General features: G+C 41.6%; 1 protein-coding gene across 1 annotated transcript; it reads left to right on the top strand.

Moving 5' to 3' along the window:
• The first annotated feature begins 13,248 nt into the window (after window positions 1–13,248).
• On the top strand, window positions 13,249–48,659 carry LOC139576588 (5-hydroxytryptamine receptor 7-like). Its single transcript, XM_071402850.1, has 2 exons — window positions 13,249–14,370; window positions 45,692–48,659. The coding sequence occupies exons 1-2, from the start codon at window positions 13,904–13,906 to the stop codon at window positions 46,428–46,430; spliced, it is 1,206 nt and encodes a 401-aa protein (XP_071258951.1). The 5' UTR covers window positions 13,249–13,903; the 3' UTR covers window positions 46,431–48,659.
• Window positions 48,660–63,752: the final 15,093 nt, after the last annotated feature.

The following is a 63,752-nucleotide window of genomic DNA, read 5'->3' as shown; positions in this document are numbered from 1 at the left end:
TGCAGGCAGTTGCCATTTTTTGAGTAGTAAATATAATTGATAATATGTGGTCACACATGGTAACTGAAATATGGTAGTCACGCGCGATATCTCAATTGGCCCATATTGATGAAAAGCAATATCTTTAGGGCCTGTACATGTTCCATATTATCAGGCAGGTGTTCTATTTTTGCAAAAGCATTAGCACCTGTAGCCTGATGCAGCATCGTGACTACATGGCTGGAGCATGGGGTTGCTCCTCTGCATTGTTTACCACAATTAGCTAGTTCACAGACACTGAATATGATCTTGTTGCTTATTTAATGTCCTAAAAAACTACCACGGGCACTAATAAAATGATGTGATTTTGTGTTCGTAAATACAGTGTAATTGTGTGAATTTTACAGTGAATGTAGGCCTACCGTTTATGCATTCGAATGGCCGACGCGCTTCCCGCGGTTACTTTTTTATTGTCATGCAAGACACTCAAGATTATAAAGCGCTGCCTATTGCGCAAAAGTTGGGAAATAAATCACACAGCACTGAAAAGCTGGGATGCTGTTCTTTTAAATAATTGCCATCAAAACTGTTATATTTTCCAGAGATTGCGTTTAGGAATGTTGCGCAGTGACTAGGCCTATTAGAACACATTTCTTTCCACTCAGCTGTGTGTGGAGTTGCGTGAGCTTGTCCCCCCAACAGTTGATATTCAGTTTATAAATAAAGGACCTAGCTCATGAACACCTTTGGGAATGAATCTGTTTTTTAAACAGTTATATAGGCCTATATAGAATAGCATTGTTATAATATTAATTTTGTATTTAACCAACAAGTAATTTGTGTAATAATGGTCATGTCTTGACAAGCAAACATCTCCATAGTGTAAGCCTACGTAAACGTAGCCGCGGGAAGAAATCTTGATTAACTGGTCCGGTGAGCTCCGCAGATATTGCCGAGCAAGTGGGCAGCCCTTCAATCTCTTTAGCTAATCCACTCCCTGTACTCCATGTCATGTGCCAAAGAAAAAACGCCACCTGCTGGAGAAAATAGATTTTGGGCCCAATTATCCTTCTCGCTTCGCCTATTCCTCTCTGGTGTGACGCACAAGTTATGTTAGCCCAATCTACTGTACAAGAGGGATGCTGTGTCCTGACAAGTGTAATTTTGGGCAACATTTCAAAAAAAGATAAGGGAGCAAGATAGTTCAAACTTGGCAACATGACACCACTCACTGGAAGAACTGTTGCATGCTAAAGTTTGACATGAAACAAATAGTTTCATAGTGCTTCGCAAGTCATATCTTCTGGCTCCAGGAACCTATGAACACTTCATTTTCCTCTATTGAGTGGATGGAGATTATAAAAGGGCAGCCTTTATTGTGAATGTTTAGGTCGTGATAGCAGACCCTTAAGTTGAACTCCGAAAGATGGCGGAGGTAGACGTTTCCCATAAGCACAAGGGGGGACCAGTATGAGAAAAGTATGAAAATATATGGTCTCAGTACTGTAAGTCGGTCTGGATAAGAGCGTTTGCTAAATTACAAAAATCTAGTGTTAAAGGGATAATTCAGGATTTTTGCAATCAGATGAACTTGTGGATACCATTTGTATGTCTCTGCGTGCATTTTGAAGGAATTTGCATTAGCGCAATGACTGGAAGTCTATGGTAACTGGTAGATAACAGACTTCTAGTCATTGCGATAAAGCTAGTTAACACTGGCTTGTGAAACTACCTCTAACTTCCTTCATACTTGATGCAGAGATAAAATTGGTATCCATGAGCTCATCCTACTCTGGTTTCATTGCCAAAATCCCGAAGTATCCCTTTAAGGGTAAGCAGAACATTTTCGACCAACCTTTACTTGACAATACTTCTTCAATTCACAACTTAGAAGCCACTGCTGTCTTCTAAACTTCCATGGCTAGTTGCAGGTGGTTCGTTGGAATTTAGAAAAGGCTCCGTTATTAAATTAAATAAATGTTTCGCTCCATTAAGTCATCTAAAAATGTGTACACCGCCATCTTGTCTATTTCAAATCTTCTCTCATTGATCGAGATAGGTGGGTGCCCACTCCAAAGTGCTGCATGTCATGAGCGTGACTCAAAAATCAAGCGTTGCGATAAGTGACACGTCTCAATCGATGAGAGAAGATTTGAAATAGACAACATGGCGGCATACACATTGTTGGTTTACTTAACACCACCTATGTATCCATGGCTATCCACCAGCTGGAACAGCTAGTAATGTCGCACTAGTCATTGATTTATTAGCTACCCTATACCTTACTCTGACAAAACAGAGTAAGGTATGTTGTTCCATTCTCTTCCATTCCAAGGCACCAACCGAGATTCAACACCATGTTACAACCAGCACTGAGCCCTCTGAAGTTACTGTCAGTAACACTACAGCATAACAGCTCAGCTTCTATGTTTCTAGGGGGACAGTTACTGCATGTCTCAGGAAAGAGGTCATGTCAGTAAGCTATAGCTACAATGAACAACATACACTGAACAAAAATAGTCAACGCAACATGCAACAATTTCAAAGATTTCACGGAGTTACAGTTCATATAAGGAAATCAGCCAATTGATTAAATTCATTTGTTCCTGATCTATGGATTTCACATGACTGGGAATACAGATATGCATCTGTTGGTCACAGATACCTTAAAAAAGGTAGGGGGTGTGGATCAGAAAACCAATCAGTATCTGGTGTGACCTCCATTTGCCTCGTGCAGCGCGACACATCTCCTTCGCATAGAGATTGTGGAATGTTGTCACACTCCTCTACAATAGCTGTGCGAAGTTGCTGGATATGGTTGGGAATGGAGTATGAAGGCGATGGAAGAACTGGGATTTTCAGCTTCTAGGAATTGTGTACAGATCATTGCGACATGGGGCCATGCATTATCATGCTGAAACATGAGGTGATGGCGGCGGATTAATGGCACAACAAAAGGCTTCAGGATCTCGTCACGATATCTCTGTGCATTCAAATTGCCATTGATATAAGAGACGAGAATGCAGATGAGCTTCTCTGAGAAGGTTTCTGACAGTTTGTGCAAAAATTATTCATTTGTGCAAATCCACAGTTTCATCAGCTGTCCAGTCTCAGACAATCCCGCATGTGAAGAAGCCGGATGTAGAGGTCCTGGGCTGGCATGGTTACACGTGGTCTGTGGTAGTGAGGCTGTGTCGCCAAATTCTCCAAAACAACATTGGAGGCGGCTTATGTTTAGTGAAATTAACATTACATTATTTGGCAACAGCTTCAGTGGAAATACCTCCAGTCAACATGTCAATTGCACACTCCCTCAAAACATGAGACATTTGTGGCATTGTATTGTGTGACAAAACTGCAATTTTTAGAGTGGCCTTTTATTGTCCCCAGCACAAGGTGCACCTGTCTATTGATCATGCTGTTTAATCAGAAATGCTCACTAACAGGGATGTAAACAAATTTATGCACAAAATTTTAGAGAAAATTTCTGGGATATTTTATTTCAGCTCATGAAACATGGGACCAACAATTTACATGTTGGATTTATATGATGTTTCTAGAGACAATATCTCTCTCATCACTCAATGCCTAGGTTTACCTCCACTGTATTCACATCCTACCATACCTTTGTCTGTACATTATACCTTGAAGCTATTTTATCGCCCCAGAAACCTGCTCCTTTTACTCTCTGTTCCGGACGTCCTAGACGGCCAATTTTCATAACTTTTAGCCATACCCTTATCCTACTCCTCCTCTGTTCCTCTGGCGATGTAGAGGTGAATCCAGGCCCTGCAGTGCCTAGCTCCACTTCTATTCCCCAGGCGCTCTCTTTTGATGACTTCTGTAACCGTAATAGCCTGTTACGGCTATTAACATTGTTAACATTAGAAGCCTCCTCCCTAAGTTTGTTTTATTCACTGCCTTAGCAAACTCTGCCAACCCGGATGTCCTAGCCGTGTCTGAATCCTGGTTTAGGAAGACCACCAAAAACTCTGAAATCTCCATCCCTAACTACAACATTTTCAGACAAGATAGAACGGCCAAAGGGGGCGGTGTTGCAATCTACTGCAGAGATAGCCTGCAGAGTTCTATCCTACTATCCAGGTCTGTACCCAAACAATTTTAACTTCTACTTTAAAAAATCCACCTCTCTAAAAATAAGTCTCTCACCGTTGCCACCTGCTATAGACCACCCTCTGCCCCCAGCTGTGCTCTGGACACCATATGTGAACTGATTGCCTCCCATCTATCTTCAGAGCTTGTGCTGCTAGGTGACCTAAACTGGGACATGCTTAACACCCCAGCCATCCTACAATCTAAGCTTGATGCCCTCAATCTCACACAAATTATCAATGAACCTACCAGGTACCACCCCAAAGCCGTAAACACGGGCACCCTCATAGATATCATCCTAACCAACTTGCCCTCTAAATACACCCGTGCTGTTTTCAACCAAGATCTCAGCGATCACTGCCTCATTGCCTGCATCCGTAATGGGTCAGCGGTCAAACGACCTCCAGTCATCACTTTCAAACGCTCCCTGAAACACTTCAGCGAGCAGGCCTTTCTAATCGACCTGGCCCGGGTATCCTGGAAGGATATTGACCTCATCCCGTCAGTAGAGGATGCCTGTTTGTTTTTTGGAATGCCTTCCTCACCATCTTAAATAAGCATGCCCCATTCAAGAAATGTAGAACCAGGAACAGATATAGCCCTTGGTTCTCTCCAGACCTGACTGCCCTTAACCAACACAAAAACATCATATGGCGTTCTGCATTAGCATCGAACAGCCCCCGTGATATGCAACTTTTCAGGGAAGTTAGAAACCAATATACACAGGCAGTTAGAAAAGCCAAGGCTAGCTTTTTCAAGCAGAAATTTGCTTCCTGCAACACAAACTCAAAAAAGTTCTGGGACACTGTAAAGTCCATGGAGAATAAGACCACCTCCTCCCAGCTGCCCAATGCACTGAGGATAGGAAACTCTGTCACCACCGATAAATCCACTATAATTGAGAATTTCAATAAGCATTTTTCTACGGCTGGCCATGCTTTCCACCTGGCTACCCCTACCCCGGTCAACAGCACTGCACCCCCCACAGCAACTCGCCCAAGCCTTCCCCATTTCTCCTTCTCCCAAATCCAGTCAGCTGATGTTCTGAAAGAGCTGCAAAATCTGGACCCCTACAAATCAGCCGGGCTAGAAAATCTGGACCCTTTCTTTTTAAAATATCTGCCGAAATTGTTGCAACCCCTATTACTAGCCTGTTCAACCTCTCTTTCGTGTCGTCTGAGATTCCCAAAGATTGGAAAGCAGCTGCGGTCATCCCCCTCTTCAAAGGGGGGGACACTCTTGACCGAAACTGCTACAGACCTATATCTATCCTATCCTGCCTTTCTAAGGTCTTCGAAGGCCAAGTCAACAAACAGATTACCGACCATTTCGAATCCCACCGCACCTTCTCCGCTATGCAATCTGGTTTCAGAGCTGGTCATGGGTGCACCTCAGCCACGCTCAAGGTCCTAAACAATATCTTAACCGCCATCGATAAGAAACAATACCGTGCAGCCATATTCATTGACCTGGCCAAGGCTTTCGACTCTGTCAATCACCACATCCTCATCGGCAGACTCAATAGCCTTGGTTTCTCAAATGATTGCCTCACCTCGTTCACCAACTACTTATCTGATAGAGTTCAGTGTGTCAAATCGGAGGGCCTGTTGTCCGGGCCTCTGGCAGTCTCTATGGGGGTGCCACAGGGTTCAATTCATGGACCGATTCTCTTCTCTGTATACATCAATGATGTCGCTCTTGCTGCTGGTGAGTCTCTGATCCACCTCTACGCAGACAACACCATTCTGTATACTTCTGGCCCTTCTTTGGACACTGTGTTAACTAACCTCCAGACGAGCTTCAATGCCATACAACTCTCCTTCCGTGGCCTCCAACTGCTCTTAAATACAAGTAAAACTAAATGCATGCTCTTCAACCGATCGATGCCTGCACCTGCCCGCCCGTCCAGCATCACTACTCAGGACGGTTCTGATTTAGAATATGTGGACAACTACAAATACCTAGGTGTCTGGTTAGACTGTAAACTCTCCTTCCAGATTCACATCAAACATCTCCAATCCAAAGTTAAATCTAGAATTGGCTTCCTATTTCGCAACAAAGCATCCTTCACTCATGCTGCCAAACATACCCTCGTAAATCTGACCATCCTACCGATCCTCGACTTCGGCGATGTCATTTACAAAATAGCCTCCAATACCCTACTCAATAAATTGGATGCAGTCTATCACAGTGCCATCCATTTTGTCACCAAAGCCCCATATACTATCCACCACTGCGACCTGTACGCTCTCGTTGGCTGGCCCTCGCTTCATACTCGTCGCCAAACCCACTGGCTCCAGGTCATCTACAAGACCCTGCTAGGTAAAGTCCCCCCTTATCTCAGCTCGCTGGTCACCATAGCAGCACCCACCTGTAGCACACGCTCCAGCAGGTATATCTCTCTGGTCACCCCCAAAGCCAATTCCTCCTTTGGCCGCCTCTCCTTCCAGTTCTCTGCTGCCATTGACTAGATCGAACTACAAAAATCTCTGAAACTGGTAACACTTATCTCCCTCACTAGCTTTAAGAACCAGCTGTCAGAGCAGCTCACAGATTACTGCACCTGTACATAGCCCATCTATAATTTAGCCCAAACAACTACCTTTTCCCCTACTGTATTTATTTATTTAGCTCCTTTGCACCGAATTATTTATATTTCTACTTTGCACATTCTTCCACTGCAAATCTCCCTTATCTCACCTCATTTGCTCACATTGTATATAGACTTATTTTTCTACTGTATTATTGACTGTATGTTTGTTTTACTCCATGTATAACTCTGTGTTATTGTATGTGTCGAACTGCTTTGCTTTATCTTGGCCAGGTCGCGGTTGTAAATGAGAACTTGTTCTCAACTTGCCTACCTGGTTAAATAAAGGTGAAATAAAAATAAATAAACAAAAAATATATTTTTGTTCAGTATATAAACAGCTAAAATCGATTTGGTACTGTCTGTTTGCAGTTATCAAGTGGGCCATACTTATTTCCCTCATAAGTGTTAAGAAAGTATTTACTACATGAAAACAATAAATAAATACAAATAAAAATGAAAAGAAATAAGAAAATAGAAAAACAACAATAAAATAACAGTAACAAATCAAATGTTATTTGTCACATGCGCCGAATACAAAGGTCTAGACCTTACCGTGAAATGCTTACTTACAAGCCCTTAACCAACAATCAAAAGTTAACACAATAAATGTACATAACAATAACGAGGCTGTGTACAGGGGTACAGGTTAGTCGAGGTAATTTGTAAAGTGACTATGCAGAGATAATAAACAGCGAGTAGCAGCACTGTAAAAACAAAGGGGGGGGGGGGGGTCAATGTAAATAGTCTGTGTGGCCATTTGATTAGTAGAAGCTGTTAAGGAGCCTTTTGGTCTAAGACTTGGCGCTCCGGGACCGCTTGGTAGCAGAGAGAACAGTCTATGACTTGGGTGACTGGAGTCTTTGATAATTCTTTGGCCTTCCTCTGACACAGCCTAGTATATAGGTCCAGGGTGTCTGGAAGCTTGGCCCCAGTGATGTACTGGGCTGTACGCACTAACCTCTGTAGCGCCTTAAGGTCAGATGCCGAGCAGTTGCCATACCAGGCTGTGATGCAACCGGTCAGAATGCTCTCGATGGTGCAGCTTTAGAACGTTTTCAGGATCTGGGGACCCATGACAAATCTTTTCAGTCTCCTGAGGGGGAAAGGTGTTTTCGTGTCCTCTTTAAAACTGTCTTGGTGTGTTTGGAAGATGATAGTTTGTTGGTGATTAGGCAAGTCAGTTAAGAATAAGTTCTTATTTACAATAACGGCCTACCCCGGCCAAACCCTAACCTGGACGACGCTGGGCCAATTGTGCGCCACCCTATGAGACTCCCAATCACAGCCGTTTGTGATACAGCCTGGAATCGAACCAGGGTCTGTTGTGACACCTCTAACACTGAGATGCAGTGCCTTAGACCACTGCGCCACTCGGGAGCCAGATGGGTTTAATGATCTTGCATACTTTGTAAATATTATCAAGCAACAAATGTAATCATTTGCAATCCTATCAGAAATCAATTCATCACCTATCCTGGACATTAGTCCAGTTAATTATTACCTTCAAGGAGATGAAGCTGTTGGACAGCCACAAACCACTGAATACAACTTTTATAATTACTCTGATTATTGGCATTCGTTATCATCATCATGTGATTGTTTCACATCCCCGAACCGTTTCCCCTGACAGATAATGTCTGGGGATTAAGGTCACAGAAACAAATAATCCTCAATTTACCAGCAACTAAATGAGATGAACAACGTTTATCTTCATCTCGCCTAGAATGAGCCAGCATAATCACACAAACTGTCCCACAGAATGTACAATCTGCTGTTAAACGAGAAGACAGCAGAGAAGGGAGCTCTGTGTTTGATTGGCCAGGACGCTTATAGCTATTTTTACCCTGTCAAAGTCTCAGTAGCTTGGGCAGACTGACTCCTATACGCATTTCTCCCAATTTAGTCACCTCCGATAACAAAATAATTCACTCTAATCTAGTATCACAAAAGGCAGAGTTTTAGGGAATTGCTGAATTACCTGGAGTCACAAAAAGAACAGAGATTGCTGGGCTGACTGATTGGCCACAAAGAGGGGCAAGGGTATGCTACACTTGTAAAACTCATGACAAGAGGCCCGTAATACAAAAATAAATACAAGATTTGTTTTCATGATTTCCTTGAACTTGTTTTGTCGACGGACTGTCTCAATGCCAAAGTGACATCCCAATCAGCAGCTACTATCTACAGTTAGTTTGAGCTGTCACTCACTGCATAAACTGGCGCTCTTGCATAAAATTCCACAGCAGGAGTGTTCCACCAGTCTCCCAGAACAGCTTAAATCCCATTTAATCACATCTACTTCTCCCCTCCTCTCGATTACAAGAGCCTGACTGGCTGCTGACAGGTTGTTTTCATAAGATCTCAATGCTTGTGCCCTCCCTGTTTTCCTGGGTAACAACGTGTACCACCGTTCCTTGGCATCCAAACCATTGATTAATAATAATAATTAATAATGTGCCTCATTGTAAGTGGGGCAATTTCAATGACAGTAGGGCTGGCCAAGCACTGTCACTAGACACTGTTGGTAATCTAATGCAACAATCATCATTACCAGCATGCCCATCAGACCCAGCAGTGGGTAATGACGAGCAAAGTCCTAGGCTGTGCTGGTGATCACATCCGGGGGAGAGACAGACAGCCCAGGCAGTGGTGGTATGTGGGAAGGAGCTGGCCTTCTCAAGGCCCAAAGGGGTTAACGTACCACAGCTGTTCCCTGGATGATGATGTGAACAGCCTGGGAAGCGCTCTATCCCTTATGTCCTGTCCACGCTGTCTGTCTCCCCCAGCATATTTCCAATGTTGAAAATAATATGTTTTAAACTCCAGTGGTTTTGACTGAATATTCCTCATCAGTTTATTTTTATTAACAGGTGCCCTCTGTTATGCCCAGGGGTGGCATAGAAGGAACCAGAAGGACTGTTTCTTGTCTGATCTGCAATGTCACTGTCCACAGATCATCTGCATGGGAAAATCAGGTCCTTTCCCATGTATTTAATAGAAAGCAAGATATCTTGTCTTTATTTGTTTTGTTTATTCTAATTCTAATCACCATGTACTTGACACCTCAAAACCAACACAACTAAAGATGGTCTTTATAAACAATCATGACCTGGCTTTGGCAGGATAATCAATTCCATGGAACAGAGAGAAAAAAATAACACTTTTATAGCTAATTTCCTGCAATTCTACACATTTTGCTATCAGGTGGAGAGAAATTGTTGTAGTTTTAAAACAAGTTTACTGCAATTCTACACAATTTGCCATGGGACAGGGAGAAGATTTAGCAATTTTATAACTCATTTCATGCAATTCTACTCATTTTGCCATGGGGCGGATAGGAAAAATAGCAGTTTTACAGCTATTTTCCTGCAATTCTACCCATATTGCCATAGTGTGGAGAGAAATGTTTTCAGTTTTTGGGCTAATTGAATGACTGTCAGTGTCTCACATAACTAGAGAAAAACTGCTGGTGCACAACCAAATTTTGTGTATTATACTATTCTAACTCTCAACAGTAAGTTGAGACCCTGACTGAGTTCCTAAAAATGTATATATAGATTTCCATGAAATGTGACTTATAATTAACTACAATATGAGTTAAATAGTTTTGCTTCCAAAAAATTAAGTATGTTAAAAGCAGCTTTTCAGCGTTAATATTTTTCTCTCAAAATGTTTGATTAGTATTATAAAACTGCACATCTTTCTCTCTGCCCCATGGCAAAATGTGTTGAAATGCCGGAAATAAATACAGTACCAGTCAAAAGTTTGGACACACCTACACATTCCAGGGTTTTTCTTTATTTGTACTGTTTTCTACATTGTAGAATAATAGTGAAGACATCAAAACTATGAAATAACACAAATGGAATTATGTAGTAACCAAAAAAGTGTTAAACAAATCAAATTATATTTTATATTTGAGATTCTTCAAATTAGCCACCCTTTGCCTTGATGACAGCTTTGCACAATCTTTGCATTCTCTCAACCAGCTTCATGAGGTAGTCACCTGGAATGCATTTCAATTAACAAGTGTGCCTTCTTAAAAGTTAATTTGTGGAATTTATTTTCTTCTTAATGCGTTTGAGACAATCAGTTGTGTTGTAACAAGGTAGGGGTGGTATGCAGAAGATAGCCCTATTTGGTAAAAGACCAAGTCCATATTATGGCAAAAACAGCTCAAATAAGCAATGAGAAACGACAGACCATCATTACTTTAAGACATTAAGGTCAGTCAATCCAGAACATTTCAAGAACTTTGAAAGTTTATTAAAGTGCAGTCGCAAAAACCATCAAACGCTAGGATGAAACTGGCCCTCATGAGGACCGCCACAGGAAAGGAAGACCCAGAGTTACCTCTGCTGCAGAGGATAAGTTCATTAGAGTGACCAGCCTCAGAAATTGCAGCACAAATAAATGCATCACAGAGTTCAAGTAACAGACACATATCAACATCAACTGTTCAGAGACTGCGTGAATCAGGCCTTCATGGTCCAATTTCTACAAAGAAACCACTACTAAAGGACACCAATAATAAGAAGACCGGTGGAAATCTGTCCTTTGGTCTGATGAGTCCAAATGTAAAATTTTTGGTTTCAACCGCCGTGTCTTTGTGAGACGCAGAGTAGGTGATCAGATGATCTCCGCATGTGTGGTTTCCACCGCATGGAGGAGGAGGTGCTTTGCTGTTGACACTGTCTGTGATTTATTTAGAATTCAAGGCACACTTAACCAGCATGGCAACCACAGCATTCTGCAGGGTATGCCATCCCATCTCGTTTGCGCTTAGCGGGACTATTATTTATTTTTCAACAGAACAATGATCCAAAACACATCTCCAGGCTGTGTAAGGGCTATTTGACCAAGAAGGAGAGTGATGGAGTGCTGCATCAGATGACCTGACCTCCACAATCACCCAACCTCAACCCAATTGAGATGGTTTGGGATGAGTGAAAGAAAAGTAGCCAACAAGTGCTCAGCATATGTGGGAACTCCTTCAAGACTGTTGGAAAAGCATTCCAGGTGAAGCTGGTTGAGAGAATGCCAAGAGTGTATAAAGCTGTCATCAAGGCATCAAGGGTGGCTACTTTTAAGAATCTCAAATATAAAATATATTTTGATTTGTTTAACACTTTTTTGGTTACTACATGATTCCATATGTGTTCTTTCATAGTTTTGATATCTTCACTATTATTATACAATGTAGTAAATAGTACAAATAAAGAAAAACCCTTGAATGAGTAGGTGTGTCCAATCTTTTGACTGGTACTGTATATATATATATATTTTTTTTTAATTGGGGCGTTGGGTGGCCTTCCACTTATCCTTCCACTTATACTGTTTTCAAAATACCCCTCAAAATACCACAAAAGAGGCATAATAAATCATGTCAAATTGTTGAATTAGGTGAAACGCATTTTAAAATAAAACAATAAAAAATCTGGGATACCCCACGGACCCGGTATACTGTTCTCCCCCCAAATATCTACACCACAATTTCGCCCTTGGCCCATCCTATATTAGACTAGTAGGGTACAAGGGGGTAACTTGTCCCCCTTAAGAACAATATCTAATTGCTGACACAGAAAAGCAACGTTTGGAGAAAAAGAATTGGTATGTGGATGAAGGTCATGCTTGGGTGAATAAACTATAAAGGGAAATAAATGGCTACAGTTTACACTTTTTCTGTTATTTCATGATATGCTGTTTTTAGAAAATTGGCTTTTTTTTTTAAAGTCCCGGGGTAACTGCCCCCGGGGTGCCAGTTATCCCAGTAGAAGATTATGACACAGGGTTTCACACAAGTGTGTTAAAATCCATTTCATCTGTTTAATTTATACATTCTCTAGTAATTAATGCTTAAAAGCTAAGTCTAGTTGTCTAATTTTAATTAATAAAATAAAATATGGGGGGGAAATGGTCTTGCACATGTCACCATTAATGTATGCACCATGAGGAGATTTGATGAAAAGTCTCTCTTTTTAACTCACCCGCACATTAATTTGCTTTGTTCTTTCTTAGTGGTTCCTTTTCCGTACAATACATTATGTACAAGTGCACTAAATATTATTTTAAAAATGCAAGACTTTAAATCCCAGCAGTCTTTAAAATGACATTCAGAAGCAAAAGGTTTTCGACAGTTGTTTTTAATTAATTAAAAAAACATATTCATTGGAATATCAGAGTGCATGCACCCGCCCTGCCACAGGAGTCGCAAGAGCGCGATGGGACAAGGACATCCCGGCTGGCCAAACCCTCCCCTAAACCGGACAACGCTGGGCCAATTGTGCATCGCCTCGTGCGTCTCCCGGTCACGGCCGGCTACGACACAGCCCAGGATCGAACCCGGATCTGTAGTGACAACAAAAGTTGTGATGACACAGAGGACATTCTTTGTTGAGCAAGAGCAGTGGCAGCCACGGAAAGTTTTGGAATAAATAATTTGGTGACATCTTGTGGTCTTAAAGTGAACTACAGAGTGGGCAGTTACCCCAGGGGGCTAGTTACCCACTAGTACCCTACATTGATGTCCTCAATTTGAACCAGTGTAGACCTACTGTCCTAAATTAAGATTAGAGATTATGTAAATATGATCAGTTTGCTTTTTTGATTAAATCCTTTTTTCCCTGCTGAAAAAAATCGAATAATATATCATAATAGCATGCATGCATCAAGTCCTATAGCCTTAAGTACATGAGTAATACAATGTTTGATACGATTCAATTACCTTGCATGGACTTGTGTGTTTGTGAACACATTTTCGTGTTTGAGCGTTCGCAGATGGATCTAAACCGCTCGTGGGAAAATGTATATCTGTCAGCGAATTAGCCTACCCTAAGCCACACTGGGAAACAAGCGCGTTGTGAAATCAACCTAAAAATAGCTTAACATGCAACGTTTTTTATGACGTTTTAGTGATTTTTCTGGGAAGATTTCTTTGAAGATAACTCGATGCTGGCCATAAAATTCATCATTGTTTTTCGCCTCTTCTTGCGCATTTGGAGAGGCGCGGATCACTCGTTTGGGAAGGTGAAACGCTCTGACTGTGCATGGTGTTAAGGTTTGGGCTTATGTTTCTCAGTACTGGCTGTCTTGTTACAAAGGAAAACAATAAACTACTGGACCCAAGATCACAGACGTAGCCTACTGATCAAGAATGCGCTTAATTGGAGTACACTGGCGAGGTGTCCCTTGCATCACCGCCGGGATCACGTTTTCGTAATGTTCAATACTTCGGGCGTCGATCCCACTTCCAATAAGAGAGAGGATGTTTCCGAAGTTATCAATGGCACTCTGGAGCTTTTCTATAACGTCCTGGTCACAGCTGGTCCAACAGCCATGTGGAATGATACGTGCGGGGAGACACTACTTGATTTCGGCAGTGGAGAGAAGATAATAATCGGAGTGATGTTGGCTATCATCACAGCGGTCACTGTGATGGGAAACACATTGGTTGTCATAGCTGTTTGCGTGGTGAAAAAATTAAGACAACCGTCAAACTATCTTCTTGTGTCCCTGGCTGTGGCAGACCTCTCCGTGGCCATAGTTGTCATGCCCTTTGTTATAGTGACAGACCTAACTGGGGGCAAGTGGCTTTTTGGGGAGGTGTTTTGCAACATCTTCATTGGTATGGATGTAATGTGCTGCACAGCCTCCATCATGACCCTGTGCGTGATCAGTGTTGACAGGTGAGTTAGTTAAACTTACCAGTGAAATCAAATGTACAACAAGGATGTATCTAATGTAGGCTATTCACCTGAGCTATTCGGTGACATTAGTCAAAACATTTATAGCGCCAAATGACACACATCAGCGGGATGATACTTGGTTTGCTTGAGGTTGATGTCCAGCATAAAACACATGAGCTCTTAATAAACCAACATGAGCCAACATTAACACTTTTTGATAAATAGGCTATAGTCTAATTATGGATTCACAGCCCCTTGAGAGTGGATCTAACTATTTGTAAGGGTTGTTGATCGTTAGACCTTGGTTGGTCGCTACCCACTGTGCACAGGCTGTGGGCACATAATTATATTTAATAACGTCTCTTCCACGTTGGTTTAACGTAATTTCATTGAAATTACGTGGAAACAACGTTGATTCAACAAGTGTGTGCCCAGTGGGTAGCTCTTACATGCCCAATGTAAAATGTGAAAGTTTATTTCGGTCATTGCAAAGAACGTGTCACTGTGACTAATTTGATTTTCTTGTGACGTTAGGCTACTGTCTAGGGACATTCGTGCAAGCTAACGTGTTGCAAGATAGGTTACTGTTGTAAATTGCAATGTGTCAATGTTATTGCATCTGTCCCTACTCCAACGTAATTAATAAAATATGAACGCAAAATATGAATATCATGAATCTGCGAGTCGCGCCAATGACACGTTTACGCGCCAGTGGGTCTCAGTAAAATACTGGAAAAACGAATGCATTTCAGGTGTTTGGTTCGTGAGGGATGTCTTCTGTGCGGTCAAGTTCTCTTCCCCCCAGAAAATCAATAAGCAGTCTGCGATGAATGTATAGTAAGCCTAATTTAAATTTGGTTATTCTCTTGCACCAGCACATGGATACAATCATGCATGGCCTAATTACACATGCTGGTTAATGTATTGTGTATTCTATGCAGTGTTTGTGTTAATTCTCCACATACGACATATGGGCTATATTATAGTCCTCCTAAACATAGTGCAATATTGGCCTATATTTCACATGAATACTTTTTTTTAAATTATACAAATTCATGCGATGTTTGATGTCATTCTGTCATATCCCACTTGGCACTCCACGTAATTTCAACATGGAAATGTGGGTAGTATTTGGTTTAGACGTTGAGCAATGAGATTTCAACCTTTATTCACCAACTCGCTCAAAAGAACTTCTCACAATAGCACATTGGTAGTTGTCAGTGTCAAATATCAAAGCTAAGCAGGGCTGGGCTTGGTTGAAAGCCTGGGTGGGAGACGAAATGGATAGCTCCAGTAGGAGGTCTTGCCCAGATCCGACATTGTTTAAAAAGGTACAAATTCGACATATTTTATACAAGGTTTGTCTGTGTTGAAAATTGGTTACCATGATGACATAATCCTGTGGATAAAATGTCACCCTCAAAACAACATTTTTCACGTAGATTCCACGCAACAATATATTGACAGATTACTTTTGAAACAACGTTGATTCGACCAGTTTGTGCCCACTCACTGTCCAATTGAGCAAACTGGACCTACCCATTGCCAAACCCCACTGCTTTCAAAGGGCAAATAAACACATGCTCTCTGCCAGTTACACTGATCACTGATATTAATATGTAGACTAAAAGCACCGAAATGGGCATCTGTTCAGCAAGCATACTCAAGAGTACACACAATGCACACAGGGCTTTACACAGCAGTGATGCTTTTTCATTTGCCAAAATTATGAATGCAAACAAACCACATTATTTCCTCAATGTATCTGTTCTTGCATCCATCCACACACATTTCTCCCGATGAAGACTCATACCCTGATTAGATCTACATTGAAAATATTGAAAATAATCCCCAGCATTATTCCCCATCCCATCTCAACCCCTCCTTTTCCTTCTTCTCCTCCTCCTCCCTTCCCTCCCCTCTTTAAGAACTATCACTGTCTGCCTGGGGAGGGAAAGAAGAGAAGCCTGCTAGTGGGAATCATTGCTCACTGTGATTGACTGGTTCTAGATTGCCCTTATAGCACTGTTGATTGTTCAGAGAGGAGACAGATGGGAAACACTCCACTGTTCCCCAATAATAATCCACTATAAAATAAATTCAAGTGATCATATCGGGTTGCTCCGCCTCACTTAGGAGCCACAATTAAGACGAACAGCGGTTACAATGGTCAGATTATCCTTCTCCCTTCTTGCTCATAATGCCTTATTAGTACAATACATTACACCAAGAAATTATTCATGGTGCCAGCAGTGCTTTCGCAAAACAGAAGGATTCTGTATGGCGGAAGAGCTAATGCTATTACAGGGGGGACAGGAACACTGAGATATGAGCATTTCTTAATCTTTAGTATTGTTATGGCCATCCCTTCCTGATGCCCAAATGGTATGGAGGATACATATGACATATGATGGCATATCCCACCGGGCACACTACATCATTTTAAAGTGGATAATTGGGTAATATTTGGTTGAGATGTTGATCAATGAGATTACAACCATATTCACAGACTGAAAAAACAGCCAAAAGTTAGTTGAATTTCCAATGTGTTATCACTATGCTTTCATCCATCTAAAAGCACAACCACATTCTAATGGAAAAACAATGGCATATTTTTGGTTTAGTTGTCACCAAAATGTATATCACTGCACTTTTAACCATTTAAAAGCACATAAAAGTTCAAATGGGAATACAATGTCAGATATTTTGTTTATTTATACAACAGATGAATTCACTGTTCTTCATCTAATAGCATAACCAAATGACCTGGGTTGCAGTTGAGAGTACAATAAAAGTACATGGTTCAAGTGCTCAATGCCGTTCGAGATTCTGAGCAGATTATTACAGCAATTGTGAAGATCTCCACAGACCTCCGATGACATATGCATGCTATGTTGAACATGCACACTTTATATGATAACATAATAACTTTAATAGCTCTCCCGAGTAGTGCAGCGGTTTAAGGCACTGCATCGCAGTGCTTGAGGCGTCACTACAGACCCTGGTGTGACCGGGAGACCCATGAGGCGGTGCGTTGTCCGGGTTAGGGGAGGGTTTGGCCGGCTGGGATGCTCTAGCGACTTCTTGTGGTGGGCCAGGCGCCTGCAAGCTGACTTCGGTCGCCAGTTGTACAGTGTTTCCTCCAACACATTGGTGCGGCTGGCTTCCAGGTTAAGCAAGCAGTGTGTCAAGAAGCAGTGCGTGTTGGCAGGGTTGTGTTTCGGAGGACACATGGCTCTCGACCTTTGCCTCTCCTGAGTCCGTACGGGAGTTGTAGCGATGGGGCAAGACTGTAACTAGCAATTGGATATCACGAAATCGGGGAGAAAAAGTGGTAAAAAATAAATAAATAATAATAATAATTTTAAAAAGAATACATTTATAGTTACAGTTACAGTAAACACTATGCTTGAAAATATGGAGAGTGGTACTCAGTAATGTGTTGTATTGGATTTACCCCAAACATAACACTTCGTATTCATGACAAAAAGTGAATTGCTTTGCCACATTTCTTGCTGTATTACTTTAGTGCCTTGTTGTAAACAGGATGCATGTTTTGGAATATTTGTATTATGTACAGGCTTCCTTCATTTCACTCTGTCAATTAGGTTAGTATTGTGGAGTAACTACAATGTGGTTGATCCATCTCCCAAGTGGCGCTGTGGTCTCAGGCACTGCATCTCAGTGCTAGAGGCGTCACTACAGACACCCTGATTTGAATCTAGGCTGTATCACAACCGGCCATGATTGGGAGTCCCATAGGGCAGTGCACAATTGACCCAGTGTTGTCTGGGTTTGGCCGGTGTAGGCCATCATTATAAATAAGAATTTGATCGTAACTGACTTGCCTAGTTAAATAAAGGTTACATACCAATAGGTGGCCTTCATTGTGGAAAACCTTCCTGGTCTTTGTGTTTGAAATTCACTGCTCGACTGAGGGACCTTACAGATAATTGTAGGTGTGGGGTACAGAGATGAGGTAGTCATTCAAAAATCATGTTCCACACTATTTTTGCACACAGTGAGTCTATGCAACTTATTATGTTACTTGTTAAGCAAATGTGTTTGTAAAAATGTAGAAAAACATAATTCCACTTTGACATGGGGTATTGTGTGTAGGCCAGTGACCAAAAAAATCTCAATATAATCCATTTAAATTCAGGCTGTAACACAACAAAATATGGAAAAATGGGTGTGAATATTTCATGTCTATGGCAAATGATGGTTGGAGAACATATTTGAAATGTGCAGTGAGTGTCATTGATGGCTCAGAGAGACAGAAACTGCGGTATATGGCCAGTGGTTTTTCACCCTCCACTGAACTCATCTGCCTTTCTATAGCACGTCGCTCATGGATCCTCTCACAACAAAGTCTTCCGCTGTCCCTCATGCAGGGGGTTCTATGGGCTTACATTTTCAAAACAACAGGTTGTTGTTGTAAATAAGAATTTGTTCTTAATTGACTTTCCTGGTAAATAAAAGGTAATTGTAAAAACAAAAAATATCTTAACACCCTCCTGTCTTCCTGTATACAGAACATTTACATTTACATTTAAGTCATTTAGCAGACGCTCTTATCCAGAGCGACTTACAAGTTGGTGCATTCACCTTATGATATCCAGTGGAACAACCACTTTACAATAGTGCATCTAACTCTTTTAAGGGGGGGGGTTAGAAGGATTACTTTATCCTATCCTAGGTATTCCTTAAAGAGGTGGTGTTTCAGGTGTTTCCGGAAGGTGGTGATTGACTCCGCTGACCTGGCGTCGTGGGGGAGTTTGTTCCACCATTGGGGTGCCAGAGCAGCGAACAGTTTTGACTGGGCTGAGCGGGAGCTGTACTTCCTCAGAGGTAGGGAGGCGAGCAGGCCAGAGGTGGATGAACGCAGTGCCCTTGTTTGGGTGTAGGGCCTGATCAGAGCCTGAAGGTACGGAGGTGCCGTTCCCCTCACAGCTCCGTAGGCAAGCACCATGGTCTTGTAGCGGATGCGAGCTTCAACTGGAAGCCAGTGGAGAGAGCGGAGGAGCGGGGTGACGTGAGAGAACTTGGGAAGGTTGAACACCAGACGGGCTGCGGCGTTCTGGATGAGTTGTAGGGGTTTAATGGCACAGGCAGGGAGCCCAGCCAACAGCGAGTTGCAGTAGTCCAGACGGGAGATGACAAGTAAGTCGCTCTGGATAAGAGCGTCTGCTAAATGACTAAAATGTAAATGTAAGTGCCTGGATTAGGACCTGCGCCGCTTCCTGTGTGAGGCAGGGTCGTACTCTGCGAATGTTGTAGAGCATGAACCTACAGGAACGGGTCACCGCCTTGATGTTAGTTGAGAACGACAGCGTGTTGTCCAGGATCACGCCAAGGTTCTTAGCACTCTGGGAGGAGGACACAATGGAGTTGTCAACCGTGATGGCGAGATCATGGAACGGGCAGTCCTTCCCCGGGAGGAAGAGCAGCTCCGTCTTGCCGAGGTTCAGCTTGAGGTGGTGATCCGTCATCCACACTGATATGTCTGCCAGACATGCAGAGATGCGATTCGCCACCTGGTTATCAGAAGGGGGAAAGGAGAAGATTAATTGTGTGTCGTCTGCATAGCAATGATAGGAGAGACCATGTGAGGATATGACAGAGCCAAGTGACTTGGTGTATAGCGAGAATAGGAGAGGGCCTAGAACAGAGCCCTGGGGGACACCAGTGGTGAGAGCACGTGGTGCGGAGACAGATTCTCGCCACGCCACCTGGTAGGAGCGACCTGTCAGGTAGGACGCAATCCAAGCGTGGGCCGCGCCGGAGATGCCCAACTCGGAGAGGGTGGAGAGGAGGATCTGATGGTTCACTGTATCAAAGGCAGCCGATAGGTCTAGAAGGATGAGAGCAGAGGAGAGAGAGTTAGCTTTAGCAGTGTGGAGCGCCTCCGTGACACAGAGAAGAGCAGTCTCAGTTGAATGACTAGTCTTGAAACCTGACTGATTTGGATCAAGAAGGCCATTCTGAGAGAGATAGCAGGAGAGCTGGCCAAGGACGGCACGTTCAAGAGTTTTGGAGAGAAAAGAAAGAAGGGATACTGGTCTGTAGTTGTTGACATCGGAGGGATCGAGTGTAGGTTTTTTCAGCAGGGGTGCAACTCTCGCTCTCTTGAAGGCGGAAGGGACGTAGCCAGCGGTCAAGGATGAGTTGATGAGCGAGGTTAGGTAAGGGAGAAGGTCTCCGGAAATGGCCTGGAGAAGAGAGGAGGGGATAGGGTCAAGCGGGCAGGTTGTTGGGCGGCCGGCCGTCACAAGACGCGAGATTTCATCTGGAGAGAGAGGGGAGAAAGAGGTCAAAGCACAGGGTAGGGCAGTGTGAGCAGAACCAGCGGTGTCGTTTGACTTAGCAAACGGGGATCGGATGTCGTCGACCTTCTTTTCAAAATGGTTGACGAAGTCATCCGCAGAGAGGGAGGAGGAGGGGGGAGGGGGAGGAGGATTCAGGAGGGAGGAGAAGGTGGCAAAGAGCTTCCTAGGGTTAGAGGCAGATGCTTGGAATTTAGAGTGGTAGAAAGTGGCTTTAGCAGCAGAGACAGAAGAGGAGAATGTAGAGAGGAGGGAGTGAAAGGATGCCAGGTCCGCAGGGAGGCGAGTTTTCCTCCATTTCCGCTCGGCTGCCCGGAGCTGCCCGGAGCCCAGAACGACGCCAATGTTTTATTTGCACAGGAAGGGCAAGATCCATTCATCTAACCATTTAGCCATAAATTCCTTCCTTTCTCGCATATATATATATATATATATTCCATCTAGCTAACCTTTTAAAGGATAAATAAACAAAGCTAACAAAGCTAAACATAATCTCGCTTTTGAGGACAGCAGCACTGAGAGCAAAGTCAACATGATCTCACCCCTCGTTGGGCATTGCTGCCAAATTTGGCCTTCCTTATTTGATGACAGACAGACAATTGGCCCCAGTCAGAGAGGAAGAGGCGAAGCGAGAGAGACAACTGTGCCCAAAATCTTATCCAGCAAGTGGCGTTTCTTTTCATTTACCAAGCGATTGAATAGAAATGTCGTAATGCTTAAGTTGTTACGAGTGTACTGATAAATAGGGCACGTGACATTTCGGGATCTTGAAGAAAAAACACTTTGGCTGCGTTTCAAACTGATAAAAGAAACACCTTCCTCCACTTACCCTCGCCTTTTGCTGTTGGGGGAATCCCCGCGGCCATCTTTGTCGTTGGTCCAAATGATTAACAAAGAAAGGGAAGTGGGCAATGTATGCCCCTCAGTCCTCGTTTTTGATCGAGTTTGTGAGTGTACAATTATGTTCACTCCGGGCCTGAAATGCCCCATAATTAAATTCCCCATAATTGTACATCCACTAAGAAAAGTCCACCAAAACTTAAAAACCAACATTAATATGGAAAGGTCAACATGCAAGTGTAAGTAAAAACGAATGTAAATAAGTTAGAAATTGTGATGACGGCTCAAACACATAACGTTATCATAAAAGTAATTATGTTTTTGTTTGGTTAGCTTTTGGAAACGTTAACTTGCGCACATAACATTCCCTGACATCACACTAATCCATTGTAATTTTAGATTTACCTGATATAGTAGGATGGCTAACATTAGATGCCTGCGGATGCGTTGTCTACTAGCCAAGATATGAAATGCAATCATAATTGACTGTAGCGCATATAAGGCACACACAACAGTTCCATGATGACTGAAAACACAACCGTGGGATGAACGAGTGCCATATTTCTGGGAAAGAGCGGTCCAATTCATTCTTCCCTCGCCCCTTGCCCTGCAAGTAAAAAGAAAATAAAAAGTGTTAACTCGTCAGACGTCATGATACGTCATCAGAAGTGTCCACTTAATTTGAGGACTGAGGGGAGAGGGTTTGTCTTTTAAGTGTTTGGAATGCAGCCTTTATATCGGAGTTGTGCCTGTTGTTCACACGCGGATCTGCCGTCATTGGCTAGAATGGTCCCACCTGATCTTGCCTTCTCCCGATTGCCTTCCATTATTTTCATTGTTAGAGCGGCTACTTGAGTATCTGGTCAATTTCATAGATAATCTGTGCCTCTATAGAGATCCTATTAATCAAAATTTTCAGAATGGTTACCTGGAGGACAAAAAGGACGCGGGTCATGCTTTTTCAATTTCAGTCAATATGAGTGTTTAGTTTAAAAGAAATCTAGTCCAGAGGGGGGTCATGTAATTTGTAGTTGATGAAATTGAATTATTTCTCAGTTTTTTTTAAATTAGTTGCTTATTAGCCTATATATCGATGTGTGCTCGATGCCGCCCCTCATCTCTGAATCTCAGATGGGCGCGCAATATCAAGTGTGCCTATAGGCTATTTAGTGTGGTCTCAATCAAATGATCCATAGGCTATAGGCTACAAAGTGCATGCTCGGAGAAGAATAGAGCAAAGTTAATATTTATACACTGCTCAAAAAAATAAAGGGAACACTTAAACAACACAATGTAACTCCAAGTCAATCACACTTCTGTGAAATCAAACTGTCCACTTAGGAAGCAACACTGATTGACAATAAATTTCACATGCTGTTGTGCAAATGGAATAGACAAAAGGTGGAAATTATAGGCAATTAGCAAGACACCCCCAATAAAGGAGTGGTTCTGCAGGTGGTGACCACAGACCACTTCTCAGTTCCTATGCTTCCTGGCTGATGTTTTGGTCACTTTTGAATGCTGGCGGTGCTTTCACTCTAGTGGGGCCGCACAGCCCTCCATGTGCTCGCCAGAGGTAGCCTGACTGCCATTAGGTACCGAGATGAGATCCTCAGACCCCTTGTGAGACCATATGCTGACACATGCACATTTGTGGCCTGCTGGAGGTCATTTTGCAGGGCTCTGGCAGTGCTCCTCCTTGCACAAAGGCGGAGGTAGCGGTCCTGCTGCTGGGTTGTTACCCTCCTACGGCCTCCTCCACGTCTCCTGATGTACTGGCCTGTCTCCTGGTAGCGCCTCCATGCTCTGGACACTACGCTGACAGACACAGCAAACCTTCTTGCCACAGCTCGCATTGATGTGCCATCCTGGATGAGCTGCACTACCTGAGCCACTTGTGTGGGTTGTAGACTCCGTCTCATGCTACCACTAGAGTGAAAGCATCGCCAGCATTCAAAAGTTACCAAAACATCAGCCAGGAAGCATAGGAACTGAGAAGTGGTCTGTGGTCACCACCTGCAGAACCACTCCTTTATTGGGGGTGTCTTGCTAATTGCCTATAATTTCCACCTTTTGTCTATTCCATTTGCACAACAGCATGTGAAATTTATTGTCAATCAGTGTTGCTTCCTAAGTGGACAGTTTGATTTCACAGAAGTGTGATTGACTTGGAGTTACATTGTGTTGTTTAAGTGTTCCCTTTATTTTTTTGAGCAGTGTATTTCTAAGATAGCTGCTGGGATGGTTTAAATAAAACTAGGTTGCATTACACACTGCAATGGATATTCCAACTCTTGCTGATCAAAAACGTTTTGTTTGCTGCTTAACCAATGGCTGTTCTGTGTAGGGCTACGGTGGCAGTTCAGGATCAAAATACATTTTGATTAAGCCTAGTCCATGCGCGCGGATAAGCCTATAGTCTATGTTCTGTTCAGTTAGAGAAGGAGAGGGCGAAGATGAGGAGGACCGGAGGTCAACTTTGATAGCTGGCCACTACTATAATATATTTGATTAAAAACAATATGTTTCTTGCCCATTATGTATTTATCACAGTTATTGACCTCACAATAAGCCAGATTCGAGTAATTTACATTGTGGTGCTGAAACTTGAAGCAGCAGCCGCGGCACAATCAATCGGAAATGGACAGCTCATGGTGCATATAAATAAAACGGATCCGTATATATAAAGTAATCTATAACATCGCTTTGGTCCGTGATTCTTTATGCGAGAAACAAGCTGTAAAATACCCGGGCAAGACGTGACTCCGATGCATAATGGGGATATCATTGTTTAGTTTCTTTGACATTCAGAGGCTGACTTTCCTTGGGAACTAATCTAGTTCTGTCACTGTCAATTGATTAAGCTATACACTTTCTGTACAATAGATGTTTAAACCCAGACAGATTTTAGGGAAACACTTGTGACCTTCTCTCATTGGGTTAAGCCACGAAAGAAGAGTAGCCAGCAGGTAAAGCTTACCATTTTCTGCGTCGGTATTATGTCTGAGGTGGAAAGGTAGGCCTAACTTTTGAAATGACCCCTCTTCAATTCCTAATGACGTGTCAGATTGAATTATTTGCAAACAGGCACAGTTTTGTTGCAAACAAGACACGTATTTGGCATTTCTACGAATAGGATAAGATCAACACATAGGCCGATCTCGCTGTCCATTCTTAGCCTGTAATTTCTGTAGTTTGTGGTGCATAAAAAAAATATTCTGCTAATATGTAAAATTATACAGAATTGTTTCACATATTTACAAAAGGCAATTTTTCCTCGGACACGCAAAGACGATAATAGATCAATGCAATGCTTTTGGTATAAAGGAGATATTTTCACCCCTACTCTTGTCCACGGTGGTCTGCGAATCCACAACCTTGCAAATTCCTGCGTTGCCATGTCGTTTTTACAGGTCAAAGAACCGTTTCTAAAACTGCATATGTAAGTCTCTGGTCTGTCCAAGAAGTAAGGGGAAACTTTATACTTTACATGTTCTCTGCTATCCACTTTGTTTCAATTATTATTTTGGGTGTAGGGGAGGCTCACTTGTTTTTTTTCAAGCGTTCATGGAGGGTTTAGGTAAAATATATTTTGCTGAAGGGAGGGCCACCCACTTTCATTTCAGAAAGGTTTGATTTTCTCCATGTAACGCCTATTATAAATAACATTCACTCCCTTATATGATACAATATCAGTACTTGTTGCATTTACAACTTGTCTAAGTCCTATCATCAGCTGATTTCAGCCATTGTATAGCTGTAAATTGACTTCATTGTTTGAATGGATTGTTGGCATACTGTAGATGCTGTAAAGAGGTCAGTTGAACTCGACCAAAACAATGGAATTGCCATGGAAATGTGTGGGGGAAATGGCTGTGGGGGAAAGATACTGAATATCCTCATTGCCCCCAGAAAATTAGCCTACGTTTAGACTATTGTTTAAATGTGTATTTCACACTATGTTGAGGTAAAAATCTGAGTGTAAGGCTTGTATGGAAGTCAACCCCAACACATGCTCATGTCATTGTCACCAATCAACTGCATGACAGTTCAAAATTATGTTGACTGCTACCACCGATTTCTGTATTCTAGCTATGCTAACCAGCTTATACGAAAGGGAGTTAGCACTTTGTTGAATGTGCGCCAATCTGGTCAATGGAACGGTCTGCGTTTGAAAAATGTATGGAATCATTCCTCTAAAACTGTCTGGCTAGCTAACAAACACAGTGCAGATACATTCTTAAAATTCATTATTTTACACAATATCTTATCACAGCACTGGCTAACCATGTTTGACCAACTCCCTGCTCAAAATGGCTGACCTTTAGACCATCATAAGAAGGTTCCTGTCCATTCTAGTATTCTAATTCATAATTCTATGGTTGTCTCAGTCTCTCCCTAAACGAAAAATAGCGTGATCGTGACTGCTGTTTAACAGGGACCATTGTGTGATTTAAAATGTCCTTGTAATTAAGGGTCTGATCTGAACAGCTCATCCATCGCTTATGCTCATCGGACCTAGGGACAAAAATATCTTATGTGAGGCGAAGAATGTCTAAAATGATAATATGGACAATTGGATTTGTCAACTACTTGCGACAAATAAGACATGTGTGTGCACAAAACAATCCTCGAGCAAGGGAAGACCTTTCCAAATTTTAGGCTCATGCTGCAATTTACTTCTTTGATGGGAAATTAACAATAAAGTCTTAACTGATTTAGTACCCCAGCTCAATAAAGCAATTTTATAAAGAAATAAAGTAATCTTGAGATAATCTTCTGGGATTTTAGTATTATTGTCAAACTGTATATTTAGAGGTATTGACTGTATCTGCACACCAGTGGAGGCTGGAGGGAGGAGCTATAGGAGGACAGGCTCATTGAAATGGCTGGAATGGAATAAATGGAACGGTATCGAACACATCAAATGTATGGAAACCACATTTGACTCCCTTCCATTAATTCCATTCCAGCGATTACTATGAGCCAATCCTCCTCTGCTGCACACTTTTCAGTCATATTCTTGAAAGCCAGAAAATGATTTTCTCTTCAGTGTAGCACACTCATTTAGAAAACTACTGTGCAGTTGTAAAAATATGTTATAGGCCTATACAATTGATATCTGTGGAAAAGAGAATGAAAGAGATTCAGATTGAACTTGTCAGTTGTAAAAAATGGTTGGCCTGATAATGCTGTGTTTGACATGCCTTTCAAGATTCCCAGCAAGGTCACGTGATAAAACTGTCCCTGTACCTCACAGGGAATATTACACCTATAAAGGTATATTCTGTTTAGTCAAACACTCTGCGTCCTGGCTATATAGGCCAGAATAAATGGCCAAAATAAATGGAGGAACTTATTCAAGAAAGATCAAGTGTAATGTATTGTAATAAAGCAAACTGGAGGAATATGGGGAAAAATTCACCATTTAAAAAAAATCTTCAACATACAAATGGTACCCAAAATGATTTACTGAAATTTGTTACCTATGATTCACCAAACAATATTTTGAAAGAGGAAGCAAAGCATTTGTTTTCATTTCAGTCTCCTCCATCTCCACTTGCCAAAGTTAAGGGGATTTTCCCCCCTATTAATAATGTAAAATGAACAGCTGTACAGAAAGACTCATGTGTAGGCCAAATTACAGAGGAGGAACTTCTTGATGCAATTAAAGGCTTTAAGTCTGGGAAAACTCCAGGGCTGGATGGCATACCAGTGGAGGTATACCAAAACTTTTTTGATGTACTCAGAGGATTTTCAGATACTCAACAAGAAGGTCTGACTTCATTATTACAGAAACAGGACCTAAGTGGTAAATATAAAGATACAGTCCATTTAAAAAAAATGGAGGTCCCTTACACTTCAGTGTTGTGATGCAGAAATTCTAGCAAAGTGCATAGCGCATAGAATTAAAAAGGTATTGTTTGATATTATTCTTCCTAATCAGACAGGTTTTTTACATGGACGATACATTGGTTTCAGTCATACAAAAATTATACTTAAATCCGAACTGGTTCTCCAGCAGAAAAGTAAGCATGTCTAACCCCATGTTCAAGAATGGCCATTTTCGCTTTATTCAGATTACAACCTCTCACTTTCAATTATTTGAAAATAAAATCATCTCCAACATATCACTATTTTTAAAACAAGCCATAGGAAGTTGGTTGCAATTTCAGTTTAATCCACCAGAAAAGACCAATCAATTATTACAAAAAATATGATGGTTAAACTCAAATATACTAACTGATAAAAAACAAAAAGTATTGGATAAAAAGGTATAATCTTTGTAAATGATATCATATATAGGACTGATGGTTTGTAGAAAAATCACCCTGATTTAACTCTTTAGTCATATCCCAGTTTACCTATTTTGCTCATGGCCTAGCCTACACCAGAGGAATGTAGCTACCACTTGATTGTGGATCAAAGAGAGAGTGTCAGCATGTTCCAGGGGATCTGTTTAAGCAAGGTGAGGTGCAGAATTGCTAATCTTGATTACATAAAGTACATTTATTTGGGATACAAGGTGGGGATTTGTAGATCAGTGATTCTTCACAGTCCGACTGCATGAATCACAATGTAGTGATTAGTGAATCTCAAACACATATACAAGCACAGTGGTTTTTGGTCTCTGTTGGAACTGTGGCTGCATCCCAAATAATATATGTCCCCTGGTAAAAAGTGCACTATAAATGGAATATGATGCTATTTGGGACGCAGCCTTAGAGGTCCTCTGGATTAGCATGATCCTGTCAGCAGCTCAGACAGGGATAAAGGATGCATAGAAAAACATGGACCACTCTGCTGGAACTAATCTCTGCGCTTCTCTGACATTTCCCCAGCCATCATGTTGGTTGGTCCCTAGCTTCACACACACGCACACGCACACTGCACACTGGAGAGGCAGGCCCCAATTCACAATGATTGAAGATTGCTTTTATTGGTATAGATTTTCTATATGGGTGGTTTATGCATAATTTTTAGTCACCCTTATCCAGGAGAAATTAGGGTTAAGTGCATTGCTCATGGGCACATCAGCAGATTTTTCAATTAGTCAGCTGGGGGAATTGAACCAGCGACCTTGGGTTACTGGCCCAATGTGCTTAACCGCTAGGCTACCTGCCGCAGTCATACAGGTGAATTAGTTGTAGCTCAACTATCATTCCTGGATGAAGATCTTCTCAATTGGCTTCTACTGGGCTGAGCCAAACTATATTCCTGCCATGTTCTTACCACTTACTTTAAGTGGCCACTGCACAAATCTTACTCTGAAAGGTGTGAATAGTAAAAAATAAATACAAATAAATCTCCAACCTTAGCATTGTTATTGCATATTACAAACTCATGATTCATCATCATAGATGGAAATAGTCTTACCTTCTCCAGTTTGAAAGCACTAGACCTGCCCTTGTCCAGTCCCTAAAAAAGGTGCTTTCTCTTGTGGCCAGTTCTAGTTCTCCTTCTAAGAGTAATATATATATTCTTTATTCTTAAAGCCAGATATGAATAATTCATTGGCAACAGAGGGGAGAGGGAGGATATTCCCTGTCTAGAGTCACCCAGCCGTTGACAATATCTAGATAGTGCTTGGGGAATGGAAGAGTTTGTTATTGCAAAGAGACAGATCCTCATTAAAAATGCAAATAAGAAATAACACTGTCTTGCACTCAGTACATTTTTATGTACTGAGTGCATCAGCATTTGTGGGTTCGCAAAACACCAGTCTCAACGTCAACAGTGAAGAGGCGACTCCAGGATGCTGGCCTTCTAGGCAGTTCCTCTGTCCAGTGTCTGTGTTCTTTTGCCCATCTTAATCTTTTCTTTTTATTGGCCAGTCTGTGAGATATGGCTTTTTCTTTGCAACTCTGCCTAGAAGGCCAGCATCCCGGAATCGCCTCTTCACTGTTGACGTTGAGACTGGTGTTTTGAGCGTACTATTTAATGAAGCTGCCAGTTGAGGACTTGTGAGGCGTCTGTTTCTCAAACTACTTTCTAATGATCAATTAGCCTTTTAAAATGATAAACTTGGATTAGCTAACACAACGGCCATTGGAACACAGGAGTGATGGTTGCTGATAATGGGCCTCTGTACGCCTATGTAGATATACAATAACAAATCTGCCGTTTCCAGCTACAATAGTCATTTACAACATTAACAATGTCTACACGGTATTTCTGATCAATTTAATGTTATTTTAATGGACAAAAAATGTGCTTTTCTTTCAAAAACAAGGACATTTCTAAGTGACCCCAAACTTTTGAACGGTAATGTATATATATTTGTATTTAATCCTTCACAATCTTCCTGGCATCTGACGCTTCACACTTGTTATTAACCAGCATTTGGTTTCCAAACAGAAGCAAAAATGTCAAAGCCTTTCGTCTTGAGTGAGCCCCGCCTTAGTAGACTACGTCTTGGATACTCACACCAGACTGGTGGAGGTGGTAAGCCCATCAATTCAGAATTGAACATCGGCACACACATTCCACAATCACAGAATAAAAGTCCTCCACCTGCTTTTCGGTCTTTTTTCGTATCAGACATCCTACACATCGATGTCATTATTAGCATAGAAAGGTTTAGGTAGGATTAGGCCTACACTATGGAGCTGCTTGCTTTCTAAGACATGAACATTATTTACACAAATCACTTGTTGGCTAAATAGCCTACAGGAAGAAATAACAATGCATTTTGTACTAATGCAATTATGTAGTCGATATAATTGATTAAAAACAGATTAATTGCCGAAGTAGTCAATGAATTAGATTGTTTATTTATCAGCTGAATTTCAACTGTTGGGTGGCAAGCGCGAGCAACTCCTCACAAAGCTGATTGTTGTGCAGAATGAAATGTGTTCTAATGTTCTATGTACGCATTTCACGGTAAGGTCTACTACACCTGTTGTATTCGGCACATGTGACAAATACCATTTGATTTGATAATAAGCCCAGTCCCTGCACACATTTTTTAAATGCAATCTATGGAAAAGACAAGTGTTTTGAGGGTGAATATTGAAAAGAGCGGCATCGCAATTTTCCAGTGCTGTATGATTTATTTCTCAGACACTCTTTAGTGTCTGGCATGACAATAAAAAAATTAACCACCAGGCACGTTGGCCATTCCAATGCATAAATTGAAGGCATATATGCCAATGCTATTTTTTATAGGACATTAAACAAGCAACAAGATCATATTTAGAATCTGTGATCTATGTAATGGTTAGCCCATTGGGGTAAACAATGCAGAGGAGCAACCCCATGCTTCAACCATGTAGTCACGATGCTGCATCAGGCTACAGGTGATAATGCTTATTGCTAAACTAGCTCACCTGTCTGTTAATATGGATCATGTATAGACATGACAGCAGGAAGATGTTTTGGGTCCTGTCAGGGGTGCTGAGGAGTATTTTTCTCTGCTAATAGAGGAGTAATACATAAAAAAAATAGATGAGTTCACCAATTAAAAATTATGTTTTTATATATTACGATTTATCAGGGGGTGCTGCAGCACCCTCTGCACCCTTACTTCCCGTGTCTATGTGTATAGGCCCTAAAGATATTGCTTTTCATCAATATGTTATTGGGCTCACTTCTGGAGAGGAATGTTACATTTGAAACTGTTTCATATGTGAAGGCTATATGTCCTCATTGAGTTGGGGATGGTTTAATTTTAGTTTTCCAAACAATCAGTGTAAATATCAGATTTTATGGTTGGCCATAATATAAAGGTACTTGCCCAGATGGAAAATGAAACATGAAATCACCCACGATTGAAATTCTGGGTGCATAACTTGCTTTCCTGTGATCTTGGCCCAGGCCAGTAGATTTCACTTGGTACTGGCCCGGTGTGACAAATGTATATGAATGTCAAGTCCTGATGTGATTCCCCTCCATTGTGACAGATTGTTTTGGCCCTTACATTCTGCCCAATTTACCCAGAACCAGATGGGTGCTTTGACAGAGTTCATACCGGGGGCAGTAAGCACCTGTGTAAGCCCATAGCCTGACATGACAATCCTGCGTGGAATGTACTGTATATAGTCCCCCTTTTGCTACCTTTAATTATTGCATGTGAGCCAGTGCCAATTCTGTAGAACTGTTGAACATACCAGTACAGTATACAGGATAGTCCCCCTCTACCTTTGATTGTTGTTTTGTTGCCAGTGAATACGTTCAACGCAGGGGAGGTCTGGGTGTATGGGTGTCTGTGTAGTTATTTGGTGCAGAATGAATATCTACCCACCACAGCACAGTAGCACCCAGCCACCACCACAGATGAGTTGACCTGGATGACGGTTGCACAAGTAATACAGAGTGACACCAAGGAGGATACACACTCAGTGGCATCCTCCCTCCCTCCTTCTTCCACCTCTCCACAGACGCAGTGCCCTGCCTGCTCTGAAATATGTAGGAGAGGAGAAACATGGCTGAGGAGAGAGGATCTTCTCTAAAGCTATAGTAGTACGGTCAGATCTAAGTTAATGTGTACTTAGAGAGGAATGCTACTTCTCATGTAATCCTTTAATATGTTTTTTTCATCAGTGCTTTTTCATCAAGTCCATCGATGTATAGCAGTGATGTATTCAGTCCTCTATACACCTTACCAGTGGGAAGTTATGCCTAGCAGGCTGCAAACAGTGTTTTCCAAACAATGGGAAGTTGGAGTTCGTCCGACGTACTGGAATTTGTCAAAACGTGAATTAATAATCCAGTTTGCTCGGTGCTTTATTCATGGAAACATTCATGCACAATAATAGCCGTGCCTCAGAACTGCCCTCCCCCTTGTTGGGAATTTGACAAAAATAGAAAAGACGAAAAATCGGTCAATGGTGTCTATTCAATGTGACAGTCCTATAATGTCATCATTGGGAATAAAGTACTGTCTGTTTAAATCCCATAGCCATGAATTACCAAAACACATTGTTATAGAGCTACAGTACCAATCCATCATAACGATCTGTGAGAGAGAAGAGTTCCCTTGGGACTTGGTCAATACGATAGCAGAAAGGAGAATAACACTGCCCAGGTGCCTAGACTACATCGTTTGTCCTCCTACTTAATACATCTTCCTACTTAATACATTCCCTCCTCTACAATATTGACTCTGTGAGGTCAGAAGTTGCCTCGGTCGTTTACTTGGGTCTCAGTTATCATAGAACTCCAATAAGCTGTCTGGCCAGCTGACTCATAGGGAATTGAAGACATTTGCCTCACGTCATCTCCCTTACAGTTAATATAATCTCTGCTCACTGGCCTCAATATAAGACAGTCTTTGTTTTGTTTTTAAAAACTTTGATGGTTTCGACCTTTAGCTCCAGTCTAAACACTCTTTGTTGCAGTGGGGTGAATGCATTGGAATAAGTGTACTAGATATTTTTTCCAAACATACAGAGTATATACTGTGTACCTTATATTGATTTTAGTACAGGCACAGACTGGTTCATTGGACCGATATGGATTTTCACCAGACCCACCTCTTGGTCCTATTTCGTCTTGTTTTTCTTTGCTACAGTAGCTACTCTGTCAGACAAAAACTAATCAGAGAGAACTTGAAACCTTTCCAGGTAAGCTTCATACGTAGAGAGAGTAGGCACAGTGATGGAACAGGGACATGGAAAACTTCCCAGAAGAAACTTCCTCAGGCAAGGTGTTAATGTAACGATTGCAGTGAGGGATCATTGGGCTGATAGTGTGAATAATGTGCACATTTTGCACGGTGGGAATAGACAGGATGGATAAGCTATAAACCTCCAGGAGATCGAGACCTGCTTCTTTGCTGTGCATATAACCTGGCAGTGACATCCACATATAATCTGAGTGAGCGGGCAGGGGGGAAAGATCAACTGGGTCTTAATGGCGAAGGGAGTTTGGAATAAATCATGTTGCGTGTTTGGCTGTGGTGCATTATTCATCTGGGATGAACAAAAGCAAAACATTTTACACAGAGCAGGATCATGGGTATCCCATTGATGGAACAGATTATATACAGTAGATAGTGTTCTGGGTATTTGATTATACAATCGAGTCTGAAATTATTGACACCCTTAATAAAGATGAGCAAAAATTACTATATAAAACAAATAATTCAAATACTGAGCTATATTCTATGCAATTTGGGGTGATGGGGCTAATTCTATTATTTTATTCGAATACAATTGCTCAAAGAAAGTGATTTTGTAAAAGAAAAAAAATCTCAAAAGGAATGGGTCAAAATGATTGACACCCCTTTTTTCAATACCTTTCAATACCTCATCTTGCGAGGATAACGGTACTGAGGCTTTTTCTAAAATGTTTTATGAGTTGGGGAACACATTGGGAGGGATCTTAGACCATAAGACACAGTAAATAATTAAAATACTGAGCTATGTTGTATGCAATTTTTTGGGGGGGAATTCTATTATTTTATTCTAATACAATTGCTCAAAGAAAGTGATTTTGTTAAAAAATTCATATGTATTTTTCTCAAAAGGTAGGGGTCAAAATGATTGACACCCCTTTTTTCAATACCTTTCAATACCTCATCTTGCGAGGATAACGGCACTGAGCCTTTTTCTAAAATGTTTTATGAGTTGGGGAACACATTGGGAGGAATCTTAGACCATTCCATTTAAGAATGATGGAGGCCACTGTGTTCTTGAGGACCTTCAATGCTGGCGAAATGTTTTGGTACCCTTCCCCAGATCTGTGCCTCGACACAATCCTGTCTCGGAGCTCTACGGACAATTCCTTCGACCTCATGGCTTGGTTTTTGCTCTGACATGCACTGTCAACTATAGACAGGTGTGTGCCTTTCCAAATCCTGTCCAATCAATGGAATTTACCACAGGTGGACTCCAATGAAGTTGTAGAAACATCTCAAGGATGATCAATGGAAACAGGATGCACCTGAGCTCAATTTCGAGTCTCATAGCAATGGGTCTGAATACTTATGTAAATAAGGTATTTCTGTTTTTAAAATTTGCAAAAATGTCTAAAAACCTGTTTTTGCTTTGTCATTATGGGGTATTGTGTGTAGATTGCTTAGGATTTTTTATTTATTTAATCAATTTTAGAATATGGCTGTAATGTGACAAAATGTGGAAAAAGTCAAGGGGTCTGAATACTGTCCGCATGCACTGTTTCAGTACATCCCTGTGGACATGTAGATTTGTCATGTTGGTTAACAGTCTTCCACACAAATTTTGATTGGCAGTGAATATTCGGTGTGTGTGTGTGTGCGGACATGTATCTACCTTACACATTACACTTCCACATATTCGGTGAGAGTATTCACTCTCAATTCCAAAACTCATCATTTAGAATTATGATGTTGCTGCAATATGACCACGTTTTCCTGCTTCCCTCATCACGGACACAGGGAGAGAACATAAAGTACCATTATGATGTTGTAAATTTCCTGTGAATCACAGATGCAACCAGTTTTTCTTTTAGCTTTTAAAATGAGTAAAGGCAAGGGCAGCAAAGGTAATCTTCTCTCAATTAACAAATAGGCTACTTATTTCATGCTGGAATAGACTGTCAGTACTTTGACACCCACGTAGTAGTTTACAATAAGCCATTGCAGAGTGGAAACATTTCTAGAAATAAAAACCCTTTCACTTAATGTAGAATAACCTAGCTACGTTTTTTAGGAATCCTCAAACAATCCATCAATGCTACTTTATATTTACATATGTAGTATGAAAGCAGATCTGTTATATGTTATCCATAGATGCCTGCCACAATCTATGTTTACTGTGTGAGAGTACACTTTGTGTTTGCTCACCTGAAAAGGTACACTTCAGGAGTTTATCTACGAGGATAATATAAAGCATAGAGATAACAATTCCTGGCAATATTAAAACTTGTCCCAACTTGTAAAGATAATGAAAAAGATATGAGCATAAGCTACACCAAATGTGTTTGAAGAGATAAACAATATTGTTTTTCACTGTAAAATGTCCCTGGTTGTCACACCCTGACCGTAGAGAGCTTTTTATGTCTCTATTTTGTGTGTGATTTGGGTGGGCATTCTATGTTCCTTTTTCTATGATTTGAATTTCTGTGCGTTTGGCCGGGTGTGGTTCTCTATCGTTGTCTCTGATTGAGAACCATACTTAGGTTGCCTTTTCCCACCTGTATTTGTGGGTAGTTGTCTATGTGTTGTTGCCTGTCAGCACTCATTTTTGTATAGCGTCACGGTTCGTTTGTTATTTTGTTAGTTTGTTTAGTGTTCGTTCATTAAATGAATAAGTATGTACGCATCCCTCACTGCGCCTTGGTCTCCTCTCTTTGACGGCCGTGACACTGGTAATGGGTAATATTGAGATATAGTTGAGAGTTCTGTTGTAGTTTCCTACTATATTATTCTGTATAGAACAGTGGACACACAAACAAAACAGAAACATAGATTATCCCCCGAATCTGTCATTTCTGATGCATGTCAGTATCTGGTTTCAAGTTAGATTACATTACATTTAGCTTCCTTCTCTCTATTGGGGAGATGTATTCATTGCTAATGTAGGAAATACGGTAAGACAGTTGCCTTTACTTCTTGATAAAATGAATGAAATGAATATCCATGTTAAGATGTATATATATATTTAATCTTTATTTTTTGCACTAATCATTCAGTAATATTTGGTGTTTGCATCAACAAAGGTAAAACTACATACAGTAGACGCAAGTGGATTATTCTGAGTAAAACAAAGACTTACCAATGTCTACCTCTGCCAGTAAAAGTTTGTTTCCTTGTAGGAACATGAATGTCACCACGAAAAACACTGTAACATTGTTGGTCTACATTGATAAAACCTTATGTCTTAGTCACTTATCACTCTCTGTTTGCTGAATTTAGGGCAGTAGATATATTGATATATATACTCCAGGGAAGGCTTTCACATACTGTAATATAACCAAAGTATCTTATCTTTCCAACTATAGCCTAGCTATCTAGCTCGAGACGTTTCCCATAAATGTCAAAAGTACAGAGAGAGAGACATGTACAGAGTCTGAGCAGATATTTAGAATGCTGTGTGAAGGACACAGGAGGGGGAAAAGCATAACTTTACACTGTAAGATGACTTTTCTGCTGTTCTATAAAACATGTTATGACGATCAGGCTGTTTTGAAAAACGGATGCCTCCGTCTTACAGTTCTTTGAAGGAAATCTTAATTCTCCCTCTCTTTCTCTCTGTGTGTCTCTCACCCTCTCTGTCTCTCTCTGTCTCTCTCTCTCTCTTTCTCTCTCTGTTTCTCTCACCCTCTCTGTCTCTGTCTCTCTCTCTCTCTGTCTCTCTCTCTCTCTTTCTCTCTCTGTGTCTCTCACCCTCTCTGTCTCTCTGTCTCTCTCTCTCTTTTTCTCTCTCTGTCTCTCTCTCTCTCTCTTTCACTGTATTTTTACGATGTTTTACCTGCAAAGTGCTGTCAGGGTTTTAGTAAAAGTGTTTATGGTCCCCCTTAGAGGTTGCAATGCAGATCCCATTCCATTAAGAGGTTCCATTTGACACAGCTACAGTTGAATTCGGAAGTTTACATACACCTTAGCCAAATACATTTAAACTAAGTTTTTCAAAATTCCTGACATTTAATCCTAGTAAAAATTCCCTATCTTAGGTCAGTTAGGATCACCACTTTATTTTAAGAATGTGAAATGTCAGAATAATAGTAGAGAATTATTTATTTCAGCTTTTATTTCTTTCATCACAGTCCCAGTGGGTCAGAAGTTTACATACACTCAAATAGTATTTGGTAGCATTGCATTTAAATTGTTTAACTTGGGTCAAACGTTTTGAGTAGCCTTCCACAAGCTTCCCACAATAAGTTGGGGGAATTTTGGACCATTCCTCCTGACAGAGCTGGTGTAACTGAGTCAGGTTTTTAGGCCTCCTTGCTCGCACAAGCTTTTTCAGTTCTGCCCACACATTTTCTATAGGATTGAGGTCAGGGCTTTGTGATGGCCACTCCAATACCTTGACTTTGTTGTCCTTAAGCCATTTTGCAACAACTTCGGAAGTGTGCTTGGGGTCATTGTCCATTTGGAAGACCCATTTGCGACCAAGCTTTAACTTCCTGACTGATGTCTTGAGATGTTGCTTCAATATATCCACATAACTATCCGTCTCATGATGCCATCTATTTTGTGAAGTGCACCAGTCCCTCCCACAGCAAAGCACCCACACACCATGATGCTGCCACCCCCATGCTTCACGGTTGGGATGGTGTTCTTCGGCTTGCAAGCAGCCCCCTTTTTCCCCCAAACATTACAATGGTCACTATGGCCAAACTGTTCTATTTTTGTTTCATCAGACCAGAGGACATTTCTCCAAAAACTATGATCTTTGTCCCCATACGCAGTTGCAAACCGTAGTCTGGCTTTTTTATGGCAGTTTTGGAGCAGTGGCTTCTTCCTTGCTGAGCGGGCTTTCAGGTTATGTTGATATAGGACTCGTTTTACTGTGGATATAGATACTTTTGTGCCTGTTTCCTCCAGCATCTTCACAAGGTCCTTTGCTGTTGTTCTGGGATTGATTTGCACTTTTCGCACCAAAGTACTTTCATCTCTAGGAGACAGAACGCGTCTCCTTCCTATGACGGCTGCGTGGTCCCATGGTGTTTATACTAGTGTACTATTGTTTGTACAGATGAACGTGGCACCTTCAGGCATTTGGAAATTGCTCCCAAGGATGAACCAGATTTGTGGTCTACAATTTTTGGCTGATTTCTTTTGATTTTCCCATGATGTCAAGCAAAGAGGCACTGAGTTTGAAGGTAGGCCTTGAAATACATCCACAGGTACACCTCCAATGGACTCAAATGATGCCAATTCGCCTATCAGAAGCTTCTAAAGCCATGACATCATTTTCTGGAATTTTCCGAGCTGTTTAAAGGCACAGTCAACTTAGTGTATGTAAACTTCTGACCCACTGGAATTGTGATACAGTGAATTATAAGTGAAATAATCTGTCTGTAAACAATTGTTGGAAAAATTACTTGTGTCATGCACAAAGTAGATGTCCTAACCGACTTGCCAAAACTATAGTTTGTTAACAAGAAGTTTGTAGAGTGGTTGAAAAACGAGTTTTAATGACTCCAACCTAAGAGTATGTAAACTTCCGACTTCAACTGTATATACAGTATATACACATTCTTAAAGTAAAGTGGTGATCCTAACTGCCCTAAGACAGGGAATTTTTACTAGGATTAAATGCCAGGAATTGTGAAACTGAGTTTAAATGTATTTGGCTAAGGTGCATGTAAACTTCCGACTTCAACTGTAGCGCATTGCGTAATTAACAGTACGATGTAGATTACACAGAATAAAGGGTAAAGCAAGCATGGACCACCATGATTGGATTGAAGCGATGGACTAGTTAAAGCATACATATTCAGCTTCCATCGATAGATGTGTCGTTGTATGATACTGAGAAAAGAGTTGACACATTCATGAATATTTGAGTAACCGTTTTAGGACCCTCACTAAAGGAGTTCGGTTCTATAATTGTTTTTTAGGTATAATTACCCGCAATATCCAGAGGAAACAATAGAGCTTATTATCTAATCACAAACTCATACACACACACTATCATTAAAGTTGACATACACACCTGCTCTCATATGTAAAGTGACAGACCAGCTGTGCACTGTATTAGTGTGCCCATTAGCCATTTATCGTTTTGACAGTAATAGCCGGCTATTATCTTTATCTGTGGGAAACTCTATAAACTCCAGTGGTGCAGGTGGTTTCTGAGGCCTGTAATGATCCACTGGGCCATAAAACATCAACGTTTTATTGACCAATACACAGTACCAGCCACTGAACCGGCTGGTTGGTGTGACGAAGGAAGCAAGAGAGACATAACAGAAGAGAGAAAATCTAACATTTCAGAATATTATGTGCTCAAGAGGTTTCAGGGCAAGGGTTACTGCTCAAACATCCTCCACTTGTAAAGTGGAAAGAGTCGAGGAGGCACAGGTCAGACAAATATTAGGTCTACAGATGATATTATCCTTAAGGCGGGATTCTCCCATGTTTCAGCACCTGCAAGGTAAAAGTAAAAAAATGTCAACACACATGGTCATAAAATAAGTTAAGAGTGAGTTGCACCACAGCTCTTCACTGGTTACCATTATGAGCTCCAATGTTAAACAGGCTGTCATCAATGCAGTGCTTTCCCTAGAATAAATGTGGACCTGGTCACTGTTTAGAAATCAGGGTTGTCAAGGGTGGGGCTAGACAGAGCACAGTACAGATGTTCATATACATTTTCTATTACGGAGTTTTTCAAGGAATCCAATAGTGTCACAGGGTACGGAACAATGGTATGGAAGCCGAAGCACATGTGTAGTATTTATTTATTTAAAAATACTTCATCTGTGCTTGATTGAACATTGCCTATTGGAACCAATGGAATCGTCACAGAAGGGTCCCAACACCACCCATCTGGCTCTTGATCATTCTCTCAATCTGCAGTCTCAATCAAATTCTCAAAGTATTTGAACAAATAAATAGATAAAACCATCCAGGGGTGACTCAGCCAGTGTGTAAGAGACGAGGCCAGTTTATATGGGCACTTACTGCTCCTAACTGACCTCTCCGCTCACTAATTTTAACCTTGACCTGGCCAGCGATGGGCTAGACAGCCAGGGTCAGTCAAGTGTCCATACACATACTAAGAGGGGCAGGCGTTAATGGGAGAAAGCCCAATTAAAAAGGCCTTTCTCTTTTTTGCTAACCTAAGATAGGAGTTATTACGTCCCTGATGTCATTATACAGGCACAATTGTGAGAGATGTTAGAAGTCAACCTCTTTCTCTTGAGATCTGCAACAAGGCAGTGTTGTCAATGAAATGTAGGAGGACTTGTAAAGCAATGGCAGCATACTTTAATACAGAGCTATTCAGTATGAAGATGTGCTGAAGTTGCTGTTTTTCTGTGCATTCAAGTTTGTCCATGGCACTGACATTTTCTTTATATTTAGCAAACGAACCATGAAGCAAGCAGCAAATGTACTGAACGTTGAAGGAAAAACAGCAACATGACAGTTACCGCGTTCTGAGAAAAATTGACTTCTTTTCAGATTAGCATCAGCCCTGGCTGCACATGTGCGTTTCGTTCAAATCCACTGCTCTCTCATCTGTACAAATATAGGACGTGGTTGTTGCAGATGCACATGACATCTGATAGTTTTACTAAAGCAGAACGCCATTTGAAAAACTCAATCCAATTATTTTGTTGACACTGAAATCCTCCCTTTAAGATAAACCCAATTTATTAGAAAGTTACAGAATTCTACTATTATTCTTAGAAAGACACTTTCCAGCCGACTATATTCCTTTTTTAGTGCGCTGCTTTTTAAAGAGGGAAGCCATTCCAAATGAGCCACTCCAGCCCAGTTAAATATTTCACCATGTTTCCTATCTCAGACATAAAAGGCTTGAGTGGTGCTCCTGGCTCCTGGAGGTGAGTGACAGCCACTACAACCATGATGTGCATCCAGGCCCTTCCATTCTGCATGTGTGTAGAAAATAGTTCCACTTTACTGTGCTTCACTAGCCTAGCAGAAGTAATGGAACTCTCCATTAGCTCAGCCACTCTGTTTGTCTAGGGCATTGTAATCCCCTAGGGCTCAGGAACACAACAACTGTGGATAGGCCCTAATCCATCTGCAAAAAAAAGCAACAAAAAAAGAAGAGCTCAACTTCATTTGATAAGAGCTGTCCCTCTTCTGTCTCTATCTTCCTCAGTGATAAGTGGTGACATTCTATCAGGGGGTGCATCCCGAATCGCACCCTATTACCTATAAAGTGCACTATTTTTAATCAGGGCCCATAGGGCTATGTTCAAAAGTAGTGCACTGTGAAGGGAATAGGTTGCAACCAGTATGATTCACCTGTTTCCACTTTGTGTATTCTGGGGAGGTGATAATAACTAATAGACATCTGTGTTGACACATTCATGATCACCTTGATGTTGGACTGGACTGTTTCCCTCATGTGTTTTTTTGTGGTGACACTGGAAATGCATGTTGGGATAGCAAATTTTGATTTACAAAACGCATTCAGGTCATGTAAAAGCAGGTAGCCAAGATTGCTGGATTGAATCCCTGATCTGAGAAGATACAAATCTGTAGTTCTGCCCCTGAGCAAGGCAGTTAACCCACTGTTCCCCGGGTGCCGAAGACATGGATGTCGATTATGGCAGACCCTCGCACCTCTCTGATGCAGAGGGGTTGGGTTAAATGTGGAAGACACATTTCAGTTGAAGGCATTCAGTTGTACAACTGACTAGGTATCTTTCCTTTCCCTAAAACAGAAAGCTTGAGATTGTGTTACACGTGGGATATGAACCCGGATCACCCACGGGAACAACCAACATCTTAGACTGTTAGATCAAGAGGATATTGCCTCTTGGGGTGAAGGCAGACACAGGTGTTGAAGTTCACAGGCGGGGCTACCTCATCACGTGACCATGACTGACTCATGTCTGCTACATATGTTTCATGAGTCACTATATCAAGGAGTTTGACTGACAAAAGTATAAAATATTGCATTCCAGCATATGTAAATCAGTCTAATTCTATAGTGGCAAAGATGGCGATATTAGTGTCCAAATTACGAGTGGTTCCTAAAACGTCCATTATCATGGAAAGGCCAAGCAGTATGAGGTACTGATACAGAATCACTCATGTGTTCTACTTTTCCCACAGATTTTCATCTTGTTTAATAAAACATTTATGGCGCAGAGAGAGGCATTACCGTGGCAGCCATCATGTTTTTTTGTGAATTTCCTCAGAGGATAACGTAGTACAGTTTAAATCGGAGGTTTACATACACCATAGCCAAATAAATTTAAACTCAGTTTTTCACAATTCCTGACGTTTAATCCTAGTAACAATTCCCTCACTTAGTTCAGTTAGGATCACCACTTTATTTTAAGAATGTGAAATGTCAGAATAATAGTAGAGAGAATGATTTATTTCATCTTTTATTTCTTTCATCACATTCCCAGTGGGTCAGAAGTTTACATACACTCAATTAGTATTTGGCAGCATTGCCTTTAAATTGTTTAACTTGGGTCAAACATTTTGGGTAGCCTCCCACAAGCTTCCCACAATAAGTTGGGGGAATTTTGGCCCATTCCTCCTGACAGAGCTGGTGTAACTGAGTCAGGTTTGTAGGCCTCCTTGCTCGCACAAGCTTTTTCAGTTCTGCCCACAAATTTTCAATGGGATTGAGGTCAGGGCTTTGTGATGGCCACTCCAATACCTTGACTTTGTTGTCCTTAAGCCATTTTGCCACAACGTTGGAAGTATGCTTGGGGTCATTGTCCATTTGGAAGACCCATTTGCGACCAAGCTTTAACTTCCTGACTGATGTCTTGAGATGTTGCTTCAATATATTCACAGAATTTTCCCTTCCTCATGAAGCCATCTATTTTGTGAAGTGCACTAGTCCCTCCTGCAGCAAAGCACCCTCACAGCATTATGCTGCCACCCCCGTGCTTCACAATTGGGATGGTGTTCTGCGGCTTGCAAGCTTCCCCCTTTTTCCTCCAAACATAACGATGGTCATTATGGCCAAACAGTTCTATTTTTGTTTCATCAGACCAGAGGACATTTCTCAAAAAAGTACGATCTTTGTCCCCATGTGCAGTTGCAAACCATAGTCTGGCTTTTTTATGTTGGTTTTGGAGCAGTGGCTTCTTCCTTCCTGAGCAGGCTTTCAGGTTATGTCGATATAGAACTCATTTTACTGTGTATATAGATACTTTTGTGCCTGTTTCCTCCAGCATCTTCACAAGGCCCTTTGCTGTTGTTCTGGGATTGATTTGCACTTTTCGCACCGAAGTACATTTATCTCTAGGAAACAGAACGCGTCTCCTTCCTGAGCGGTATGAAAGCTGCATGGTCCCATGGTGTTTATACTTGCGTACTATTGTTTGTACAGATGAACGTGGCACCTTCAGGTGTTTGGAAATTGTTCCCAAGGATGAACCAGACTTGTGGAGGTCTACAACTTTTTTTTCTCAGGTCTTGGCTGATTTCTTTTGATTTTCCCATGATGTCAAGCAAAGAGGCACTGCGTTTGAAGGTAGGCCTTGAAATACATCCACAGGTACACCTCCAATTGATTCAAATTATGTCAATTAGCCTATCAGACGCCTCTAAAGCTATAATTTTCTGGAATTTCCCAAGCTGTTTAAAGGCACAGTCAACTTAGTGTATGTAAACTTCTGACCCACTGGAATTGTGATACAGTGAATTATAAGTGAAATAATCTGTCTGTAAACAATTGTTGGAAAAATTACTTGTGTCATGCACAAAGTAGATGTCCTAACCGACTTCCCAAAACTATAGTTTGTTAACAAGAAATGTGTGGAGTGGTTGAAAAACAAGTTTTAATGACTCCAACCTAAGAGTATGTAAACTTCCTACTTCAACTGTATATCTATCCTGTTATACTGTGGCCTACTTCATGTATCCATTTAACATGGCCTACCCCCGGATATATTAAAAACCCATTCAGTCTTCCCACAGCTGTGTACATGCACTGGGACTGACTGAGAGAGAGAGTTTAAGACCAATGTTTTCTTTTTTTGCATTAGTCAGAGTTGAGGTGGGGGAGTGAGTGGAGTGGTGGTGGCATGACTGTGGCGTTGTGTAACCAAGTTATGACACACACAACCATATTGGGTGTTGCTGTCTCTTTCCTTCTTGTTTGGAAGACTTCTAAGAAACATGGAGTCCATTCTCAGTCAATGTCAATCACTACTGTCTATTGAGAGTAGATAACCGGTCTGTAACCTAACGCTCAGATATTGCACCCCTCTGGTTTGTGCGAAGGATAATTGTTCACGAAACATCACATTTTAGAAGTTATGGTCACAAAAAAGGATTTTCCGAAGCCAGTGGTGGAAAAAGTACCCAATTGTGATACTTGAGTAAAAGTAAAGATACTGTACCTTAATAGAAAAAGACTCAAGTAAAAGTGAAAGTCACCCAGTAAAATCCTACTTGAGTAAAAGAAAAAAAAGTATTTGGTTTTAAATATACTTAAGTATCAAAAGTAAATGTAATTGCTAAAATATATCTAAGTATCAAAAGTGAAAGTATAAATCATTTCAAATTCCTTATATTAAGCAAACCAGACGGTGTGATCTTCTTGTTTTTAACACTTACAGATAGCCAGGGGCACACTCCAACACTCAGACATCATTTACAAACAAAGCATGTGTGTTTAATGAGTCTGCCAGATCAGATGCAGTAGGGATGACCAGGGATTTTATCTGTAAGTGCATGAATTAGACACTTTTCCTGTCCTGCTAAGCATTCAAAACGTAACGAGTACTTTTTGGTGTCAGGGAAAATGTATGGAGTAAAAACTACATTATTTCTTCAGGAATGTAGTGAAGTAAAAGTAAAAGTCATCAAAGACGTAAATAGGAAAGTAAAGTACAGATACCCTAAAAAACTACTTAAGTAGTACTTTAAAGTATTTTTACTTAAGTACTTTACACCACTGGCCAAAGCCTTTTACAACCGTGATCCGCTGGGATTTGTTTTAAGCCATTCCCCGATAATGCACAGCCTGTCGTGCGTTAACTTATTGCTGTCGTATAGTACAGTACACTATACTATACATTTGAATTCCCTAAAGTCAGTACAGTGTTGTCAGTACATTGTACCCCAGGAGCTGCTCTTATGTCCGGAACAGTAGTTCTGTAGATTCCTTTAAGCCTCTTTACAGAAGGGTAGGAGTCAATGGCTCTTAAAAAGATGATGGGGCTTACACTTGACCATCACATTAAAGAGAGTGTTTTTTTCTTTGAAATTAATAATAAACTCTTTGATGTACTGTACAAGGCTAAGACTACGAGCAGCCTTGATGTATTTAGGGCAGGAGGCTGCTCTTTTGTTACTCAAGGTAATGAGCAAGCAGTGCTGTAGTGTTTTCTCAGATGGGACAAAACTATGTAAAACAAGCAGAGGATAGAGGATAGAGGACTCAAACAATTGCAAAAACAGGTAGGAGATTCATTGTACTAATTTCAGAGTATAGTACTCCTTATCCTGCTGCCCCAGTGTCTTTATGTTTTGCATTGTATGTAGCCTGCTTGCATTTCTAAATGGGATAATAAAGTTTATCTGGCTAAATTATTTGTTTCTTCTCTCTCAGGTATCTGGGGATCACCCGCCCCCTCACATACCCAGCCAGGCAGAACGGCCAGCTGATGGCCAAGATGATCCTGGGGGTGTGGCTGGTGTCCGCCTCCATCACCCTGCCACCCTTCTGCGGCTGGGCCAAGAACGTCCACGCGGGCGGCGTGTGCCTCATCAGCCAGGACTTTGGTTACACCATCTACTCCACGGCTGTGGCCTTCTACATCCCTATGCTCGTCATGCTCTTCATGTACTACAAGATTTTCAGGGCCGCCCGCAAGAGCGGCCTCAAGCACCGCTTCACCGACTTCACCCGGCGCGAGCGGCTGGAGACGGTGGCAAGCGAGGCACTGAGGATGCAGGGCCTGAAGCCGCAGGGCGTGGCCGAGGAGTGTGCGGTGCTGTCCCGTCTGCTGACCCGCGAGCGCCGCAACATCTCCATCTTCAAGAGGGAGCAGAAGGCTGCCACCACACTGGGGGTGATCGTGGGCGTGTTCTCCATCTGCTGGCTGCCCTTCTTCATCCTGTCCACGGCCAGGCCCTTCATCTGCGGAGTGGAGTGCAGCTGTGTGCCCATCTGGCTGGAGAGATTCCTCCTCTGGCTGGGCTACGCCAACTCCCTCATGAACCCCTTCATCTACGCCTTCTTTAACCGGGACCTGCGCTCCACCTACAAGGATCTGCTGCGATGCCGCTACCGCAACATCAACCGACGCCTGTCCGCCGTAGGTGTGCACGAGGCCCTTAAGGTGTAGGAGGAAGAGGACAATGACAAGGAGGAGGGGAGTTTGGGGTCCCAGAAGCATCCAAGGAATTTATAATCCTGTCCTCATTGTAAAGACTACTGGCTGCTACTCTTTGTGATTGTATAATAGAGGCTCAGAGGGATGACCTGTGACCTGTAGCTGTAGATAAAGACACAGACAGACTGTTAATACCTCTCTAACCCGCTGTAGAGGCACAGAGACAAGGCCATCACTTAGGCCTGTGTCTGTCTGACTCACTCAGTCATTCTATTTTGGGACACAAAACCATAGACCGTATTTGACGGCCTATTCAAGTTGACACTGGCTTTGTGCATATGCTACAATTCAGTCCTGACTTCATATTCATGTCAGGAAGATAATGCATTGACTTGGGAAATCACATGCGGACCCTGGCGATAATTCTAGGTCATTAAAAGCATGGGCTGCAAATGGATTTCTGCACAATGATATTTGCTAAATTAATGCTTGCGCAAGGGGTGCCATTGGCTATTGACTTAAACCAGTGAAGGTCGCTGAATCTGTATCTATGTAACTGTTTCCAGTTCAACTTGTCCGTGGTCTAGTAGGTGATGATGGTGAACAATTGAAAGTGGTCTGTATAGGTACATGTGAATCTTTTATTTTTTGGAGGTAGGCAAGTGTTAAATGTTCACCAACAAAAACACTGCAAAAACAGAAAGCATCCATTGTCAGTTTATTTTCAGACATGCCATTGAACACATCTATCTCTGCAAAGTCAACCCAATGGACAGCCACACAGACCCAGGGGAAACACACACAGTACATGGCCAAGATGATATATTCCTTTGGAATATAAATCGTAATGTGAATGAAGGCTAACAAACAAAAGTTAATCTTGTAATGTTACCACAAAGCACTTGAGGGTGGTAGGGATAACAAGCCTGTGATTGGACGTGATTTAAATGGGGAAGATGTTAGAGAGGTGGTACAACAAGTAGACCTAATGGTTAGAGTTGGAGAATGTTCTGGAACTAGCTACATACATCTCTGAGAAATGCCCATTTACAAAATCCACAGGAACCCTCATCACTTCATTTTGCATTCATTGTTCAGTCTGCTTGAAGCTCACATCTGTCTAACATGCTATGCATTATCCATGGAAGAGCAGAATGTTGTGCATAGTCAGTTTGACATAGCTCAGCAGCACAGTGGGTCATACTTAACTTCACCCTAGCACACTTAGGCACATACGTGTAAAACATGTAGAAGGTGCCCACTGGGCACACACTGGTTGAATCAACATTGTTTCCACGTCATTCTAATTAAATGATGTTGAACCAACGTGGAGTAGACATTGAATTGACGTCTGTGCCCAGCGGGTGATGACAGATCTTAAACATTTTCTCCAAGTTGAGTTTTCACAACATACACAAAGAGTTCGTTGGCTACACGAAACAGACAGATTTTCCCTACTGATTTGTTATCAATTTGTTCAACTATGACCGATTAAGGAAAGGCACTCATTGTGCTGATGAGGTTCTCCCAACAAGGAATGAGTCCACCCATCAAAGTCTTCATCGCTAATGCCTGAAGCAGCAGGTGTTGCTACTTCTGCTCTCCTTCATAGCAGGATATGGTCAAAACTTTTATGAACTCTGCATCAACTTGGTTTATTCACAACAACTCTGTTCTGTTGTAATCTGTGTAAAAATTGTATAATTGAAGCAGTGTGTGCTTTTCTCTACCTCGATTTTCGGAAAATACTTGTTAATTATTATTGCAAACAGATATATTCCTGGCTTGCACTATATTTTGTCATATGATTCCTTGTTATTTAAGTGTCTAGTGTCGACGACATTCATTGACATACCCTTCTACAACTGCTTTGCCAACGTTATTCTCCAAAAATGTACCTGGAGAAATTAGAGTATATTTCTTTCATCACTTTGTAAATAAAGCAGCACTTGGTTTAAAATCAAAAACGGGTTTCTGCCAGAATGCACATATATTCCCCAGTCACTCAGACATGTATGTGGTCATAAACTATTTAATACCCATAGATTTAAAAGCTCTGCCAGCTGTTTCACACTAAAAACAAGAAGCCTTCACAAACCACGTTTCCATCCAGTTTTTATGCGAGATGTATTAAAACAAGTCACAAGAACTTTGATGGAAACAGGAAGTTTTGGTGTAATTAGCCTAATGGCCTAATTATTTTGTTTGACATGGTGGGGTCTTTTTGTGTCTGTAAAATGAATTATGCGTGAAATGTTTTTATGTGCAAATATATATATATAATAACCATCATATCGAAGTCAATTTGGAGTCAGGCGATGAGATTGTATGTGGTCGTCCCACTACGACTGCAGTTTATTAGGCTACAGATTAAATCAGTTATGGTGAACTTCTCAGGGTGTTGAAAGTGCACGGTGATGAGCTTGTTGCTGCTTTCCAATAAATATAGAGGGTCTTATTCTGGTGACATGATGAGCGATGCTTAACTGCTATTTGTTAAGCAGAGCAGCACAGGGGAACCCAAGAGCAGACTCAGACGAGGAAACAGAGATGAATGAACCAAGGTATTTATTGTAACACAGGGAGATATGGAGTGCAGATCCGGGGAAGCTTGGATGAGTTGTAGGAAACCAGATGTGGAGGCTGAGGTTGGAGTGTGCTGGGTTGGAACAGGGTAAACAGGTCCGGAGGGGAATCAAAGGGAGTGGTGGTGTGGTGAGTTCAGAATAGGGTAGCAGGGTGGTGAGATGTGGAACAGGAGACAGGAGACAGAATCAGGGCGGCAAAACTGCAGTGAGAGGATAAACAGCATCAAGCAGGGAAACAGGTACAGCAGGGTAACAGGATCTTGAATAATAATAATGGCTAGAAGCATAAACTGACTGAGCAGAGATTACAATCTGGCAGAGTGGAAGTGGCAGAACTGAGTATTTGTAGAGGTTTTGATAATGGAATGAGTTGCAGCTGGTAGGGATCTGCTCTGACTCCAGCACACCTGTCTCCAAACACACAATCACACACAAACAGAAAGGGAGGGGGAAAGAGAGAGAGTGTACTGGGGGAATGGCTGCAGGTCAAGCAGACACCGGATGACCACGAGGGGGTGTGGCAGGAGCAGATGTGACACTGTTTGGCAAATAAAAATATTCTCGCTCTTATTCATAATAATATCATCATGTAGACTAGACAACCAGCCTGCACAGCCTACCCGCACTGTGTCTGCGAGCTGTTGGCTAGAGCGCAGGTGCCAAGACCAGAGTAGGCACATTTGCTTTTAACACAATAGTTTAACTGACAAACTAGTTGAAAGTGCGATGGAAACCAATTGAACTTTATATTTTTATTCGGTACATGAAAACTTAGGCTCAAAAGTACATTTTGTGTGCACTATGTCATCATGCGCAGATTTCTATCCACAACAAGTCCATTTGGTGGAAACATACCACTGGTGGGAAAATATGCATATTTTCTTTATGCGGATTCTAGAATATTCGCATGAAAATCTGTCGCCTATTGGATGGAAACCTAGCTACTGTCACATAAAACATCTCCTCATCAAAGAGTGAAACCTAAATAGTGCAAAATACAGTGCCTTCGGAAAGTATTCAGACCCCTTGACCTTTTCAACATTTTGTTACGTTACAGCCTTATTCTAAAATTGACTAAATAACAACAATTCCTCAGCAATCTACACACAATACCCCATAATGACAAAGCGAAAACAGATTTTTAGATCTGTTTGCACTCTAAAAAAAATGGATTTACATAAATATTCAGACCCTTTGCTATGAGACTCGAATTTGAGCTCAGGTGCATCCTGTTTCCATTGATCATCCTTGGGATGTTTCTACAACTTGATTGGAGTCCACCTGTGGTAAATTCCATTGATTGGACAGGATTTGGAAAGGCACACACCTGTCTATAGTTGACAGTGCATGTCAGAGCAAAAACCAAGCCATGAGGTCGAAGGCATTTTCCAAAGAGCTCCGAGACAGGATTGTGTCAAGGCACAGATCTGGGGAAGGGTACCAAAAAATGTCTGCAGCGTTGAAGGTCCCAAAGAACACAGTGGCCTCCATCATTCTTAGAAGGAAGAAGTTTGGAACCACCAATGCTCTTCCTAAAGCTTGCCACCCGACCAAACTGAGCTATCGGCGGAGAAGGGCCTTGGTCAGGGAGGTGACCACTCCTCAGTAAAAGGCACACCACAGTAAAAGGCACATGACTGCCCACCTGGAGTTTGCGAAAAGGCATCTAAAGACTCTCAGACCATGAGAAACAATATTCTCTGGTTTGATGAAACCACGATTGAACTCTTTGGCCTGAATACCAAGTGTCAATTCTGGAGAAAACCTTGCTCCATCCCTACAGTGAAGCATGGTGGTGACAGCATCATGCTGTGGGGATGTTTTTCAGCAGCAGGGACTGGGAGACTAGTCAGGATCGAGGCAAAGATGAACGGAGCAAAGTACAGAGAGATCCTTGATGAAAACCTGCTCCAGAGAGCTCAGGACCTCCGACTGGGGCAAAAGTTCACTTACCAGCAGGACAACGGCACTAAGCACACAGCCAAGATAATGCACGAGTGGCTTCGGGACTGGACTTGAACCCGACCAAACATCTCTTGAGAGACCTGAAAATAGCTGTGCAGCAACGCTCCCCATCCAACCTGACAGAACTTGAGAGGATCTGCAGAGGAGAATGGGAGAAACACCCCAAATACAGGTGTGCCAAGCTTGTAGCGTCATACCCAAGAAGACTCGATGCTGTAATCGCTGCCGAAGGTGCTTCAACAAAGTACTGAGTTAAGGGTCTGAATACTTATATAAATGTGCAAACATTTATAAACCTGTCTTTGCTTTGTCATTATGGGGTATTGTGTGTAGATTGATAAGGGAAAAAAACAATATAATACATTTAGGAATAAGACTGTAACGTTACAAAATGTGGAAAAATCAAGGGGTCTGAATACTTTCCGAATACACTGTATATATCAACAAGGCTGGCGAGATTGATAGACCTTTCATAGACCTTAAGGCATGGTATAGACCTTGTTCTGAAATATTCATAGATTTTCAGATGAACTCAAAAAAATCATAAAAAAGGTTCCCTGAAACTTGAGCGACTCTGGAGTGAATGAGGACAGTGACCCAAAAAACTCCCCTTAATTCCCATCCTGCTCCCAGCAAAATATTTTATTCAAAACTAGTGTGGCAGCTGTCATATAGAGTCATTTAGGTAGTAGGTACTGGAACAAATTTGTGGAACAAATGGAACAAGGACATTGCTTCACACAGTAGCTATAAAGTACATGACTGAGAGGAGAGAAAATAGCATACACAACAAACTAAAGAAAAAGAGAGAGAGAGAGAAAATAGGCTTTTCTCCTGTAGCATGCTGACATTCTGGCAGTCAGACACACAAGACCGACCGCTAGCCCCATCCTGTCTAAGCGACAGCGTCTGATCTCCTTACAGCCATGGCAACAGGGGTTACACTCTGAGGTATGAGCAGAGCAAACCTTAAGAGGAAGCCACCCGCCCTGCATATCAGCACACAGTTTTGCTAGCGAGCTTCCTGTCCCTGTCGCTGTCCCTGAGCTGGCTTCAATGTCTGTCACCAAAGATGGGGTCAAATGTTCACATGTGATGTCTGTTCATCAAAGACAAACAGAGAGAAGCAGATGACTCCTTCACATATGCTGCCCAAAGGCTCCCACTGCCAACTACAGAATGGCGGCCTGTGAGGGGGTGAAGGGTGAACACACACACACACACGGATATTTTTAATCCCACCTGGTAATTAAGGCGAATGCTTTGATTAAACAAAGGAAAAATATCTAAAGTTGTAAAACAATTGATTAGCGACGAGGTTGAAAGAGCACTACAAGAAGATATGCAGCATGTCCTAAAGCAGTAGTAACTGTTTTTGATGTGTGCAGCACAGCAAGGAAAAGTTATGCAAATGTATGTTGGTATTACCAGTACCAATAAAAAGCATGAGCTGGCGCACACCCAGAGAAGATTATTTAGTGTAGAGGTGATGACTAACGGTGAATAAACTGTAAGCTATGAAAATAAAGGGAGTCACACACTCTATATATATAAACTCCCAGTAATTTATTGGGTAAAACACCAACGTTTCAGCATCACTGTGCCTTCTTCAGGGTTATTACGCGTACTGCCACACACTTGAGAAGTACTTGAATTCACTTAATGTCTATGTCACCTCTTCTGTTAGGGTGAATAAAGGTACTGTGGGCATCTTGCTGTACTAATGCAGTGGTAGGTGAGCCATAACGCTGGGAGGCCAAAACATGCATAGACAGGCGGACTGATACACACTCATTCTCACATACGTAGAAATGGGGTGTAAATGCACCCTTGTTCCCCTTGCACCCCTCTCTCTCCTACCAACCACGTCCAAGCCTCAGCTATAAATAAGACTACCAGTAAACACATCAATTACTGAGTAATCCAATTGATTTGGTGTGACCTGAAATATCAAGTTCCTCCCACAGACATACATATCCTCTGGGCTGACCGCTGCACGAGATACAGGTATTAACAGTGCCACTTCTACAAGCATGAGATTTGAAACACACAAGAGATATCGTGTCGACATGACTGACAGTCAGTAATTGTTGTTTACTTTCTGTCAGTGAACACAGCAGGAGGACTATATCCTTTCATTCATGTAGCAAAGGGAAAACATGATTGTAAACATAAACATGGCATCAAAGCAATAACTACTGTAGCTTACATGATGCAGCCCTTCCCTTCCCCCTTTGAGTTAAAGTTGATCTTACCCACCATACAGACCTATACCAAAATCACAGTATTTTTGAGTCACCGTCTTCCATTTTAACACAGTATATTCATTAGGGTCAATGCCAAGATTACACTCCTACGAACTGTATATATATATATATATATATCCAGTACTGTGACATCAACCAGAGTCTTGTGTGGGAAGGTGCTGCATATTTAATCAATTCTTTTGCATATTCTCACAATGTACAAAAATCATTCCTATCATGCTGTTGAAAGCCTCATTGTTTAGCATCAGACCTTTAGGGAATGATGAGAGAATTGTTTTTTTTGCCAGGGCTCAGCCAAAGAAAAACAGGGATGAATGAGTACATTTGCTTGAATGTAATAAAAGAAACAAAAAAAAATCACCATTCTTCATTTAAGATAACCAAAAAGTACTATTAGTATCATCAGCGGGGAACAATGAATTGAATGAGACGGTCCGTTAGCCTGTATACTACTATTGTTCATCCTCTGCTTCCATCTCATATTCATTCCAGGTGAGTGTCCTGCTGTTCTGTTATCTGTTCTAGTCTAGCAGGCATTCCGCCTCACCTCCACTCTATCTCCCCAGGCCAGCGGGGGAGACAGCCGCTTTGTGGAGGTCAGATAAGATCCCAAAGAGTTTTTCAGTTATAAGATCAGACACATCATTACAGTACATACAATAATTATAATTTCATTTTTTTCTCCCGCTTTTCTCTTTTATGTCTGGTATCGTGCTGCGAGTTTCTTTGTTAGTCTAATGATTATGAAAAGTCTAATTGTCCACCCGCACAAGATATTGTTGAGTCATAAGCTTTACCCTCACACACACAAGTCAGGTAATGAAGCACATTTCAGTGCACATTCAGATGTAACAAACCATGTAGCTGTTTTCTCCCTCTGAAAATATTACAAAACATTACAATTATTATTTGTCATATTTCTAATCCAGATTTCTCACCAACTTTGATCATACATACAGTATCTACTGTACGTTCACAACTCACTGAAACCATATTTAAACAATCTGGTCACTAATGGGGATGGGACAGAATTAGGAAGAGAACCGAGTGGTTCTGACTAGAGGGAGTACAGCTACGAGTTACTTTTTAATAGCAGGTTAGGATAATTAACGTGGCAGGTTAGGAGACTTAGGTGAAGGTTAGAAAAATGGTTAGGGTTTGCTAACATGCTCTCCTAACCTGCTACGAAAAGTAACTTCCTGTCTTAGCTGTAGTTCCTCTAGTCACAAACGATCACAGCGTATCCAGTTTATGTAGACCCGCCCACTTGACCAAGTTCCTGATTGAACTTGACTGTTTTTCTACTTCCAGCCCACTGACAAACAAGCAAACCCATCGTTAAAACCCTTTAGTCTTGTACCCGTATACAGGTAGAAAATGCCAGATTTGGGCACTTACAAGCACCTAAATGGAACCCAGTGGCTGTACAGTAACATGCTACAAATTACGTCAGAGCTCAAACTCTGTGGTTTACAGCGCTGTATGGGTGTATGGGGTAAGGGTTTGACAACACCAGTTGTCCTGTAACTCCTGTAACTCAAACCCTTGTCATTTTTTTGTTTTATGTTGCACCTAACCAACATTTTCCAGGAATATTCTTATCATGTTACTGACTGTATCCAGAGTATTTCATATTTCGTTATCAACAAATGCAGCGAAATAAAAAATATATAAAATAAATTAGTGTAAATCAACAGTGTAATGTTTGGATTCAGTCTTGTATCAGGTGTCCTCAACTTTGGTCTAATAATATTCCCATAATCTCCAAACTTTTCCCTCTGAATTGCTACCATGATTATACATACGCTTTTCATGTTTCTACTTTAAGAAACATTTCTATTTAGCCCTATCCATATAGGCTAATTCAAACGAGTGTAAAGGGTTACATATGAATACAATTTGTCAAAACGATTAAATTATGTGCACAGAATTTTAAAGATTTGTTAATTCTCTGTTGAGTAAAATGATTGGAAAAAAATTAAAAACCTTCAATTGTACGTAATCAAATTCTTCAGGTGCTGGTGGGAACGTTTCAGCATCACTGTGCCTTCTTCAGGGAGAAATGTTTTAAAGATCCACAACATTTTATCTGTTCGACAGGGGTGGATTATTATTTTGTCTAACTTTCTTTATTGAGACAAATGATGGAAACTGTGTTTTTTGAATAAATGATGATTGCGGAATAATTTTGAAGGTAGGTGGGACACGTGATGTCATCATGTAACTATAAAGCTCCACTCCACATTTAATTATAAATGCCTACGGCTTGCTAAATCTATTTTTCAACTATAAAAATAATGCTTCTTTGCAGGACAAGGATTGCCTTGACTTTCAAGAATGCCTGAATTTCTTCAACTTACTTTTGTGGTTGGCTGTATGCAAGAATTATTATTATGAATTATTTCAGATCTCACCATGACACGGACCGTGGTGATACGTTGAGAATTATTACAATATGGCAAATATTAGTAAATTCTTGCATTCTATCCATGCTGGCTTTTCCGAGCTACCTGAGACATGAAACAGATTGGTGGGAGGGTATACAGGCTGTTGCCAATTTATTAATATGCAATTTGCCTAAATGGATAATGGAAACACTTCAACCACTTCGTTGGTATTCAACAGTGTTTTTGTTGTTGGTGTGACGTTATTACATACAGCTGTTATTTATCAACACAAGACAGTTAAATGGAAACGCACCGTAGCAGTCAATTATCACATCTATTTTCTATGTAAATGTTCTAAATGTCAACAAAAAATCACTGGTCAAGTTAATGGAAATATAGCTACTCACCGAAATGGTGGCGAATTTGCAATCTGCTTGCTACCTGCCATGTTAACTCTAAACAGGGAATGCTAATTATGCTAACATCGGCTTCCTATTGCTTATTCTACATGAAAACAAACACTCCATTTTTTTCAATATTTTTCCTCACCAGAGAATTACCATATCTTTCAAATTCTGTACGTTATTCAAAGGTTTTGACAAATGTAATTGATAATTAACGACATCAACAGCTGTGTGTCAAAAAACAAATGAAAATAATTGGATGCGCCCTTGTTGCCAGGCTGTGAAAAATCTGTCGATGTGCCATTGAGCAAGGCACTTAACCCTAATTGCTCCTGTTGGTTGCTCTGGATAAGAGCGTCTGCTAAATGACTCAAATGTAAATGTGAATAGTACAGCCAGGTGCTCTCTTGCTGTCACACAGTCATTCACCACTGACTTGCAAGAGAGCAAGTCAGAGCACATTGGTTCTGATCCATGACTTTAGCAGCTACTAGACTCTTTCTTCCTGGCTCTTTCTTGTCTGTCTGTCTGTCTGTCTGTCTGTCTGTCTGTCTGTCTGTCTGTCTGTCTGTCTGTCTGTCTGTCTGTCTGTCTGTCTGTCTGTCTGTCTGTCTGTCTGTCTGTCTGTCTGTCTGTCTGTCTGTCTGACTGACAGACTGACAGACTGACAGACTGACAGACTGTCAGACACTCCCAGACCTGAGCCTGCTACCAGGGCCTCCCACAATGCATCAAAGTCTATTAAGCCTTGTTCACACTGCAGGCCTTAATGCTCAAACCAGTTTTGTTTTTCTAATCTGTTTTTAGGATACTGACCGTCCAAACAGCAAGTTATAAGTGACCAAATTGTAATTGTGTGGGTTCAGACAGCCGTCATTTGCTTGCATGGCTATGCAAGTTGACATAGTAATGACGGATGTGTGCGCAGTGGTGTAGGCTGATTGGTCGTGGTGCTCATGCATCCTATCACTCAGTAGTTATGTAGCAAGCTAAGGTGACAACAATGCCTGCCATGTATGTTTCCCAGTTGCTTTGAATGTTCAAAATCATAGTGTAAGAACACTAAAGCCTTAAAGGATAAGATGATCCAACTTTTATTTTGGCTAGCTACAGCAGCCAACTAGCTAGCTAGGTAGCTGTTTAGCTAATTTGTTTGTAAACAATTAACAAGCTAGCTAGCTACCACATGTTCTTGTCAAAACTGTCAACAGAGTAGCTAGTAGGCGACAAAATCTGCCAAATAACAGTCTAAAAACTTGATGGCAAATAAATCATATTTGACCGTTCAGACACAAGTCGCATGGCCAGGAATCAGATTTGAAATGTGGCTTAAAATATCAGATTCTGTGTACTTTTTGGCTGTTCAGAATGCAGGAAAGTTAACAGGTTTGAATCTGACATGCAATAAATTGTATTTGAGTCACTTCAAATGCCAGTGTGAACAAAGCTTAAGTCACCTGTGTGTACAGTCTATCACTCAGTCACATATCAAAAACCGTCACTGCTTTAGGTCATCCTAAATATGCCTTCTTGTAATACTCTTTGAACCATTTCTTCCTTGATTTACTCTCCTGTCAGTATTTTCTCTGACCACTGCTACACGATGGGAGATAGGGAGGGAATCTTTGTCCCTAGAGAGGGAATCTGCGTCCCTAGGAGGGGTACGTCACTTGAGTGGGTTGAGTCACTGACGTGATCTTCCCTACTGGGTTGGCGCCCCCCCCCCCCCTCCCCCTCCCTTGGGTTGTGCCGTGGCGGAGATCTTTGTGGGCTATACTCAGCCTCGTCTCAGGATGGTAAGTTGGTGGTTGAAGATATCCCTCTAGTGGTGTGGGGGCTGTGCTTTGGCAAAGTGGGTGGGGTTATATCCTGCCTGTTTGGCCCTGTCCGGGGGTATCATCGGATGGGGCCACAGTGTCTCCTGACCCCTCCTGTCTCAGCCTCCAGTATTTATGCTGCAGTAGTTTATGTGTCAGGGGGCTAGGGTCAGTCTGTTATATCTGGAGTACTTCTCCTGTCTTATCCAGTGTCCTGTGTGAATTTAAGTATGCTCTCTCTAATTCTCTCTTTCTCTCTTTCTTTCTTTCTTTCTCTCTCTCGGAGGACCTAAGCCCTAGGACCATGCCTCAGGACTATCTGGCATGATGACTCCTTGCTGTCCCCAGTCCACCTGGCCGTGCTGCTGCTCCAGTTTCAACTGTTCTGCCTGCAGCTATGGAACTCTAACCTGTTCACCGGACGTGCTACCTGTCCCAGACCTGCTGTTTTCAAGTCTCTAGAGACAGCAGGAGCGGTAGAGATACTCTTAATGATCGGCTATGAAAAGCCAACTGACATTTACTCCTGAGGTGCTGACTTTTTGCACCCTCGACAACTACTGTGATTATTATTATTTGACCATGCTGGTCATTTATGAACATTTGAACATCTTGGCCATGTTCTGTTATAATCTCCACCCGGCACAGCCAGAAGAGGACTGGCCACCCCTCATAGCCTGGTTCCTCTCTAGGTTTCTTCCTAGGTTTGGGCCTTTCTAGGGAGTTTTTCCTAGCCACCGTGCTTCTACACCTGCATTGCTTGCTGTTTGGGGTTTTAGGCTGGGTTTCTGTACGGCACTTTGAGATATCAGCTGATGTAGGAAGGGCTATATAAATAAATTTGATTTGATTTGATATTCAATTTTTTCTCTCAGATATGCTCACCGCTCACCAATGTCATTTAATTTTGTTAAACAGTTTATTATTAAATGTTCACTTTGTGGTATCCCTTGTGCATGGACAGAGATGGTACAAATAAAAACATGACCAATCCACAACCTTGTTTCTATTGCAGTAGCCATGCCATAGCGATCTCCAATTCAAACTGACCACTTAAAATCTGCAGGTTAAATTGGTGATGAAGAGATGATAATTGTCTGTCTCAAAAACCAGGAGCAGAGACATACTGCATTTTTCTCCTATATGTCTATGGCCAGAACCCCCTCCTCTCTATTTTGTTTGCCTGACAGAATATACAGAGACCCTTCGTACATTGGGTTATAAATGTGCAGTATATTGGCCTGTAAAGTGTACATTGGGGCAGAAACCCAAGCTCAAGGTTCCACAGTAGAAAATGAGTTTCTCGCCTCGCATTGACCAGCCATACAATTAAAGAGATCACACACCTAGCCCAGACGCACTGAGCTGCAGCTCTGAAAGCCCAGTCATACAAAATCAATGGCGCTGAACAAAATCACCAAGATAAAAGACTAACCAGTTTCCTTTTTGCCTCTCGACAGTGTGCTTTTCTACACAGTTTTCAATTACATAAACCTTGACTTCTGATTGATTTGAGAAACTTCAGGCACAGTACTTTTAACGTCTCACCTTGGCTGAACATTACATACAGATAAAAACATGCAGCAACAACACAACATACACACACACACGCACTGTCACACACATGCACACACACCCACATACACAAATATCTCATAAACCTTGACATCTGATTCATTTTACAAACTTCCGGCACACTAGTTTTTAAAGGCTCACCTTGGATGAAAGTTACTTAGAAATAAAATGTTTATATGGTCAAGCAACAATAGCACAACGCACGCACACACACCCACGCACGCACAGTCACACATACCAGATGGTGTCAGAGGAAGGCCCTAAAAATTGCCAAAGACTCCAGCCACCCTAGTCATAGACTGTTCTCTCTACTACCGCTCGGCAAGCGGTACCGGAGCACCAAGTCTAGGTCCAAAAGGCTTCTTAGCAGCTTCTACCCCCAAGCCATAAGACTGCTGAACAGCTAATCAAATGGCTACCCTGAGTATTTGCATTGACCCCCCCCCCCCCTTTTTTTTTTTACATTGCTCCTACTCGCTGTTTATTATCTATTATCTATGCATAGTCACTTTACCCCTATTACCTCGTACTAACCCCTAGCCCCGCACATTGACTCAGTACCAGTACCCCTGTATATAGCCACGTTATTATTTTATTGTTGCTCTTTTATTTTTTACTTTAGTTTATTTAGTAAATATTTATCTTGACTCTTATTTTTCTTAAAACTACATTGTCGGTTAATGGCTTGTAAGCAAGCATTGTAGCACTGTACGGTCTATTCCGCGCATGTGACAAATAACATTTTTTTTTTATTTTTTTTTTTTTTTTTATTTTTTACCATTATTTTACCAGGTAAGTTGACTGAGAACACGTTCTCATTTGCAGCAACGACCTGGGGAATAGTTACAGGGGAGAGGAGGGGGATGAATGAGCCAATTGTACACTGGGGATTATTAGGTGACCGTGATGGTTGAGGGCCAGATTGGGAATTTAGCCAGGACACCGGGGTTAACACCCCTACTCTTACGATAAGTGCCATGGGATCTTTAATGACCTCAGAGAGTCAGGACACCCGTTTAACGTCCCATCCGAAAGACGGCACCCTACACAGAGCAGTGTCCCCAATCACTGCCCTGGGGCATTGGGATCTTTGTTTAGACCAGAGGAAAGAGTGCCTCCTACTGGCCCTCCAACACCACTTCCAGCAGCATCTGGTCTCCCATCCAGGGACTGACCAGGACCAACCCTGCTTAGCTTCAGAAGCAAGCCAGCAGTGGTATGCAGGGTGGTATTTGATTTGATTTGATTGGATTTTATGTTCCCATTAATCAAATATTGTAATCAGATTACAGATACTTTTGGAAAACTAGATGATTAGAAAGAATGTTTGTGAAAAAATACAGTGACACTTTTATGTTTTCTCAATGACATTAAATTTAACATTGAAAAAAGTCAAAAGTTTAAGTTTATTCCACGTGAGTGAGTCTGACCACAATTCAGAGATCAATATGATGACACGCCAAATGCGTTTGATGGATCCTTTTTGTCTTCTTCTAATGCCTCTTTAGGGGAAAGCAATCCAAAAGTAACTGAAAGGAATATTACGTTACTGAGTTTGGGTAATGCTAAAATTACACTACTGATTACAGCTTTAGACAGCTAACATTAACAGATTACATTTAAAAAGTAAAAAGTAATCTACCCAACATAGCATACACACGCACACACAGAGAAACAGCTTGACATCTAAATTGTTTAGCAGATGATTATGTAATTAAAATATGGAGAAATTCCACTGTCGAGTCTCAATATTCTGGATAATATGAACAATATTATTATACAGACTATCTGTGGTCGACTAATTTGACAATGTCCACAGGCACTAAGCCCAACATCGCTGCACATTGAAGCATCCTTTACCTTATTTACCACATGCAGATTAGACATCATTACTATCCACTTTGGAGCGGGGCTGACAAAACCCCAAATACAGACTGATTACGTCACTGAGTTAACAGTAAACAACTAAATGAAGTGATTCTCAAACCCCCCTTTCTCCTCCTCATAGTAATGAATAAAGCTTTGTCCATAAGGGTGGGTAATTTGTAAGCCATTCATTCATTTATTTACGTAATTTCTTCTCATTTGCTTAGAATGGAGGTTGGAACAGTATGATGTTCAGAAGGAGTCCATATCCATTTTCCTTAGATAGCATCCGATAGGACAGAAAATCTCCTTGGCCACTGCCAGTGGTTGTTATTTTCATCAAGGTTATTAGGGAGGAGGCTGTCTCAAACATGGGAGACAGGGGAATCAACGTGAAAAAATATTTACAGAAGGTCATCAGCATAAGGGCATTTCATCTTTTTTTAAACAAACGTTTAACCTAAATCCAATGGCATGGTGAAATGTTTTGTTGATTTCACGTTGAATTCACATTAGTTGACAACTAAACCAAATGTAAATCAAAACTAGACATTGAACTGACGTCTGTGCCCAGTGAGATGTTTTTGAGGAGAAATGTATTCAGGACAGAGTTATCTCCATATGTGTCCCTGGTCTCCATGCGTCCGGTTAGCAGAGTCAGAGTAAATTTAGATTTAGTGTCAGAGATCTCCACTGCTGATCTGAATCCAGATTACTCACTCTTGAAATGAAACTGCAGTTATGATAATATATTTGATATTTTGCATCTCAGCTCCAAATTGACGTTCTCACTTGTGACCAACAAAAAACTGAAGCACATTCACACACTACAAACACACAGCTTGCATGGCATGCAGTATGAAATATGGCACCACATGAATTGCCATCTGGCTAAAATCCTTTGTGAAAGTTACAATATGAGGGGAGAAATATAAAAAACAGATAAACAAGACACAGAAATGTCCCCATACATATTCATGGGAGCGTCCACTGCCTCCCTTTTCCCTCTCCCTAAGAAACTCATGCCTGGAGGGCAATAATGAAACACACACCAACAGACAGACAAACAGCAAATGTAAGGGTGGAGTGTTTCAGTTCATCTGTTACATACTGAGGCTGGGAAGCAGTAGTAGCAGCACTAGAGCGTCTCCTGGAACAGTCTGTGGGTGACTCCCAAATGGCACCCTATTCCCTTTATAGTACGCTACTTTTGACCAGAGCATGGGATCGGGTTAAAAGTAGTGTACTATAAAGGATATAGGGTGCCTTTTGGGACTCAGCCTGTATTTACTAGCTGTGTCAGGGTGCAGGATGACCAGCTCAACTACCTTGAGCCATCCATTATTGTATTCCGCACAGTGGACCCCCCTCTCTAGCCCTGGCAAGCGGAGCATCAGCAAGGTAATGATGATGCATTAAGATGATGAAAGGATAGTTTGGATTTCCGGTATGGCGACTATGAGGTAGTCCAGCTTCTTCACCTGTGGGATCGTCTGGAGGGGGGGGGGGGGGGGGGGGTGTCGGACAAGGCCCCTTTGTGGGGAAAAACAAATTCTGATTGGCTGGGGCTGGCTCCCCAGTGGATGGGTGTGGCTCCTAAGTGGGTGGGTCTACAGTGCACTCTGAAAGTATTCAGACCCCTTCCCTTTTTACAGCCATATTCTAAAATATATTAAATAAAACATTTTCCTCATCAATCTACATACAATACCCCATAATGACAAAGCGAAAAACAGGTTTTTGGAAATACCTTATTTACGTAAGTATTCAGACCCTTTGCTATGAGACTCGAAATTGATCATCCTTGAGATGTTTCTACAACTTGATTGGAGTCCACCTGTGGTAAATTCAATTAATTTGACATGATTTGGAAAGGCACACACCTGTCTAGATAAGGTCCCACAGTTTCCAGTGCATGTCAGAGCAAAAACCAAGCCATGAAGTGGAAGGAAATGTCCATAGAGCTCCGAGACAGGATTGTGTCGAGGCACAGATCTGGGGAATGTGTACCAAAAAACATCTGCAGCATTGAAGGGACCCAAGAACACAGTGGCCTCCATCATTCTTAAATGGAAGAAGTTTGGAACCACCAAGACTCTTCCTAAAGCTGGCAGCCCGGCCAAACTGAGCAAACGGAGGAGAAGGGCCTTGGTCAGGGAGGTGACCAAGAACTGGATGGTCAATCTGTCAGAGCTCCAGAGTTCTTCTGTGGACATGGGAGACCATTCTAGGAGAACAGCCATTTCTGCAGCACTCCACCAATCAGGCCTTTATGGTAGAGTGCCAAGATGGAAGCCACTCCTCAGTAAAAGGCACATGACGGCCCGCTTGGAGTTTGCCAAAAGGCACCTAAAGGACTCTCAGACCATGAAAAACAAGATTTTCTGGTCTGATGAAACCAAGATTGAACTCTTTGGCCTGAATGCCAAGCGTCACGTCTGGATGAAACCTGGCACTATCCCCTG

This window comes from Salvelinus alpinus, chromosome 5, assembly GCF_045679555.1.
Source record: "Salvelinus alpinus chromosome 5, SLU_Salpinus.1, whole genome shotgun sequence".
NCBI lineage: Eukaryota > Metazoa > Chordata > Actinopteri > Salmoniformes > Salmonidae > Salvelinus > Salvelinus alpinus.
This window is presented reverse-complemented; position numbering and strand designations above follow the sequence as displayed.

Bases quoted from the DNA above. Each gene is read 5' to 3' on its own strand.
- LOC139576588 (XM_071402850.1), top strand. From the start codon at position 13,904: ATGTTCAATACTTCGGGCGTCGATCCCACTTCCAATAAGAGAGAGGAT. The intron at 14,371-45,691 runs GTGAGTTAGTTA...CTTCTCTCTCAG, and splicing joins TGCGTGATCAGTGTTGACAG to GTATCTGGGGATCACCCGCC.